Source organism: Medicago sativa, chromosome 7, assembly GCF_051527215.1.
Source record: "Medicago sativa cultivar Bolivia chromosome 7, Bolivia_mono, whole genome shotgun sequence".
In the NCBI taxonomy this organism is placed as follows: Eukaryota; Viridiplantae; Streptophyta; class Magnoliopsida; order Fabales; family Fabaceae; genus Medicago; species Medicago sativa.
Genome location: NC_140755.1, coordinates 61,646,057 through 61,707,004, shown reverse-complemented (window position 1 = coordinate 61,707,004; position 60,948 = coordinate 61,646,057). Strand labels below are relative to the sequence as shown.

The 60,948-nt window shown below is 37.8% G+C and overlaps 3 protein-coding genes and 1 pseudogene across 6 annotated transcripts; 1 reads left to right on the top strand and 3 right to left on the bottom strand.

Moving 5' to 3' along the window:
* Window positions 1–5,345: 5,345 nt before the first annotated feature.
* Window positions 5,346–9,408, bottom strand: LOC146907414 (uncharacterized). The gene is made up of 2 exons (XM_085729098.1): window positions 5,539–9,408; window positions 5,346–5,411 (listed from the first exon to the last, which is right to left on the bottom strand). The coding sequence occupies exons 1-2, from the start codon at window positions 9,406–9,408 to the stop codon at window positions 5,346–5,348; spliced, it is 3,936 nt and encodes a 1,311-aa protein (XP_085585224.1).
* A 1,132-nt stretch (window positions 9,409–10,540) lies between these two features.
* LOC146907413 (uncharacterized) lies at window positions 10,541–12,786 on the bottom strand (annotated as a pseudogene).
* A 6,212-nt stretch (window positions 12,787–18,998) lies between these two features.
* On the bottom strand, window positions 18,999–24,927 carry ALG10 (DIE2/ALG10 family). Of its 4 annotated transcripts, none has more exons than XM_085724296.1 (9): window positions 24,745–24,927; window positions 23,830–24,026; window positions 23,634–23,722; window positions 21,576–21,909; window positions 20,629–20,902; window positions 20,337–20,474; window positions 20,044–20,248; window positions 19,394–19,536; window positions 18,999–19,308 (listed from the first exon to the last, which is right to left on the bottom strand). In XM_085724296.1, the coding sequence occupies exons 2-9, from the start codon at window positions 23,917–23,919 to the stop codon at window positions 19,049–19,051; spliced, it is 1,533 nt and encodes a 510-aa protein (XP_085580422.1). In that variant the 5' UTR covers window positions 23,920–24,026; window positions 24,745–24,927; the 3' UTR covers window positions 18,999–19,048. The 4 variants fall into 4 exon arrangements, with proteins under 4 accessions (XP_085580422.1, XP_085580424.1, XP_085580421.1 ...); XM_085724298.1 differs by having other exon boundaries at window positions 21,576–21,868; XM_085724295.1 differs by having other exon boundaries at window positions 24,844–24,927.
* A 5,648-nt stretch (window positions 24,928–30,575) lies between these two features.
* Window positions 30,576–32,129, top strand: PRS (Homeodomain-like superfamily protein). The gene is made up of 2 exons (XM_085727462.1): window positions 30,576–31,096; window positions 31,601–32,129. The coding sequence occupies exons 1-2, from the start codon at window positions 30,704–30,706 to the stop codon at window positions 31,817–31,819; spliced, it is 612 nt and encodes a 203-aa protein (XP_085583588.1). The 5' UTR covers window positions 30,576–30,703; the 3' UTR covers window positions 31,820–32,129.
* The last annotated feature ends 28,819 nt before the right edge of the window (window positions 32,130–60,948 follow it).

Sequence of the window (60,948 nt, the reverse complement as noted above, 5' to 3'; positions counted from 1 at the left end):
TACGGTAAGGATTCTAGGGTTAGGAATCGTATACTAGGGTTTTTGGACTGATGATTAGATGCCTTGAGACTGCTCTCAAGAGTGTTATTTATAGCCTGTTTACGGGCTTGGGCCTTGGTTGCTTGGTTTCCAAGCAACAGGGGCATTGGCGTACTTTTGGTGTTTTTAGAGGGTTCTAGAGACTTAAGTGAGGCGGCGGCTTCATGGAAGACGCGCCTGGGCCTGGTGGCCCTTCTAACGGGCGACTTGGTCATTATGGAGGGCGCCTAGGCCCTAATGGAGGGATAATGAGCCTTTAGGAATATTATGACAGTCCACAGCCCCCCAAGCACGAGTCTTGGGACAAGGCGAAGTGATGACGACATAAGACTGGACTCCCCTGAGGTTCGGCAAAGTCCTTTGAGAAAGTTACGATGGTCCACAGCCCCCCAAGCACGAGTCTTGGGACAAGGCGAAGTGTTTGGGATACGTCACGAGGTGTCGTTGCCTCACGGATCTAATACTCCCCGGTCTCACTTCTCGAGGGCGTTCATATGAAGGGTGCACGCAGCACGCCTTTACGACTGTGACGAGATGTTCCGATACTTCCTGAGGATGGACATATCATGCTTAACTTATTCGCGTAACACCTGCGCCCCTCAAGCACGAGCCATTGGAAGCGGGCGAAAGTGTTTTAACTGCGTCGTGAACGCGTGAACGCCGAGTGTTGTGACGCCCGGGGCGTGACAGGCATTCGAGGTGCGCTTAACTTAATGGCGACCGTTTCGTATTCTTCTTCACCGATGAACGACACGCGTCACGATCCTACGACCTAAATCTACTCAATCGTCTGCGACACGCTTCCCTAAAACGAAATTCTCGCCTCCCTATAAAAAGGTCGTGTTTGGTTCTTCCAATATTTTTTCCACTTTCCTTCTCCCTCATTTCGCTATACCAGCTTGCCTGAAGCTTCGACGATTTGTGCCAAACTCTTACACAGGTATTTTTCGTCCTTTCGTCACTTCTTCTCTTATTATTTTCTTTTTTTTGCTTTAAGTGCGATCGTAGCTTCTAGGGGGATGGTTTTAATTAGGGATTGTGATGCGGACGGTAAACTAATTAGTCCTACTGACCCAAACGAAAGGGATCAGTTGAGGAAGGAATGTTTGCGACATGCTACCGGGCCAGATGGGATTATTGACTGGGATAAGTACTATTTTGGGTTACACGGAGAGGAGTTGTTTAGTGACTTGTCTAGCGATTCCAGCGTTGATTCGGGTAGGGATAGTGACTGTGTGATTCTGTCTGCTACTCCAGGAACTCAGGGCAGACAGGAGGACTCCCAGGGCAACTCGCCACCTCAGGAACTCTTGCCAGGATCTGACGACGAGGGTTCCTTTGTCAACTCAGTAGAAATGGTTACTTTTGCGGATGAAGTGCGTATGGAGGAGTCGCTATACATTGATGTCTCGGCCGTAGACCAGTTTAGGAGCAATTTTGACATTTCCGCAACTGGCAACGAGGAGGATGTGGTGTTGCTATCTTGCGATCCTGATGAGCGAGTCTGTGATCAGGAGGTGGCTGGTGAGGGCGATGAGTCGTATTTTGTTTATACCACCTTTCTCGAGGAGTTTGGCGTGAAGATACCGTTCACGCCCTTTGAAATGGATGTCCTGAAGTTCTTAAACGTGGCTCCGACCCAAATTCGGCCGAATAGTTGGGCGTTCATTAGGGCTTTTGAGATACTGTGCAAGGCTTTAGGTTTGGAGCCTTCTGTTGGCGCGTTCCTTTGTTTCTATGGAACGAAAGACGTCAACAAAGGTACGTGGATCGCCATCTGCGCTCACCCCGGGAAGCGACTTTTTCCCCAATACGCCTGCAACTTTAAGAAGGAGTGGCGCGATACCTTTGTTAGAGTCCAGGGATTACCTGGATGTTCAACTTCGTCAGTGCTGTTGGATGGCAAGCCGAAGTTTCCTCTGAGGTGGACAAATAATCCTCTGGCGGTGAGGGGATACGACTTGGACGCCATGTCCTCCTATGAACGAACCTTGGTACAATTCCTTGAAGAGGTTCCTCTGACCAAGATTAATGAACTGTTGAATAGGGAAGGTGATGAGACACGCTTGACGGCTTACTTGCGTGAGTGTCCTACTTGGCCTTGCTTGTCGTATTTCTGTTGGTTCCCATTTTGCTTTTACTGATCTTTCTTTTTTCACTTTTCTTTGCAGAAGAGATGCTGCCTTTGACTGGAGCGGAGATGAGGAAATACCTTGCGGAGCTGGAGGCGAGCAAGAACCCTGAAGGGTATGTGACAAGTGATCCGGCGGGAATGTCCTTGAGGAAGCTGAAAAGGAAGGAGGCTTCTTCGAAGGATGACGCTGGGGGTGCCGAAGCGGATGAGCCGGAGTCAGCGGCTGATGGGAACGCTGTTATCCATCTTGACTCGCCATCTTCCAAGAGGGCGAGAACCGGCAAGGGGGCCAGATCAGGAGGTAGCCGTTCCTCGGCGCGTGCTAACGTTGGGGGTACTTCTCTGAACGACCTAGCCATGGAGTCGTTCTGGCATTCAGAGTTCGACTTCCGCCGGTAAACTCCCTTTCCTTGTTGTTTTTTTGGAATCTTGATTTTTAGTCATCGCAATTTAAATGAGCTTGGCTGCTTTATTTCGCAGGTACATGGCAGAGAAGGTTCCATTTGCCCAGGTTGATGTTGAAGCGGCGGTGAAGGCGAAGTCTAGTGACTTGGTCGCCGACGTTGGCACAGCTGCCCTTCGCACTCTGCTGTTGAGTCATGCCTGGGAGTTGAAGTATGGATCCTTGGAAAAGAAACATTTGGATGCTGCAGAGGATGTGGAGAAATGGAAGCACAAAGCTGTTGGTTTGGAGGGGCGACTATCGGACGCGTTGCAAGAAAAGAAAGCTGCGGAGAAGGCCATGGAGGAGATGAAGCGGGAAAAGGAAGCTGCTGAGAAAGAGAGAGACGAGAAGGACGCGGCTCTGAAGAAGTCTAACTTGGCGGTGGACGAGGGAAGGCGCTCTCTAGCTGTGTATTTCCAGAATGGATTCAAGCTGGCTACCGAACAAGTTGCTCTTTTTAATCCAGAGGCCAAGTTGGAGGAGCTTGATCCGTTCAAAGTCATTGTGGATGGTCAGCTGGTAGATGACGAGTAATTTTAATGTTGTACCTAACTATGGCGGCTTTGTGTAGCGCCTTTATTTTGAACAATGTGTAATGGCGTTTTTAACTTAAACTTTGCGAATTTTATCCTATTCTTGTTTAAACAATGCTTGCGTAGGCGGCCCCGCTTATATTTATCTTGATTGAAAAGCGTTTACGTTCGCAATTTTCCTTCGACTTTTTATGACTCCCATGTGGAAGGTCATGGCGTCTTTAGAGTTTGTGGCGCCTTAAAATCTTTGTTTGGTGGAAATTCATTTTGGTGGCGCGCATAGTATATTTAGCTTCTCGTTTTGGGATGATTTCGTTTCTTCTTTCTTTCGGCGACTTATTTAATCGAAACCTCTTTTTTCAGGGTGGCCACCTATATTGTTGCTAGCGACTTGTTTAGTCGAACCCTCTTCAGGGTGGTCGCAATATCTTTTACTTTTTCTTTCGGCGTCTTATTTAGTCGAACCCTCTTTTTTCAGGATGGCCGCCTATATTGTTGCTAGCGACTTGTTTAGTCGAACCCTCTTCAGGGTGGTCGCAATATCTTTTACTTTTTCTTTCGGCGACTTATTTAGTCGAACCCTCTTTTTTCAGGGTGGCCGCCTATATTGTTGCTAGCGACTTATTTAGTCGAACCCTCTTCAGGGTGGTCGCAATATCTTTTACTTTTTCTTTCGGCGACTTATTTAGTCGAACCCTCTTTTTTCAGGGTGGCCGCCTATATTGTTGCTAGCGACTTATTTAGTCGAACCCTCTTCAGGGTGGTCGCAATATCTTTTACTTCTCTTTGTGTCGCGTCGTCCTTTCTAAAAAATGGAAAATAACAAGTGACATGTGGAGAGACAATCATATATGGAAAGGAGAGGGCGCCTCGTTAAAAACCCCTGCCCTTGCAGGGGAAAAGAGTGCTACCCTAACCTCATGCTTCTTTAATATCTTGAAGAAATAACAAAGAAATAACAATATTCATCGTGGTGGCAGTACGCCATCCTTATTCATAAATCAAAAAGACATTAACTATAATAATGGCGTAGATTGGCTATATTCCAGGTGCGGGGAATAGCCACTCCGTTCAATTCTTCCAGCTTGTATGCACCATGCGAGCACTTCTCTCGGATTCTGTAGGGGCCTTCCCAGTTGGGAAATAGCTTGCCAATTCTTGTTGGGGCGACGACTTGTTTTAATACCAGATCGCCCTCCTTCAACTCCCTGGGTGTCACTCTAGAATTGTAGCGGCGAGCTGCTCTTTGTTTGGCGGCGAACTCGCGGATGTGGGCTTGTTCCCTCACCTCATCAATGACATCCATGTTTACTGCCATACCTGCGTCGTTTGCTTTTGTACAGAAATAAAATAACGTAAATTGGAGAAACAGTTAAGTCAATTCGTTCTGAAGTAAAGTTTGTTTCCCTGCACAAAAAATGTGTTAGATGGTCTAATAACAATACGGTACCTTCTTCCGAAAACGCTTCTCGTCGCCACGTGGGAGTATCTATTTCCACGGGTAGCATGGCGTCCGCGCCGTAAACCATTGTGAATGGCGTTTCCTTGGTGGTGGAGTGCGGAGTAGTGTGATATGACCATAGTACCTGTACTTACGTGGACGTGGCTCTTATCGTAATCTATTCATGGAATATCTCAAAATCAAAGAATTTTATTTTAACAGCTTAGATTAATTTACTACACTTACCTCATGTAGCTGCTCTGCCCAAAGGCTCTTGGCCGCCTCTAGCTTTTTCTTGATTCCGTTCAGAATAACTTTATTCGCTGATTCGGCTTGTCCATTGGCCTGTGGATGGATCACTGAAGCGAAGTTCGTTTGGATTCCTAAGTGCTTGCAGAAGTCTACTACTGTTGAGCTTGCGAACTGCGTTCCGTTGTCCGATACTATGCACCTGGGGAGCCCAAAGCGGCAAATAATCCTTTTCCAGTAGAACTTCTTGACCCTTTCGGCTGTTATTTTGGCGACCGCTTCCGCCTCGATCCATTTAGTAAAATAGTCAACGCCCACAATAAGAAACTTCAGCTGTCCTGGGGCGAGAGGAAAAGGGCCGACTATGTCAACCGCCCATTTGTGAAAGGGCCATGGAGAATACACAGAAGTTAGCTCCTGGGCTGGAGCGTGCTTTTTGTCGGAGAATCTTTGGCACTTGTCGCATTTTTTTACGAAGTCTGAACTGTCCTGAAGCATAGTGGGCTAGTAGTATCCCGCGCGGAGTAGCTTTGCCGCCAGCGCGTCCTCCGATGTGGCTGCCACAAACGCCTTCATGCACCTCGAGCAATACTAATTGGGTCTCATCTTCACTCAAGCAGCGCAGCAACGGATTCGTTCGTCCTCGTTTGTAGAGTTTTCCTGATATGATGACAAATTTGGAAGCTCTTTTTCGTACTGTCTGTTCCTCTTCGCTGTTTTTAGGCGTGAATGATCCGGTTAAGTATCTTAGCAATGGTTCCATCCATCCTTCCTCTCCCTTATCGATGTGATGCACACTTTCGTTATTGGTGCTGGGCGTTGTAATAACTTCTTGGATGACTGTCCTATTGTTCCCTGGCCGTTTAGTGCTGGCGAGTTTGGCCAGTAGGTCGGCCCTGGCGTTTTGTTCTCGTGGCACGTAGACTGCTTCGAAGAACACGAACCTTTTGGCGAGGTCTTGTACTTTTGTCAAATATTTGATGAGTTGAGAGTCCTTGGTCTGATACTCGCCCGTGATCTGACTCATCACCAATTGAGAGTCACTCTTTGCTCTCAGGTTTTCTGCTCCCATTTCTTGCGCCAAAATCATGCCGGCAATTAGCGCTTCGTACTCCGCTTGATTGTTGCTTGCTTTGAATTCGAATCTGAGGGATTGTTCTATGAGGATATCTTCTGGTCCCTCCAAGACGATGCCTGCCCCGCTCCCTTTTAAATTGGAGGAGCCATCGACGGATAAAAGCCACACAAATGGGGGGCGTGCTTGTGCAGGCGATGTGAGCTCTACGACAAAATCTGCTAATACCTGAGACTTAATACTCCCTCTTGGTACGAACTGGACATCGTACTCTGATAGCTCTATGGACCACGCGACCATTCGTCCGGCTAGATCTGGCTTTCCGAGGACTTGCTTGATGGGATAATCTGACTTCACCACAATCTTATGACTTTGGAAGTACGGTCGGAGCTTCCTCGCCGTAGTTACCACTGCAAGGGCCAGGCGTTCTAGCTTCTGATATCGTAATTCAGCACCCTTGAACACTCTGCTGACAAAGTAGATTGGCCTTTCACCTGCGTCCGAGTCTTCTACCAGGACTGTGCTCATGGCGTTCTCAGAAATAGCCAAGTATAGGAACAGGACGGCGCTCGGGCTTGGTCGTTGAAGGATAGGCGGGCTAGATAAAAACCTCTTGATCTGCTGGAAGGCCTCTTCACATTCTGGCGTCCACTCGAATTTCTCTTTTTTCCTGATGGATGCGAAAAAAGAGAAAGCTTTATCGCCCGCACAAGATAGGAAACGAGATAGTGCGGCTAATCGTCCTGTTAGCTGCTGGACCTCTTTGACGCTGGAGGGGCTTCTCATGTCGATCACCGCCTGACACTTGTCTGGATTTGCTTCTATACCCCGTCTTGTCAAGAGGAAACCCAAAAACTTTCCCGCCTGTACTCCGAAAGAACACTTAGCTGGGTTCAACCGAATTCTGTATTTTCTCACTTGGCCCAAGATTTCTTCCAGGTCTTCAGTATGGCTGCGCCCTTCCTTTGTTTTTGCCACCAGATCGTCGATGTATACTTCCAGGTTCCTTCCTATTTGTTGGGCGAAAGCCATGTCCATGGATCTTTGAAAAGTGGCTCCGGCGTTTTTGAGGCCGAAGGACATGACTTCGTAGTGGTAGTTCTTCGTGTTGGTCATAAATGCTGTCTTGGGGGCATCCAAGGGGTCCATTCTAATTTGATTGTAACCTGAGTAGGCGTCCATGAAACTCAGAGTCCCGAAGCCTGAGGCGTTGTCAATTAGGTGGTCGATGTTCGGGAGTGGGTAAGGATCTTTGGGGCACGCCATGTTTAAGTCGGTATAGTCCACGCACATTCTCCACTTTCCGTTTGCCTTTTTTACCAGAACAGTATTAGCCAACCATGTGGGGTACTTGATCTCGCTAATGAAACGGGCGTCTGCTAGTTTCTTTACCTCTTCGTCTACGGCTTTCCTTCTTTCCTCGCCCATCTTACGCTTTCGTTGTACAACTGGTTTAATGCCTGGCTTGATGGATAGGTGGTGGCAAGCAATGTCAGGGTCCATCCCTGGCATTTCGGACGGATGCCAAGCAAAAAGATCTAGGTTCTTTCGGAGTAGATCTATGAGGGCGGCTTCTTCTTCTTTGCTAAGCGACGTACCAATCTTAGTTGTTTGATGGGCTTGAGGACCGATGGAGACTTCTTTCAGGTCTTCGGTGGGCTCTATTCGTTCTTGTTGGAACTCTTCCCTGGGGTCGAGATCTATCACGTTGACTTCGTGTGCGACTTCGTTGGCGGATTTCTTCCGAGTCTTCTGTAGGCGCAGGCTATTGTGGTAGCATTCTCTGGCCAGCTTTTGGTCGCCCTTGATGGTGCCTATTTTTCCGTTGTCAAGGGGGTATTTCATGACCAAGAATTTTGTTGATAGGAAACCGGCCAGCAAGTTGAAAGCGGGACGCCCAATGATGATGTTGTAGGAACTTGGTGAGTTGACTACGAGATACCGTACGCGAACAGTTTTGGCATGGGATCCGTGACCGAACGTTGTCTTAAGGGTAATGTAGCCCCTGACGTGGACTTGCTCGCCGGTGAACCCCGCCAACGTGCCTCTGAAGGGCTGCAATTGCTCCGGATCTAACCCCATTCGGTCGAAAGTGTCGTAGTAGAGGATGTCAGCTGAGCTTCCTGGGTCTATTAGTACTCTCTTTACGTCCCATTTGAAGATTTGCAGCGTGACCACCATGGGATCGTCGTCATGTGGCACGACGTCTTTGTAATCCTTCGAAGTAAAGGATACGTCAGGCTCGTGTTCTGGAATTTGCTTCTCATATTCTTGGCAAAGCATGACCTGTCTTACATATTTCTTGCGGGACGAACTCGACTCTCCTCCTCCGGAGAAACCACTAGAAATTGTGTTCAGTGTGTGCCTCTTTCCTTCTGGTGATCCCTCTTTTTTGTTTTCCCCCTCGTGCTTGTCTTCGCCCTGGCGGTCCTGGGCGTACCCCCTTAGCTTGCCATTTTGTATTAACCTCTCAATTTCGCGGCGCAAGTGTACGCACGAATCAGTATCGTGACCCTTTATCCTATGATACTTGCACCATTTGTCCTTGTCAGCTCCCATGGTGTTGAATCGTGGTGGGGGTGGTTCCCGTATTAGCTTAGTTTCGTAGATTTCCTTCATGATGCGTTCTGGTCTAGTGTTCAGAGGGGTGAAGTTTTCCGCGCGCGGCCTGTAGGTGTAGGGCGCATAGTTTCGCTTTTCTGCTTTTTGATAGGGAGCGCGATCCCTGTTGGAAGGCGGTTGGTAAGGTCGCCGTTCCGTATTGGTCGACGCCCGCTCCTTGGCGTCCCTGGCTTTCTTTTCTGCGTTGCTTTCCTCTCCTTTGATATAGCAATCCGCTCTGGCGATTACTTCCTCCATGGAATCGGCAGGTTTCTGAGCTAGCGACTCATTGAACTGACCCGCCCGAAGGCCATTCTGGAAAGCGCCCACAAATACTTCTTGATTAGGGTTAACTACCTTTATAGTTGTTTCGTTGAACCTTGCCAGGTAGTCTCTGAGGGATTCGTTGTGCCCCTGTCGCACGTTGAAAAGGCTGGTGGCGGGGACCTTACGGTGGCGACTTGCCGAGAACTGTTGGATAAGTTTCCTTGTCATATCTGGATAACTGATGATGGAGAATCGGGGAAGGTTCATATACCAGCGTAGGGCAGCATCTGAGAAAGTACCAGCCAATAATTTGCACTTAAGGGAATCAGGAGCTCCGACGACGGCCATGCGAGTATTGAAGGTCGTGACGTGTTCCATGGGATCGCTTTTTCCATCGAAAACGGAGAGGTGAGGAGGCTTAAAGTTCTCTGGGACTGGCGCGCCCCATATCTCGGCGGACAGGGGTTGAGGCTCCGGGTCGTCCATCTCGCCGTGGTTTGATTCATCTTTTTTTTCTTGCTGTTTCTGTTGCATGGTCTCCATCGAGGCTTGTAGGGCCTCGTTGTGTTCTTTCAACTGAGCGAGTTGAGTTCGCATGGTCTCTAATTCTTCAGCGGTTGCCATGGTGAGGCCTTTCTCTAAATCGTACGTGAGGTGCGATTTAGGTTGGTCGAAAGGGGTTAGGGTTTCTAAATCGCCAAGGAGTTTCACGATTTAGAGGTCTAGTTTAAGGGTTTCTGAATCACGATCTGCGATCCAGGAACGTGGTCAAGGCTAGTTTTACCTTTTCCCACAGACGGCGCCAACTGTACTTGCCAAGAAGTACGGTAAGGATTCTAGGGTTAGGAATCGTATACTAGGGTTTTTGGACTGATGATTAGATGCCTTGAGACTGCTCTCAAGAGTGTTATTTATAGCCTGTTTACGGGCTTGGGCCTTGGTTGCTTGGTTTCCAAGCAACAACGGCATTGGCGTACTTTTGGTGTTTTTAGAGGGTTCTAGAGACTTAAGTGAGGCGGCGGCTTCATGGAAGACGCGCCTGGGCCTGGTGGCCCTTCTAACGGGCGACTTGGTCATTATGGAGGGCGCCTAGGCCCTAATGGAGGGATAATGAGCCTTTAGGAATATTATGACGGTCCAGTCCAATATATAAACAATATTTCTAACATTTACCTAAGTAATTCAGGTGAGTAGGAGGAAACATTATAAGCAACATTATATGAATAAGAATCTTGTACTATAATTAACACATAACATAATATACTGAAAAACAACATATTGTCACATTCTTCACATATCTGAGCAAGTGATATTGTAGGTAGAAATAAGTCAGCATTAAATTGAAATAGATAGAAGTTACATAGTAGTTGCTTACATAACTTGGATAATTAGTGCAATAATATATCAGCGTAAGTCATTGGTAGTAAAGTAGGAAGTTCTGTATCACTTGGTTCACAAAAGTTAACCAAGTTAATACATTGTCATAATTATATTACAAAATTAATAATAAAAAAGCATACTAATATTAGTGCAGGAAATGATATCACTTCTTTTCCTGTTTGATTAGCTTCACCCTCTTGGATGAAGAGTGCTTGGCAGGAGGGATATCATCATGGTTGCGTGGCTGGGGAACATCAAATGTCACCTTAGGAGTCACAGGAGTTGTTTCAGCAGGGGGTGGAGCATTGAACGGTTCAGCAAGTAATACATTGTTAAGAGGGGTGAGTTGGGATAAACCATCCCAATCAACATTAGTTTAAGAACTTTTGGGGTTGCTAATTGGTGTCATCTGAGAAATATTATCAGGATCATATTCAGATGTTCCAGACATTCCTTCCTGCAGTAGTCGTAAAATATTTATATAAAGGTCAGTTGATTTGTTATATGCAGATACATTTCAGAAGTCATTGAGATTGATAATTATTGTTCATATAATCGCAGTACTTACAGCTGGAATGGTATGATCTTCACTTTCAAGAGTGTTGGAAATGTCAGGCATTTCAGCTGCCTCCAAATGAGGTGCAACATCCTGCAAAGTAAGGTGATGCACATAACGCATAAGTAAGTGTGTACGAATTAGTGCAGCCAATTTGTTTCAATATAGAATGATATAGTGATAATTTAGTTACCTCAACAATAGGAAATTTAGAAATCACTTGATTCACAAATTCGTGAGTGTAATAGGATTAAACCTGGATCATGTCGCTATGAAGTTGTGCTGCAGAAATACCCAACAATTGAGTGACCTTGCGGTCCCACAGAACAAATGCAGACTTTGTTGCCCCATAAGAGACATCAATCTCCAACTTGTACCTAACATTCGTGTAATAAAAACAGTTGAGGGACAATAGTTGATGTAATATTAAAAGATATAGTCTATGTAATTAAAATGGTGAACTTCACATGATATAACACATACTTGACGATTTCAGTTTCAGTATTGTGGCCAGAATCACATGTGTATGGAGGGTTGTCACCTTTAGCAATCTTGGGACATTTGACGCAAGCCAAATAATACCAACCAAATTTTGTAGAGTTGACCTTATCAACTATTGGAACAGTTACATAATAGGATATTTGAAATTAGAAAAAAAAAATCTTTTAGCAATTGTTTAAAGGGGCACAACTAATAGAAATTTTGCCTAGAGGTTCAAATATTAAACCTGATCAAGCTCCATTATGTGAGACAATGGCATAATCATTAGCTCAGACAACAAATCAGCCTCAGAAGCAACCTGAGAACCACTTGATTGTGTGCACACAATCTGACTTTGTGACTGACTCGGGTCTTCCTTAGGCAACCTACGTATGGATTTGTATCGATTCAAACAGTGATAGTATTATAATAACATAACTCTAAAGTATGCTGTAAGGTTAATTCTTCTTGAAAAATAACAAACCTTTTCCTAAATTGATTGATCTCAGGAATGTCTTCATTTATAAACAACTTGGTGAAGGAGTATGTGTTTGAGATGCTGAGTGGAAACCGACCTACAATTTTGAAAAGTGACTTGAGCAACAAATTACTACATGAACACCTGAATACATTAAAAAATATAACAAACCTTCTTCTTTGACTTTGTCATACTTCAGTAGCACTATTACTGGACCTTGTTCTTTCCTCTCATTGTTATAGCGAATAAAGGTCCCAGCATAGGACTCCCATAAAGTGCAGTTAAGAGTGATATCAGTCAAGTCTCTTAAAGTAAAGTTAACCTGAAGCTTTTTCCCTGTGCCTTCATGAACTTGGCAATATCCCATATCTTGAACCACACCAATAACATCTGCACATGAATCAAACACAAACCCAGTAAACCACATTCAATAGGTCATCCAAATCAACAGAAGTTAGAATATAAACATATAGACTCACGATATAACATATCAAAATGCCATTTCTCAGATATAATTTCAGCTAAGGGTTTCATTTTCAATATTGGATGTGGTATGTTGTGAGCATTGACATCAACTGCTGTTGTGCCACCAGTCCATTTCAAACGGTACTTATGATCACATGCTTTGAAGAGCAAATCATTTTTACCAACTTGAAAGTTACTCAATGTGTAGGTGTTGTTCTCTTGCAGTATGGTGTCATACATGGCTTTGTATTCAGTAGGAATCACAACTTGAATATCATCCCCCTATAGAAACATATAGTTTGTTTGTTAGCATAATGGTTATTACTGTTTAACCTGGTGTTAGAATGTTGGAGTTATATTGAACTACAAATCTAGCTTGTTGTTTACAGATAGAGATAGAGTTTTTCAAAAACACAATAGGTTACGTTGTATAATACAGATCTAGTATATTATTATAATTATTATAATGTAACTTTAAACCATACAACAACAGACATATAACCTTAGAATCAACGATGACCATCTCCAAGTGCTCCTTCCCATCCTTAACAACAACCCATTTGTCTTTCACCAGCACAACCATTTTCCAGAAATCCTTTTTCTGGTGAACATCAGCAATAAATTGAAAAGGTCTCACCAACATGATTGATCTGACGATAAAGAGAAACAAATATGTTAGAATACAAAACTCATCTGGCTTAACAATGCTTCTTATTTGAATGAAGCCAGATCTGAAATATAACTTATATTAGGATAACCAATCAGAGTTTTAGATCTAAAACCATAATAACAAAATAAGTTCATGAAATGAAAAAGTCATAGATGGTTACCACGAAACTCTGAAGTGGGAAAAATATTTTGGGTGCTTAGAGCATAGGAAGTGTTTCTCTATGAGAGATATGTATGATGATAGATATTGATAATAGTGAATTGTTTTTGATTGATTGGGTATCGGACTCTGTGAAGTGTTGTAGAAAAGGTAACTGAAACCCTTTTAGCTGTTGTACGATAGTTGGTGTATGTAGTTAGCATTGAATCGGGAAAAGCATTTTGAAGTGCAATGAAACCAATATAACATAACTTGGGACTTACATGACATCATAATATTAGAGGTTGGTCATATAGTTATGGAAAGCATTATTTAGACATGTTTTACCCTTCATTTTAGGACGTGGCAGCATTATAGGATAGTCAGTTTGGGATTTTCCACAACATACTATCTTCTTATATTAAGGGGGATTAATAAAATAAAATAATTAGAATATAAAAAACAACAAAACTTTGATTTATTTTTTTAGGAAAATAAAACTTTAAATAGCAATAAAAAATCAATTAAACATGGCAATTGCTTAATTTAAGTTAAATTAAGGGTGTCTTCGTAAAATTAAGTTATAAGTTAATTAATTGCTAATAAGCTAAATAGTTGAAAAGTTAACTTATAGTTAATACTCCTTCCGGTCACTATTATAAACAAATTTTTATTTTTTAGATACATTGATTATTCAATGTATTTAAAAAGTTAAGTTTTGCTTATATTAGTGATCGGAGGGAGTAGCTTATAACTGAAAAGATTAGTGTTTTGCTCATCGATTTTGTACAATCGGATGCATAAAGATCCTAAACCAAAGACTCTTAGGATGACGACAAAATAACAAGGAACACAAATACAAACAATATTTTGGGGAAATAACTTGGTTACCTTATACATTCATGTCTAACAATCATCTTAGGCTATTTTAATTACCTTGGGGAAATTACTTGGTTACCTTTGATTCATCAACCCATCAGTGTATAACCCCTTTTTTAATCGTCTTATTCTCTTTCAACTTAATTTATGTTTTTAGACTCACAAGGTGACCATACTATTCACACCGTTATAGTCTCGTCTTATTAGTCTTAAGTAACTCGCTATTTATCCTTACCATGATTATTTCTCACCACATCTATTTATTCAACCCACCTCTCCTTATCATCGCTTACATATGCTTCATCGCTTTTTTAACATTACCATTTATCTTGACTCTTTAACTTTCAACCCAACAATCTTCCTAAGTTCATTTTGACTTAAAAAGATTATATTTAACCTCATCAGTTACCCGAAAACACATACTCAATATCCCCTCGTATCATCGTCTTTTTCACTTATTTAACTCATTCATATTTTATGCTCTATCTTCGTATTTTCAATCACTTTTTATACCATCGATCATTGTAACTACTACCACCGTATTCTTGGTTTATTCTAATCCATACCCTCTTAATTAACTTACAACATTAGACTCTTTAACTACTCCAAGGATTACTCTCATCGTTGTCAATCCACCATGAACTACACATCTGTATCTCTCTTGCCTTTACCTTCTACTGCTTAAACTACTTCACATTTTTGGCTCATCGCTAATTTGAGAAACTTATGTTTATCATAGTCATCTACTTAAACAACTCCTCTATGTCTTCTCCTATCATTGTCTTTCACTTCCTATTGCCAAGTCATCTTTAACATCATTTATTCTCATAGGCCACTATCACCAGTTCATGTTTTAGACTTGTTATTATTTTAAGGTAATCACTTCTAATTATGCTTAAACACACCCGCTAATTTAGGTATATTAGTTTAGGACCCTTACTTTTACTTTTCACTTCTAACGACTTTCTTAACCTCATTATTGTTTTCAAAAATGTTTTTTTAGTCAACGCAAAATATTGTGTTGAAATTTCACGAAAACGCAATGTGATCCATGTGCAGTATTTTGATCATATCTCAAGCTGTAAATGTCCAAATGAAGTCAAACAAAAGGCAATTGAAAGCTAACATCCATATCTACAACTTTCATGAAGACACCTAAACCAGATTCGAATCACATATGTCCTCAGATGAAGATTGATATGAATCACATATATTTGATTCAAATCAGTGACCAGGAAAATAGAGTTTTCAACTTCGAGATCATTCTTAAATCGCTCCAAACCCCCCATTTTCGGACCTTTAACTTACCCAAATCGTCCCCATGAAGGTGAGAAAAACACAAGAAGGATGAGTAAATTGTGTTAGCTTTTTCTTCTATTTAACTAAGTCCAATGATCAACCTCTGATAAAGTTCAGAGTCTGAAGTAGAGTTCAAAGTTAAGTGCAGCGGATAATAGAGAGAGAGAGAGAGAGAGAGAGAGAGAGAGAGAGAGAGAGAGAGAGAGAGAGAGAAGAAACATACACAGACAATTATCCTGGTTCCTTCCACAATCCGGAAGTAGTCCAGTCCCCCTTCACTTACAGGAAATTTTTCGCTATAATCACACAAGATTACAATTGCTCAAGCACACAAGCAAGAGACTTCCTATGCTCAAGCACACAAGCAAAAGACTTCAAACAACAAAAATTACAAAGAAATAGTTGTTTGGTTGAACACTTGATATACAATCAGTGGTATTCACAATACAAAACAGTTAAGACTCTAAGACTTAAGAATTTCTAAGATATGAAAGTTTATAAGAAATTCTAAGTTTTTGATGCTTAGTAAATTTGATAGAGTTTTGGCACTTGTAAAATATTGCAGTCTCTGCATATCTTCAAGTCTTCATTCTTTTATATAGAGGTAGGAAAGAGATATTGTAGAGGTGTCATCGCATCAAATGGTTGTTAGAGAACCTTGATCAATCAACATTGAATTGTTGCTTGATTTGTTTGATGTCCTAGGAAGGAATAATTTGAAAACCATTCCTTGATTGGGAATTATCCGTTCCAATCCAGTAGAGACACAATTGTAGCTTGTACTATGCGCAGGAAATGTTGGAGTAGTGGAGGTAGTGGTTGTACAATTGTACTATTTGTCCTTCCCTATCCTTTTCTCTGAGAATAAGCATCCAAAACATTCTAATTCTTCAAAACCATCGTTGCTTCAGTCTTCTAATCTCTTCTGCATCTTCGTGTCTTATAATAACGATAATAACAGACTTCAGGGTCTGCACTTCAGCTTCTGATAAACTTTAGACTCTGGGTGATCTTCAGACAATGATCAATCAACTTCTGGATGACCCTCAGACTCTGACTTGCAACTTGGCTTCTCTTGAAAATTCATTTGCTCTAATTTGTTTCTCCAGAACCAATACTTTGTTTTAAGACATAAAATTTCAGTCTATGGTCCTGCATACTTGAACAAATATTAACATATCCAATTAAACTTTTAATGCCTTGTTATCATCAAAACTTAAGAGACATTGTTTAAACTCATTTTGTTCCAACACCCCAATCATCACCCCATGATTGTCTTATCATTCAAACACTAATTCTCGCTTAACCTACCGGATTGCATTCTTTTTTTAAGGTCAAATTCTCAACTCAAAGCCCTAAACTAAGTTCCCTCAATTTTAATCTTTCGACCAACATTACATCCATTCATCATCATTCTTTCATCAAAATTTGCATCATAACATCAATGACTTCTTAAGTTTAAACAACCCCCTATCATAGTTTAAGATATCATAAACTGAAAGGATTCACCCCCTTACCTCGAATCTCTGGAATCACAACTTTTGACTCTCTTCTCCGCAGCTAGGGTTTTCTCCTTCTCTTCTTTTCTCCGGTTTTTACGTTCAGCAAAAGTGTCAATTATGATTCTTAACTTTATATTTATACTTGAGTCATTCACTTATTATTATTTTCTTCTCCTCCACCTTCTATTATTTTTACTTTCCCCTCCCCCACTTATTTATTACTTCTATTATACACCTCTCACCTCTATATTTTAATCAATTCTTCTCTTCATCATATTAATCCTCATAGCACATCATTCATCATCAAAACTCTATTTCCTCGTACATAACATAATACTCAAGCAACATGCATCATTATAATCATAATAATTACAACTCTACCTATTTAACCTCATAAAATTAATTAAATAGAAATTTAGGGTATTGTACAATGCGCTTCTTTATATTAAAAAATTATCCATGCAAATTTAGGGAATAATAATTTTTTTCTTATTTTTTTTGAACGGAGGAATAATCATTTCTTCGTCAAATATTTAATCTCATACTAATATTTTGTGGTACAGTTTAAGTAATAATAGATTTACACACACACAGGTCAACAAAATTTTGCAAGGGTCAACAAAAAAATTTACACACACAGATATATATATATATATATATATATATATATATATATATATATATATATATATAAATATTTTAGGGAAGATTTACATAGATAATATATGTAATTATTTTTTCTTTCCTAAAAAAAAAAGTAATTATTTTTTCATGTAAAATATTAACTTTCTTTGAGAGGTTCCCTAAAAAAAAAATTAAAAAAAAAACTTTCTTTGAGAGGATGTAGCATTAATTTATCGCGTGTGATAGGATTGGATTATTCTTACATTATTATCTCTATATCAGAGCATCTCCATTAAACATCACATTAAAAGTCAATAAAAAAATTAATATGCAAATAAACATCACATTAAAAGTCAATAAAAAAATTAATATGCAAATAAACATCACATTAAAAGTCAGTAAAAAAAAATTACTATAATAAGGATCTGAAACATAAACCTTCTTCATTTATATGATGTTTTTCCACACCTAAATCTCAAATTGGAGAGATGGAATTTTCAAAGATTTATTGGGTTTGCACTTTGTTTTGCTTGTTTTTTCCTCTTGTTTTGGGTGATCATAGCTTTAAAATGTTATCAAAAGGTGTCTCTACTCCCCCATCAGTGCCTAACAAAAAACCAAATGTTCCTCTACATTCACTTCCACTTGCTCGAGCATATCACACAAATTTGAATTTTGAAATGTTGCGAAAAGGTGTGCATGTTCCGACATCAGGATTCAACCCAAAATCGATTACTCCTCCATCTCCACTAGATTATCAACATTTGAATTTTAAAATGTTAGCAAAAGGTGAACGTGTTCCGCCATCAGGAGATAACCCGAGACACAACGGTGCTCCACCTGGACATAATTGAATTTTGTTATAATACAAAATTAGTGGTGTGTCTATTTATTCTTCTTCTAGTTATGGTATTGGAACTTTGAATTCTGCATCTTTGTGTCCTCACAATTCTAAATAAAATTATGAGAATTAAAAGTTGTAGAATGCTTGGGTTTATACATATATATATTTTTTTATTTTTTTATTTTTTTTGACATATATATATATATATATATATATATTTATAAATAATGGTTATAACCAAAAATTTCTTTACTTAAATAATATGTAAGCTCAAACAATATTGCGATATTATTCAGTTATCATTTGGTTCTCTTGTTCAATATTGAGTCAGGTTATCTTAATGAAATTTCTTTGAATAAAGGGTTAAATATGATTGAGATCCTCACAAATATACAACCTTCTAATATTGATCTCTAATCAAATTTTATAGTTTTTTTTTTTTTTTTTGAAATAAAATTTTATATAGTTTTAGTTACCTATGTTTTTTCCCGCTTGCAAATTTGGTCTCTGTCAAATTGATGATGACTGGAAACACAGAGATACCATATAGACGAGCCACTTGGATGCCATGGACTAATCTAATGACATAGCATGCCAAATGTTAAAAACTTTATTTAATTTAAAGATCAAATATCTATATCATTTTAATTATTAATTAATGATATGTCTTTAAACTACTTTATTGCATTTCAGTTAGAGATCTGTAATTAACCAAAGGCGTTAATGATTATTTGCCGTTTTGAGATTTAGAATATGGAATCAACCAAAGACATTAATTATTATTATTATTATTATTATTATTATTATTATTATTATACTGGAACACATTAACACCTTGATTTAGAATTGTGCATTTGTTTTGTGTAGGTCAAATACTTGTATGAAAGTGAAATCAATTCTTTTGATAAAGTAAGGCCTTCTTGTTTTCCTTTTTCCTGATAAATTAAAGTCACCATATAAACCTTTGAATCCCAGGTTCATGATCCCAATGAAATGGCCGAAACAAAAACATAATCATTGTAAAGATATTAACACCGACATATAGCATTCCTGTAAGAAGCCATTGTTGATCATCCCTAATGTTACAGTGAAGCACCAAGAAATAGAACGGTATGGTGTAATATCTGAACTCTATGAGTGGAGCTGGTACAAGAACAGCAGATGTAGCCAAGAAGTATGCCAATATCCATAATTTACTTTTAACTTTACCTGTTCGAGAAAAGATGATAGTTACAACGACAGACACAATCGAACGAAAGAAAATACAAAATACTTAGTTTGGCAATGTACTAACCCAACATATGGATGATTGAAAGCCATGAATACGTGTAAAGTGGCACCAGAAGATATCTAATTGACCAGTGAGCCGTGATGACTTTCCTCCAGAGATAGAAAGGATAATGCCGATTATCGGCAAGAAGGTACGGATGAGCTACACTGCAAAAATCAAATGAAAGACACTCAGCAAAACAATTGAGATTAATTATGTCTTAGAATGCATCATACGTATTAATTTTCTTGTATTATTGATTTAGAACGAGTTGAGCTTCATGACTAAGGGCATGTTTGGATTGGCGGTGGCATTGTCGGAATCACAGTGAGCCACCACAATTTTGGCAAAGTTGCATTTTGAAGCTTTAACAAAATCACGGTGGCACCACAATTTTGTCAATTTCACCACCAATCCAAACATATAATTCATGCAACATGCATGGAATTTTTTTCGCATGATATGAAATCAATGGATAGAATTGTCGGGCAAACAAACTGATCAAATTAAAATTATAGAATATACGGCAGAATGCTTTTGGAAATACGAGCTTCAAATTTTCCCGTATAAGAGAGAAATCAGACTGAATTCACCAGAATATGCACTTCATTATTGAAAAATCAAAATGCAGATTCTGCTTGCTAGTTAAACAAGTGATAAGAGTTTGATGTAACCTGAAAAAGTGTACAGAGAAAATGCCAGCAATAAGGGCCAGGAACATCTGAATGTAACTAAGGGGCCTACTTCTCCAAAATGACTGAAACAGGTCCACAGCATGGGTGAAAGTAAAATGCATGGGAGCCTGAGCCAAAACAGAAACTAAACTAAAGTATAGTATCTGAGCAAAATGTGGGGTAACAGCATGTGCTTCTTTTGCACCTGCAGTGTCAGTAATATATGTTAGAAAGAGGGTCTTATTGGCCAGATAGATCACAAGGGATAACAAGGAAATGAATGTTTTATTTACCAAGAACAATACTTCCATTCCAATAGACAAATAAAAGAAAGGCCATCAACACGACGAGAAAGGGGCTAAATGAAATTAAAAGCTCCCACTTCATACGCCATAATGTTAAAAGTAATGCCCGAATTTCATTAACCAAACCTGCAAAATAATATTAATGTGTTTATGTCTACTGTTGCACAATTAGGAGGAATAGGTTAATTTTCTGCCATGAACTTGGTTATAAAGATTTTATTTTCTTAAGTATAAAAGAGACCTAGCGATTTTCCTAAACATGTATAATCAATTAGCAAACCTGAACAGAAGGAAGGAGAAGATGCATTTGTTTTAGGCAAAGTGTGCTCAGCAGTATTTACAGCTTTAACAGAGGACTTTCGCCTTTTCAGATTTGAACCCTTTGCCCCTGTACCAGTAGCACATGTGAAATCATGCTCAATTGATACATCTGACTTGGCTGTTTTTGCATTGCCCTTTCCGTGCATCAGAGACATATCAATTATACCAATGCATGCAACAAAAAGGACCCATATAATATTTGTTTGTCGAACAACAACTGCAAAGGCTCCAACCTACATACACAATATTGGATGTGTTACTGCCACTCTAAAAAATACAATTACACATAGATTTATCTATATATTGCACGGTGCTAAAGGTGAAATAGTCCACACATAGGAAGAGTCCAATACCAACTCATCAAAATACATTAAAAGGCACTTATAAAAAAAAAACAAAAAAAAGGGAAGGAAGAAAAAAAAATTGACTCAGAAGTTTAAAATCTAGACTAGAAGCAAATATCTGAAAAAAGATAGAAAAGATCCATTAAACTAAGAATAGCAATGAAACTAAATTAATTCACATAGTATAAAAATGGCCTTTATAGAGGGTTTTTTTTTTTTCTTTCTGAAATCAAGTGACCACAAGGAATTTACTAAGTACATCTCATCTTGAATTCACTGTGTCTTCCAATACAGATAAGAATATTATTTTTCCCTAGTTATATGCATAATGTATCATAATAAGAAACAAGCAAGGTCTGTGGCTCTGTGCAGTAAGTATGTTCAGTAACACATATTGAGTTATAGACATTCAGTAACAAATATCACGTTATAAACATTAGATAACTGTATTTGTAATCACACGATATTAAAACAAAGCTCTTGAATAAAAACGATACACCAAAATAAATATAGATATCAACGTATATACATGTTTGCAATATAAAGTCTACATATACCTTACCAATGCACTTAACCAATAATTCTTTTTCAAACTTGCAAGATACATAGCCAGCACTGCAGTAACGGATGCCACATCCGTATAATAAAGAAAAGTGAAGAACCAGTGAAGGGGGTACAAGGATAGGACAACAGCATGAAGCATCGCCTTTCTGTCACCAAGTGTTGGCTTCAAGTGAATAATGATTTCATACAGAATTACGCTGCATATGACTGCCAAGACACCATTGATTGATCGAAGAATGGCAGCAGAACACATATCAGTAAATGATGATGCAGCTTCTACACAGAAAAAGCCTGGAAACAAAGAAGCAATATGGGCAAGTGAAAGATAGTACCTGCAAAAGTTTTTATATCGGAAAGATCAACAATGGTATTAGATTTGATACTACATTATATTTTAGATAACTTATATTCGATTGTATATAATATTCATCCAAGTAAAATAGTTCAAGTTCACTCAAAGTCCTACTCGTCAGATTTGAGCAGTACTTCAAATATTATCTTCTAACAGAGCCAGATAGTTACAAAGAATTTAGCAAACACACAGTTTTTAATTATTCATAAGGAGCAGGTTCTTTCCCAGATCTGTATTGTGTATTTACTTCTTCAATTAAACGTTATATTCATTACATAACCTTATGGTTCTTTCCATTAGCGTGATTCTTTATTAATCATACTACAGTTCAAACAAAACAACCATCCGATTTCAAATTGCTTGATTAGGAGTTTTCTTTCCACAAGAGTGCTTAATGAAATTTGTTTACCAATGACACCCAGAACAACCCTTCTCTACACATTAAGCAAATGTGCTACAATTCTAACTGAAAAACTGAAGCAAACCAAAATATTTAGACTTATATATGATGCCCATAAATCATGAAAATCCCATCATTTCCAGAAAATATCCAAATTTCAGACCATATATTCCTACACCCAAGGCTGTCAAGATCAAGTTTTTGACCAGGATCGGGAGGGAGGTAGCATGAGCGCAGCACACAAGATCGCAACTAGGATTGGAAGGTTATCTAAGTAAATGTGTAGGAGAGGATGATAGCAAGATCGAGAAACATAAGATCATAAATACTAGTGTTTGTGTGTTTATATATATACTGCACAAGTTCACAATTTTAAAAATAGAGCAAACCAAATCCACACCAAAAAAACTACTCAAAGCTTAAACATAAAACAATCAAGTAAACTAAAAAAAAAAAAAAAAAAAAACAGTCAATGTTCCATGATAAAACGATCAAGTCCAATAAAAGATGGTTGTGGCTCATGGTTGAGGACGAAGGTTGCAGTGACACGACTCTGAGAACGAGAGAGTGAGAGGCAGAGATGGTTGTGAGAGGGAGGGAGACAATCTTTGAGTGTAAAACTGCACTCAGAATCGCACACAATTGTGCGGTTTTATAATCCAGAAACGATTTTTGCTACGACTCACATCAAACTGTCACAAAAATGGGATCTTGAGCACGCTTTAGATTGGAGGGGATGCGTAGGATCGCAAAATTGTATAATTTACTATCTAAATCAAGATCACGATAACCTTTCCTACAACTGCTACCTTTCCAAGTGTTCACGTGAAATATATTCAGTACACCAATACAAAAACTAATATACAATACAATCAAGTGAATGTTCTTCACAAGCCACAAGTTGGTGTCTACTATCTAGTTAGTTGCTTATGAATGATTTCATATTTTCTGTTCTTCCTCTTAACATGTGTTCTTTCCATTCCATTTTCATTTCATCATGTATAAGCAGTTTTTTCCTTTTTGGCTTAAGTGTATGGGGTCCAAGGACAAGGCATGTCACATGCTTCAGCGAGGAGTTATAGTATTATTTACCAATCGCCTAACAAGGGGGACCACCGCCAGTGAGAATTGAACCTAAGCCTTTCAAGCAAAGTGTTTGGTTCATTACAAGCTGAACTAACCTCCACAGGAAGTTTGATATAAAAGTTCCTTGTTTATTACCGAAAAGCAGTATAATATAAGCTAAGAGATCAAATATGTCCTAAAGATGGAGACAGGGAGAGTAAAGAGTTAACAGAACATACAGGCCAGGAGGGGTGGTAATCATAGGGTCCCAACTTCCAAAATTTCCCTTGCAGTACTGCTGAGCCTGTGGTATATGAAATATCTCATCCTGCAGATCATAAATATCAGTTATATTGAATGAATGGTAAAGTTCTTCAGTGTCATTTTAAATATCAGAAAGTGTCTGTTCAACTAGTTAATAAAATGTGTTCTTACCATATATGGTTCAGGAACTATGCGATTGACCATTATGGTGATAGGAACAACCCATGAGCTCACTATTGCGGCAAGAGCTAACTTTCCCATTTCCCCCTCTATCTTCAGTAATAACACTACCAAGATAACTTCAACTCTATGCGACAGAAAGTGTAGATCAATGTCGCGTGCAACAGCCAAGACTTCGCATGCTCAACCTGAATTGTCAAACAGAAGTCTTTCCATCAACAACCAACAAGTAAAACACTTCATCTAAAACTTGTTACAGTAAAGAAAGTAGAGAAGTAAACTTAATGCAAATACATGAAGTAAAACAGGTAGAAAAAGAAGGAAAATATACTCATGAAAACCTAATACTATTTACACATGGGAAATCAGGTGTGTTTATAGTTAGATAGACTTTTGAGTTCTCCAAAAAATAGCCAACTGGGTATATCACAAAACATGTATTTTTAAGAAGCTAAACTAGCCCACCAAATTGGCACTGGGGAGAATGGAACCTGAGACCTTGAGAGGAGCACACTCCAAGGTCCCGATCCAACACCACCAAGACAACCCAAATGGGTTATATGCTAATAACTAACCAAGCATCGGTATCGAGGGGAACTAAAATGGCAAACAACCAATGACATCTACTCACATCAATAACAATAGGCTCAAGCTATCGAGCACGGACACTTTAAATTGGAGATGTACTATACTAACATATGTGGTCATACTAAATTATTACTGATGTCTACGTGTCAATGTCGTGTATGGTGTTTGTGTCATTGTTTCATATGAATCAAGTCTTATTAATCAAGCATTAAGCAAATAGCATAGTATACAAAATCAAAGCAATCAAAATGAGAGATCAAGTAAATTTGCACAAAAGTTGTAACATTTGCAATAAGAAATTGAAGATAGTATACCAACTTTGATTCAAGCGATGGATCGCGTAGTTGCACAGCACGAGAGGGTATGGAAAATACGAAAAAATGGGAGAAAGGGGAAAAGCTAGACGGAGTTACTCACTGTTTGTGGCGGCCGAAAACCAACTCCGGCGGTGTTTCCCGGCGGCTAATTAATTTCAGTGCGACGCCAGCTTGTTTCTGAGATGGAAGGAAGATGCGCACAGAGGAAAAAGAAAGAAGATGCTGTATGGCAGGTTTACAAAAGTGTCCTTGATTTTAGGTTGAAATGTCAAAATTGCCCATGGTGTTGATTTTGTGTCAAACATTTTGTGTCAAGTTATTATCATTTCTAAAAAAAAAAAAAAAAAAAAAAAAAAACGCATACGTATTGTATACTTATCCGATACCAATATTTTGCGGATACTTACGGATACGTATCCACGAATTATTAAAATTATTATTTTAATTTTTAAAAATTATTTTATCAATATTTATGGGATACTCGAAATATACACATAAAATGCTTCACAACTATGTATCCTACAAAATATGAAGGGTATAAAAATGAGACATTATTGTGAAAATTCAGCTTAGATGTATATGATCTAATTTAAGATATGAATCGATGGAATTTTTTTCGATGATCCCGTTATAAATTATGTTGTTTTTTATGGATGAAGGTGGGTAGAGATCCTTTTAATTAACATTTGACAAAATTTATTTTGGATCTTTTTAATGATGTTTCTGCAGATCACGAATGGTGTGTCTCCTTATCTCTCTCTTGTGTTTCACTCTCCAAATCAATTTTTTCAATTATCGTTGTCATGTCTATGAATGAAGTGGAAGGTTTGGATCATCTCTTCCAACCTAGTCCCCAAAACATTAACAATTTGTGATCGACGATTTCGTTACGCTATCGAGTCGGTAGTTCAGACTTATTGGGTTCTACTTTTCTAGAAATTTTAAAGAAGAAAAGTCTAAAAAAAAGAGTATTCGTGAAGTTCATGAGGGCATTTCTTCACCGGATATTACATAGCCGTAAACAATAACTAATGATGTGTTTGTTCAAGGATTTTAATATTTTTTCAAGGATTTTAATGTTATTACTGACGTGTTTGGAATTCAATATTCTAATGTTTGTTTCAAGTTTTAAAAAATTATTTGCAAGTAAATTTTATTCCGATGAATATTGTCTTAGACATGATTTCTTAACTTTCTATTCTCATGCTAATGGATGAGAATTTAAACATTACAATGAGAATAAAACTCAACTAGCCATAACTTCCCACTATCATTCACATTTATTTTTATTTTTCTTTTTAAAAAATTTTAAATCAAAGAACTCTTATAAATATTCCAAAGATTTTTTTTTTTACCAAACACATAAATAAGAAAATTATAATTCCTGGAAATCTTATTCATAAGAATGTCATTCCAAGAAATGTAATTTCATACCTTAATATAAGCAAACTCTAAGGAAATATGTGTTCTGATAATTGGTTTATTAACTACTTCAAAGTTGTATAACTTTATTCAATTATAAAACCAGTTAGTATGACTTTCACCATTTTCATAATCAATTTTTTGTCACGTGTGGTTACACGACCTGGGACTGACGATTTCACTTTTAAATCAATAAGCGGGAAGGAAGGTTTGGATTTAATTAAACATTTTTCTTTGGATGAGATAAAACAAGCGGCTTGGTATTGCGACAGTTTTAAGAGCCCATAACCGGACGATATTAATCTTGGATTTATTAAAGATTTTTGGGACATTTAACATATGAGCTGCTGCATTGTTTTACCAAATTTCATCGCAACGATAAATTAACAAAAGGTATTAACAACACTTTTATTGCTTTAATTTCTAAAGTAGATAGCTCTCAACAGCTGTCTAATTTTCGACCTATTGTCTTGGTTGGTTGTCTGTATAAAATTCTATCGAAGGAGCTTGCAAATAGGTTGTGGAAAGTTGTCGGTAAAGTTCTTTATGAATCTCAACCAGCTTTTGTAAAAGGTCAACAAATTCTTGATGGTATCCTTGTATTGCTAATGAGATTGTGGACGACGCACGTAGTTGAAAGAAAGTTGATTCTTTTTAAGGTTGCAGGGTCGTATCTCAGGCAGGGCAAAGAGGGCGGCCGCCCTAGGCCCCAAAAAATAAGTACGAAATTTGGGCCCCCAATTTTTTTTAGGGGTTTATTAGGCAATTCTCTTGAGTTAACTCATTCCCGTGCTACGTGAGTTAACTCACGCTGAGAAATTCTCTTGATGTTTATATATATTTATTAGTTAGGTTAGAACCCAAATTGTAGGTTCGCCCTAGGCCACCAAAATCTCAGAAACGGCCCTGTAATTTATTAGTTAGGTTAGAACCCAAATTGTAGGTTCGCCCTAGGCCACCAAAATCTCAGAAACGGCCCTGTAAGGTTGATTTTGAGAAAGCCTATGATTCGATGGATCGGAGGTATTTAGGAGATGTAATGGTCAAAATGAATTTTCCGACTTTGTTGCATAAGTGGACTTTAGAATATGTTACTACTGCTTCAACATTAGTGCTAGTGAATGGCAGCCCAACTAAGAAGTTTAAGATGGAAAGAGGGATTTGCCAAGGAGATCCCCTTTCTCCTTTTCTTTTTCTTTTAGCGACATAAGGTTTAAATGTTTTGATGAAAGCTTTGGTAGAGGCGGGTTTATATACTGGTTTTGGAGTAGGGGCACATGAAAATGCGTCTATTTCTCACTTACAGTTCGTGAATGATACTTTGTTGGTGGGGTAAAAAGTTGGGCTAATGTAAGAGCTTTGAAATCAATTTTAATCCTCTCTGAACCAATTTATGGATTAAAAGTGAACTCCCATAAAAGTATGTTGTTTGGTGTGAATGTATTTGATTCGTGGTTGCATGAGGCGACTTTGGTTATGAACTGTAAACACGGGCGACTTCCTTTCTTGTATTTGGGGCTACATATGTGGTGATTCTCATAAACTTAATTTTTGGTATCCTTTGTTTGAGCGCATCAGAAGACCGATACATAAGGAAATAAATTTAAATGTAATATTTTTTCAAAAAAATAAATAAATACAATCATATGTGTCAATGTCATCTCTATATAAAGACTGATACATCTCAAGTCCGATCCCTAAACACTCCGTGGATCTTAAATATGTTGCTCTAGAGCCAATAATTGAATTGGCTACAAATCCAATTTATAAGGTTATCAGCCGACAGATTTATTGTTATCTTCATGCCAATGCTATAAAGCAATAATGCTATGATCAATGTATGTTTGGATTAAGAGTAATATTTTGTTGAATCTTACAGCTTTTGTTAAACTTGTAACAAGCCACCATGAATCTAAATATATGCATTTTGTTTTTTGTTTGTTTTTTCCATTCATAGACTATTTATATTTATAAAACTGTATAACTCCAGTCGATCTCAAGTAATGCCCCCACAAAGATTTATTATGACTTTTTCACAAAAACATTGACATCTCATAGCATCATAGAACAGAAAACACTGTAGCAAGTAACGAAGTACGTAAACCATCATAAGCTAAGCTAAGAGATGACATCAAATAGATATGTGGTTGACTTAACTAGTTAACTTCACACTCAACAACGTACATGGTTGGTGACGTGAGTGAATTCTAAAATGAACGGTTGAGATGATAAGAGGAATGTTGACAGAGTATGACAAGTCCCCTAAAAAAGACAAGGCATTGGACAATGCATTTATGGACACTAACTGTTCAATGCTTGCGTTTTCAAAAATGTCAGCGTTATAAAAAGGACTAAGCATGCATGCAAATAACCAGAGAGACCCCACTTGTGACTGTCAATGACTTGCCATTTTGCCAAGTCTCACCCTTTGGTACCATTGTTTCTAACACTGTACTCTTACAAAAATATATATGTATTTCAGTACTATGCTAGCTTCCAATAATGGGGACTCACTATATCCCAATATTTAATGTTTTTTGTCCAAAAAATAAACAAACATAAGTACAATACCAAAAAAAAAAAAAACCAATTTAATTAGTATTGTGAGAGATGATAACATGATTATCTTATTAGGGAAAATATTTATGAATACTAATTTTGGAGTTGCCCATTTAAGAATCAGCCCAAGGCGGCTACTCATTCCTAGATTAGTTATACATAATGGACCTAAATTTTCTGATTAGGTAGGGAGGATGAAAAATACTTGGTTGATCACCTTCAAATAAAAAATATTTAACCACAAATATAAGAATTACACATCATTTAGTTTGAAACACATCATTTAATTATTTTTCATCTGATTTTTTACTTTTAAATGTGTGTTTAAATGTTGTATCCAAATCTTATGACCATACAAAACTTTCTCAAAGAAATACCTTGAAATGCTTATTAGGGGTCAGCGTCACAAAGTCCCTAAGCTATGTAAGGTTACATTAATTAGGGTGCTTATAGGGAGTTAAAAGATTTTAATTTTAATGATTTAACATAATAAAACAAGAGTAAACACTCATTTTTATCTTTGAATTTTCTTTAAAAAAAAATAATCTTTGAATTTGTGAGGCGTTATAAGTATTTAAATACATCAAAATTACAAAAGCATGTATGATTTTTATGAATGTGCCTTTCATTAGAAAGTTTAATATTTGAACATGTCTTTCATTATTTCATTATTTAGTTTAATTCCTGAATGTGTCTTCTGTTGTCAATTTAGTCCATGATATATATTACTAACGTAAGACACGACCAAAGATGATTTTGTAAGACATTATTGGTATAGTGTCTAAATCTATCAAAATCACAAAATCCAAAAATGTTTTTTTTGTTACTCAGAATGATCCTTGAACATTTCTTTTGATAGTTAGTTTGATCATTGAATGTAACTTATAAAGTTAGTTTAGTCTTTAAACGTGTCTTCTCTAAGTCAATTTGATCCACGATATTACTGAAAAGACTCACTAACCGAATACGTTTTTACTTATATAAATTAAGATATTAAAGATTTCTCAAAAAAAAAATAATTAAGATATTTAAGAGACAACACATCACACATTTACCAGATTTAAGAACCGAAATGAATAATTTATAAAAAAGAATATATATTGAACTTCTATATGAATATTTTGTTTGAGAGTGAAGAGGTGGACAATTAGGAGACATGTGAATTCAATGTGACAAGGAATGTGCCTGCATACTATCATTCTTTAATTGAAAAACAATTTAGTACTATACTATACACATCAATGAACATAAAACGTTGGCACACACAACCATATAAAATTTATGAAGACAAACTATATAATAATTTAATTTCTTTGAAGTGTGTTTTCATATCTCTTAATCAGAAGCTATTACCACACTGTAGTGAAATGAAAACAGGTACAATCTGTCACAACAATTAGTGGTGCTTAACTAAGTGAACAGAAAAAAAGTGTAGTATCTGATTCATTCTGTTTAGAAAAAGAAGAAAAAAAAAAAGTTAATATAATAAGGTGATGAAGAACCTTTGGCGCAACTGGAAAAGTTGTTGTCATGTGACTGAAAGGTCACGGGTTCAAGTAGTCCTGTAAAAAATAGGGTAAGACTGCGTACAATACACCAATAATGGTGGGACCCCTTCCCGGACCATGCGTATGCGGGAGCTTTAGTGCATCGGGTTGCCCCAATAATAAGGTCATGATGATAACTCATACAACCACAATCAGTTATCTTGATTCATCTCTCTCTTTCTCTCTGTGCATGAAGTACTGTTAAACCCTACTTGAATGCTCCTCTAAAAGGAACATCAACATAAGAGACATAGTACTTTTTTTACCTATCTAATTCACCACAATACCCTAACCCTTGTAATCTCTCTTTCCTTTTTGTCTCATCCTTTACATTACTTTACTGTTTCTTTCTCTCTGTCCCTCTATTTATACATCACTTTCATCCCTCTCATCACAAAAACCTAATTTCCAAAGAGAGAAAATCAATCAATAATGTCTCCACCTGGTTCATCAAGATGGAGCCCTACAACTGAACAACTTATGATCTTAGAGGAACTGTATAGAAGTGGAATTAGAACTCCTAGTGCTGTTCAAATTCAGCAAATAACTACTCACCTTTCTTTCTATGGTAGGATAGAAGGAAAAAATGTTTTCTATTGGTTTCAGAATCATAAGGCTAGGGATAGACAGAAGTTAAGAAGGAAATTTAACAAACAACTGCAGCTACAGCAGCAGCAGCAACAACAACAACTACAAGTTCATCATTGTCAACTCAATCATAATAATATGACTAGTAACCATTTTGTTGGTAGTACTTTTGGTTACCCTTTTGGATCTAATGCACAAGACTTTTCCTTTTTTAACTCACCTAGCTTGCTTTTTGAGGTAATCTTCTTTTTCAATCATGCATGTAGAAATACTTTGTGATGTTTCCTTTTTTGTCCTATTTTTCTTCTTCTTTTTCTTTCTTTTGATAATTCTTCTTTATAACTCTTGGATGCATGAAATTTCTTGACTTAAATCATGGTTTTAAATTGCGGTCTGTAACTTCAATTACGGCTGCGATATAAAAGATTTTGAGGTATCACAACCACAATTTCAATCGCAACTTTCCACTATATAAAAATTCGTAGCTTAACCGCAACTGCGACTGCAATTTAAAACCATGACTTAAATTATCATCTTTGGTTGTGGTTTAAAATTATCTTTTAAAATAAGTGATATGAATTCAAACAATGCCACTTGGCCATTACACAGAAGGATTGGATTCATTCAATTAAATATATATATATATAGGGCATGATTTGAGTTTTTGAGTTATGTAAGTGATCATAAAAAAGTTAAATTATGCTTATTCATTTCTACTTTCTTCATTTGATATGTATTTAGGGATCAGTAGCTGCAAACACATCAGAAGGGGCAATAAATTGCAAATGGAATGGTTATAATAACCAACAAAGTTTGATGGAGAAGAAAGAGATTGCATTCAACAACTATGGTTGGACAACACTCATGGATAATGTTAATCATGAAGCACCTTCATGTTGCACTAAACCTCTCAAGACTCTTGATCTTTTTCCTCTCACAACAACAAGAATCAAAGACTAGTTCTATATATTTCTCCATGTTCATCAACCAAATCTCATAATTCTATGTGACATTATTAACCTAATTCTTTAGGACATTATAACCATGCTGAAATTTACCATCTATATACCAAGAGTACCTAGTGTTGTACGTAGGACTTTTGGTTGCATTGCATCATGTGAAAGAATGATAGAAATGCAATACTTTTTGGTATAAAAATCCTATGGGTACTTGATAAGTGTCCTAGAATTATATACCAAGATTATTCTATCCTAGAAGATCATATAATGAAAATGTAACTTATATAAATTTTTGGTGTTTTTAATTTTTACATTCAATGTTTTTTTTTTGATACGATTTTACATTCAATGTTATTGCACTATTTAAAAAAGTTGAAATAATTAAGATGGAATTTACATACCGGAAATAATGATAGTTTAGTGATGAGGTTAATGCTCAATTTGTATGGAAATTGTAAGATAAGAAACTTGTGTGTATTGATAGAGAATGGTCCCATCCTGTAATATCTTTAAAGTCTATTTATTGTGTACTGAAATTGTCCTTTATTCGTCAATCTCGAGTGTTCTTTTCTCTCATGCAAAATAAAAGGACTTCATGGACATGTGGTAAATCAGCTTTTTGTTGAACTTAAATTTTTCTTTCGAGTGAATAAAAATTGAAGAGGTAAGTGTTGTTTATTTTTAGGTTAGATCATACCCTCACTTAGAGCCAACAGACAGAGTACATGGTTTCAAAAGGCAACGATTGTTAATTAAATCGGTGCTGGTGCTTGGTTTAAATGAAAAATTGATCTAATTTGTGTATAGTGGGAGTTTCGTCATATTTAATTTTGAACGAGAAAATCATGTAGGATTGAAAATAGGGGGCTTCTATGGTGAAGTTACTTTTGTGACTTTTTTGGAAAAGTCGCTTATGTGGCTTAATGGGAAAGTGCCACGTGGATGTCTTTTTAAATCGGTTATTTGGAAAAAGGATTTTAAAAAGCTTTTGTTTTAAGAAAAAAGATATTTTTAATTTCTTTTGTATTTTTGTTTTCATTTTTATCCTTTAGGATTGTGTTCCTGGCTCTGATACCAGATTGGTTTTGGGGTTTTCAGCAGAATTTTTTCGAACTTGGTTTAACATTTGTTCGATTTTAATTAATCCTTGAAAAGGTTTTAAGAGTGTTTTAGCTCTTTGTTTTTGTATATGAGTAAGATTTTCTAAATCTTCTATATCTTTTAATAGATCTTCAATATATTCTATATGATATATAACAAATTCTCTAGAATTGTAAAGAGTTTGTTTAAAAACAATTCTTTCATAATACAATTCTATTTCAGCGACTATGTCTTCTAGTCTTTTCTTAAAGAGTTTTAATTCTGTTATAAGACCTAAACCAGACATTATTGGATAGGTTCAGAATTTCTGGTGGAATTTTCTTCAGCCCTTTTTAAAAGGTTTTCTAAATTATTTAGTTTTTCAGCAGGCCATAGCAAAATCTGAGCCCTTTCTTTTTGCTGGGTAGAAATGTTTTCTATTTCTTCCAGTTCTTCTATTATTTCTTCCACATAAGAATTATGTGTAAATATTAATTCACGAACATACCGAAGAATGTTTTTCATTTCTATTCTTAAAAAATTTCCGTCTATTTTATCAACTAAATTTTTTAGTCTTATTCTGAATAGACTTAATTCGTTTTTTATTGTTATTCCAGGCATAATTAGTTATAACTTCTGGTTTATATTATTAACCTGTATTGATAAGGTTTTTATAGAATCTTGTAGCTTTTTTAGCTCACTTTCTTCTTTAATTTCGAAATCCTTTCTAGGTGGTTCGAATGAGGATGAAACATCATCTTCAAATATAGTTCGAGAACTTAATGATTTGCTAAAGTCTTTTTGATCTCTGTTTGGTGATGTTATTCGAAGACTTTGGCTTCTAAACAACGGTTTTTCTGTTTCTTCAAACATATTCTTTTCTGCTTCTATCAAAGAAAAACTATTTCTTGTGATATTTTTAAATATTGGTGTTTCCAAAGTACTTAATGGTGTAAATAATTCATCAATATGAATTGTATCTTTTCCTATGAATTCTATGCTATGATGTGAATTACTCAAAGCATAATTAATTCTGTAGTAAATTGTAAAAGGATGATTTCCTTCTTTCATAAATGTTGAGTCTTCCAATTTATAATGAAAAACTATAGATTTATTCAGATCTATATCTTTCAGGGATAATCCCATTTGTAAATTTATATCAAATTTTATCTTTCCATATTTTAGATTACATTTTCCTTTTGCAATTACTGCTTGTTTCTTATTTCTAATTCTAGAATCTTCTAGAGCTATATCTAAAGGTGAATCAATACCTTTCATGAAGGTACTTTTGATTAGAATTTGAATGGTTGATATATGAATATAACCAATCTTTCTTCTTTCATTTTCAGAAAAATTTTCGAGTCTTTTATCAATTTGTTGTTTATCTATAGTTAATATAACTATTTTTCCATTAGTTGTTTCAATTGGAATTGCTTCCTCTCCTATCATTATTCCGAATTTTAGAATATTTTTTCTCGATAGAAATTCTTTAAGTTTGCTAAACTTTCTTTTAAAATTTTCTTCAGCAGTTAAAGATAAATCTGCTTCTTCGATTTTATTATCTATTATGTGTTATACCCTAATTTTGGACCTAAAAATACTAGCTTCATTCTTTTCTTGCATTTCAAGTCATTTGAACTGTCTCTGATCAATTGCATCTTTCTCTGCTTTTTATTTCAATATTATTTGCAAAGTTCATGGGAAAAGGGCATTTTAGTCATTTCCTATGTTAAAATTTCTTTCAGTCTTTGAAAAATTGTTTGAGTCTCTTCAATTGGTTTGTATAAGTCTTTGTTTCAATCTCATGTCAAAATCCATTCCAAAAATATCATTTGAGTCATTTTTGAGTCAGTTTAGCCCCTAGGGGCATTTTAGTCTTTTCATGTGTTAAAACCCTGTTTAAATTCTAAAATTTGTCTCTGAGTCTTTTAATCTGTTTGTATGAACTCTTGCTTTAATTCCTTGTTAAAAACCATTTTAAAATTGCGTTTGAGTCATTTTTGAGTCATTTTAGTCCCTAGGGGGCATTTGGGTCATTTCACATAAAATTTCTGGGGCGTTTTAATCCATTTTGTTATTTTTAATCGTTTCGCTTTACGTTATTTTCCATTTACCAATTTTAATTCAATTTTATTTTTAATTTTCGTCTTAGTCTTAAAATTTCTATAATTGCATTTTAGTCCTTAAAGCTTTTGTTATTTGCATTTCAACCCTTTTTGAGTTTGTTATGGTCAAGGTCAAAGTTGGTCAAAGTTTGTTACAAGTCCAGTGCCACATGGCATCACATCATTGGTCCAAGCATTCCTTCATCACCTATAAATAGGTCAAAGTCATGGTCAAGAAGAATTAACTAATCATTTTTTTTCACTAATTATTTTCAATCATTTTTCCACAAAATAAAAAAGTCACAAAAATTCATTTTTCTTTTCCCTCTTTCTTTTTCTCCACCGTAACAACTTTTCTCCACCACTCTAACCACCATAACCAACTATTTTCCACCACTTTCTTCATCCCTAACAACCTCCAACCACCACAACAACCTTCCACCACCTTCTATATCCTCCATAACCACCCAAATTCATCACCATTTCCATCATAACCGATCCATTCATCCACATTCAAACTCCAATTTCGTCCAAGATCATCACAACGTTGCTGCCCTCTTCGAAGCTGCTGCAACCGTAAGCTCATAATCTCATAGCAAACCGAGTCTCGCAAGAACATCATCACCGTAACCATTTTTACAGCGGCCGAGAGTGAAGGAAAGATCAAAGGCGAAGGAACAACAACAAGTTTCTAGCCGAAGCAAGGAACAACAACTGCAAATTCGGTCCTCAACAAGGATCAAACAAACTGAAACAAAGGAGGACAACGAACCGGAATCGGAACAAACAGAGACGGAGGTCAAGTGAAGAAATCGAAGCCGAGAACACGACTCAACGGAACCGTAACTTCGCAAATCTGAACCGGCAGAGAAAGGAAGGTAACCTCTCGCATCCTTTTTGTCTAGATCTGGAATTGTATACTTTGGTTTTGGAATTTCTGAGTTAAGATTCGTTTTGAGCATGAAAATGGATGTGTGAAAATGTGTTTCATTTTTTAAAAACGGTGGAGTTTTGAATTCCGACGCGGTGGTGCCACCACCGGCCACCGCGCCGGAAGTTGCAATCTCCCCGGAGAAGATGAATTCACGGCGGCGCTGTTTGTTTCAGAAGAGAGAAGTGTAAGCAATTTTTTAGAGAGAAGTGTTATTGATGTTATGCGTGGTTTCCTTGTACTGAACCATGTATGCCTCCTCCCTTTGCTGAAACCCCATGCGCGCTAGACCATGTTTCTTACCATGCGCCTTCACTCTTTAACCTTCTGATCTTGTATTTGTGGTCCTGATTGAAGCCCAGTCTTCAAATCGACCCACAAACCCTTGTTTCCTAGCCCAATTTGCTTGTCTTATGTTTTTTTCTGTCGCTGTTTTTACCTCCTAGTTTTGCTGTTCATACCCCCTTGTTGTGTAGATTTTCTTGATAAAAGCTCCTAATAATTTTTTACGTGTTCTTTAACTTTTCCTTAGTTTTTTTGTGGTTTCTCGCATGTTAAAAGATTGTGAAAAGTATGTGAAAAATATTTTACAATGTGATCTAATACTTTTGTTTAATTTTTGTGCGAATTTTGTTAAAAAGATTTTTTAGCTTTTGTGAATCTTTAGTAGTAATTTTAGCATTTTAAAACCCATCTTTAGGGATGTGATTTCATGCTGAAATTCACTTCAAGACTATGTGCAACCTTCTTGTGCCTTTGGTTCACTTTATTTTGCAAAACCTAGTGTACTTTTTGGAGCGATCTTGGATCATGATTTCGGCATACATTTGTAACTTTGAATGCGCATGTTCTTGAGTGAATTTGCCTCTTGATTTGACGTATGTTTGCTGCTTGATGTGTTTTTCTTGTTGTGACTTTTTACCGTGTAAATAAGTGGATTTTCTTGTGTTAAATAAAGTGCAAATAGGCTTGAAAATACTATGATCATATTGCATACTCATTTCCCTTGATTTCTCACATCATGATTGAATTAAAACTTTTGAAATGTTACCATTGATGTGAGGATTCTAGGCCTTAGTTTTGCCTTAGAATTTTAGCAATCTTTCAAGTACTATTTCATCATGTTTTTTTGATTAATTTCTTGGTTATCTCTTTGTGAATTTCTAGTTACTTTAATTCTCTTTACTTGTTTCTATTTCTTTTCTATATTGTTGTGCTACTAACCCTTTTCCTTTCATGTTTCATGAGCATATTTCATCCCTCAATTTTAGTTTCATTTCTTGCACTTTAATTCCTTGCACTTTAAATTCTACCAAAATTAGAATGTAATACCTAGGGATGTTTGTACTTTTATTCCGTGCAATTTCAATTTCTTGCAAGACCATAGAATGTATCTAGGCCAATGATGTAATAAGGACAATGGACTCTAATGATGTACACCGACACAAGCACCGACACATGCACACACATCACTTTAGATGTATGGCTAGGATATGCATGTCTAGATGTATGTTTAGGATTGAATGTTTAGATGAATGCTTAGGATTTACACTTAGAAAAATCAACTTTCCAAAAAAAACTTGAATAACATCACTCAAATAATTTTCCAAAGAAACCTTGGGATCAAAATCCCATTGAATTTTCCCTTTATTTTCTTAAATAAAAACCTTAATGAATTTTAATCATACTTAGACCTTTTTGCAAAATAACTAATTCCACCTCACATTTTCCAAATCTTATGCCCTTGAGGCCTCTCTCTCTTATTCTTAAAAATTCCAATTTTCAAACTTAAAATCAACCAACAAAAAACAAAAACATTTTTTGGAAGAGAACTACGGTGGATTTGATCCCTTAAACGGGTACGTAGGCAAGGAAACAATATTCCTTCAATTCAAATAAAATAAAAATTCAAACACATTCTTCTCCCTCCAATTCTTCACTTAGAAATTCTTAGATTTAAATAAACATTTTCAAAATAGCATTTAAAAATAAAGCGCGCGCGTAGAAATTAAAGACGGTTCCTATAGGTTACTATAGTCGTTATGGGTGCCTAACACCTTCCCGTAGCGAAAACAACTCCCGGACCTCGATTCTCAAGGGTTTTGCTTATTTTTTCCCTTCCCAAGAAAAAATGAGATATCACCGGTTAAAAAGGTTCAAACGTAATCAATGTTTGACACCCGAAAAACCAAGATAAAACAGCTGGCGACTTCGCTGGGGAGATTCGAGAGTTACGCCTAGTCTTTATTTCCACGCTTGCGCTCTTTTTACTTATTTCTTATTTGCTTTCTTATGTGAATAAATGTTTAAATTCTTGCAAACGTGTGGGGTGAGAATATCAAAAGTCCTACACCCGGGCTGAGCGAACTTAGGATTTAGGAGGGATATAATCGACAATTCATTCCGGGGGTTGCCTCGTGTTTTGGATTATGCGATCAATCCCACATAGCTGAGGCATTTTGGAGGTGATGTTGTCGGCGCGTGTTGTCGCGTTTAGGCACTTTACTTCTAATTGTTCTATGACGCTATGAACCGTAGATAACCAAACTCATCCATGGCCATTTTCTAGGATGTAGCGCGGAGGCTAAACCGAGTGTTGTCTCGAGTTTTAGTCGTCACGCGATACTACACTCAAGTTAGACCTTCTTCCGGATAATCATGGAGCGAGTGTTGTCTCGTGACACCATGATATACGTCAGAGAGGTTGCAACTTGGGAACCTTTTTAGAACCCGGTTACTATTTCCTAAAGCCCTAGATTCACCGGACACCGTGTCCACCCATGACTCCTCGACTTTGAACTTCAACCCACCATGTTTTCTCCGAACTTGAACGTAATCATGCATACATGCATACATGCATAAACTTTTTCCCATGCATTTATCGGAGGACTTAGACAAGTCATCTTTTGAACATCACGGATGTGAACACCAAGTGATACAATCTCAACTAAACTTTTAGTTTTGCTCAAGATTTTCAAATAAAACCGTGCTTCTCCGTGATGTTCACAACCACTTTGACAAAGTCCTCTGACAAAAAAGAGTCTTTTCATATCATGCATCATATGCATCATTCATCGGTCACAAATGGCTTCCCGTGCTCATTGTCTCCTGGTTCTTCTGCCGCAGTCTGAAAGGTGGCTCCTGCTCACAAGATTCACCAACCAGATAGAGTTTATCAGACAAGATTGTACAAGAGAAGAAACATGGCTAACCTTGAGGAAGAGAATGCCAGCCCCTCGGGCCAGCCCATTGACGAGTCTAGTCTGGACGAATTTCTGAGGCTTATCAAAAAGAGCGATTATAAGATTGTTGACCAGCTGCTGCAAACTCCATCAAAGATATCCATCTTGTCTCTGCTCTTGAGCTCAGAAGCTCACATGAAAGTGTTGATGAAAGTACTGGAACAGGCCTATGTTGATCATGAAGTCTCTGTGGATCAGTTTAATGGAATAGTGGGTAACATTACTGCTTGCAATAACTTGGGGTTCGATGATGATGAGCTCCCCGAAGCAGGAAAACACCACAATTTGGCTTTGCATATCTCAGTACACTGCAAGTCTGACATGATATCCAATGTACTGGTGGACACTGGATCATCTTTAAATGTAATGCCTGAATCTACACTGAGACAGTTGAGTCATCATGGAATTTCTCTGAGGGGAAGCAGCTATTTGGTTAAAGCTTTCGACGGATCTCGCAAGGATGTTCTTGGGGAAGTAGACTTGCCAATTACCATTGGTCCTGAGACATTTCAGATTACTTTCCAGGTCATGGACATCAATGCTTCTTACAGTTGTCTCCTCGGGAGACCATGGATTCACGACGCTGGAGCAGTAACTTCTACTTTGCATCAAAAGCTCAAGTTTGTGAGGAATGGTAAGCTTGTCACTGTACATGGTGAAGAAGCATATCTGGTTAGCCAAGTGTCATCTTTCTCTTGTGTTGAAGCAGGGTCTGCTGAAGGGACGTCATTTCAAGGCTTGACTGTTGAGGGTGCAGAACACCGGAGGGCTAGTGCTAGCATGGCTTCACTAAAAGACGCCCAGAAGGCTGTTCAAGAAGGGCAGGCTGCCGGCTGGGGCAAAGTGATTCAGATTTTGGAAAACAAGCATAAAGAGGGCCTTGGATTCTCCCCGACCTCAGGCGTTTCAACAGGAACTTTCTACAGTGCTGGATTTATCAATGCTATTGCTGAAGATGCTGCTGAAAGTAGTCATGTGCCTAAATTTGTTGTACCAGGAGGCACTGTGAGAAATTGGGAGGCCATTGATGTTCCTTTAGTCATGCATGCTTCCATGTAATGTGTCTTGTTGCTCATGTTTTTATTTGTTTCCAAAATAACAATCCTTTCGCTCTACCCAAGGCGAAAGTGATATCATTGTAAGGGCATGTTTGTTTCGGCATTGCCGTTATCAATAAAAGTTGTCGTTTTTCTTGCGACTCTTTGTTTTTTTACTTTTTAGTGTCTTTTTCTTGGAAATAATGGTAATGCCAGAAAAAACCAAAACATCTGTATTTTCTTATTAATTTCAAAAATCTGCATGAAAAACATTTTTCTAAAATCATCACAATCATATTATGCAGATTGAACCATAATAAACCCGTTGAACACAGTGACCCTATGTTTCCTCCAAATTTTGAATTCCCTGTATATAAAGCTGAAGATGAGGAGGATGATGAAGAGATACCGTATGAGATTACTCGACTGCTTGAGCAAGAAAGAAGAGCCATTCAGCCTCACCAGGAAGAGATTGAGCTCATCAACCTGGGTACTGAAGAGAACAAGCGAGAGATCAAGATTGGTGCTGCACTTGAGCCAGAGGTGAAAAAGAAGATCACTCAGCTTCTCCATGATTATCCAGATGTCTTTGTGGAACATCGGATACCGACAAGACCTGAATGTCCTCCTGTCAAACAGAAATTGAGAAGGTCTCATCCAGACATGGCTCTTAAGATCAAGGCTGAAGTGCAAAAGCAAATTGATGCGGGTTTCCTCATGACAGTTGAATATCCTGAGTGGATTGCCAACATTGTACCAGTACCGAAGAAAGATGGGAAAGTTCGAATGTGTGTTGATTATAGAGATTTGAACAAAGCCAATCCAAAAGATAACTTCCCATTGCCTCATGTTGATGTGCTTGTTGACAGTACTGCTCAATCTAAAGTGTTCTCCTTCATGGATGGTTTCTCTGGTTACAACCAGATACGGATGTCTCCTGAAGATAGAGAAAAGACGTCCTTCATCACTCCATAGGGAACATTCTGTTATAAAGTGATGCCGTTTGGCTTGATAAATGCTGGTGCTACCTATCAAAGAGGTATGACAACTCTGTTTCATGATATGATTCACAAAGAGATTGAAGTGTATGTTGATGACATGATTGTGAAATCAAGTGATGAAGAGCAACATGTTGTGTATTTGAAAAAGATGTTTGAAAGATTAAGAAAGTACAAGCTGCGGTTGAATCCTAATAAGTGCACATTTGGTGTAAGATCTGGAAAGTTGCTAGGCTTCATTGTCAGCCAAAGAGGCATTGAAGTTGATCCTGACAAAGTCCGAGCCATCAGAGAGATGCCGGCCCCTCAAACTGAAAAGCAAGTCAGAGGTTTCCTCGGACGCTTGAATTATATCTCAAGTTTCATATCTCACATAACTACTACCTGTGGTCCAATTTTCAAATTGCTCAGAAAGAATCAGCCTGTTGTATGGAATGATGAATGCCAGGAAGCTTTTGATAGCATTAAAGAATACTTGTTAGAGCCACCTATCCTTGTCCCGCCAGTGGAAGGAAGGCCTTTGATTATGTATCTATCAGTGTTAGATGATTCTGTGGGTTGTGTCCTCGGTCAACAAGACGAGACCGGAAAGAAAGAACATGCTATTTACTATCTGAGCAAGAAGTTCACCGACTGTGAGACTCGGTATACAATGCTTGAAAAGACTTGTTGTGCTTTAGTTTGGGCTGCCAAACGCCTGCGTCATTATATGGTGAATCATACAACTTGGTTGATATCCCGAATGGATCCAATCAAGTATATCTTTGAAAAGCCTGCTGTTACTGGAAAGATTGCACGTTGGCAAATGTTGTTGTCTGAATATGATATTGTGTACAAAGCTCAGAAAGCAATCAAAGGAAGTGTCCTTGCTAAGCATCTTGCTTGTCAACCTCTTGATGATTACCAGCCAATTAAGTTTGATTTCCCTGATGAAGAGATTATGTATCTGAAAGCAAAGGACTGTGAAGAGCCACTGATCAATGAAGGGCCGGACCCCAATAGCAAGTGGGGATTGGTGTTTGATGGGGCTGTCAATGCATATGGTAAAGGAATTGGAGCCATCATTGTAACTCCGCAGGGGCACCACATTCCTTTCACTGCTCGTATAACTTTTGAATGCACAAACAACATAGCTGAATATGAAGCATGCATCTTGGGCATTGAAGAAGCCATTGATCTGAGAATTAAGCATCTTGATATCTATGGAGATTCTGCACTTGTTATTAATCAGATAAAGGGTGAATGGGAGACTCATCATGAGAAACTGATCCCTTACAGTGACTATGCCAGACGGCTGTTGACATACTTTACAAAGGTTGAACTGCACCATATCCCTCGGGATGAAAATCAGATGGCTGATGCTCTTGCTACTTTGTCTTCCATGTTTCGTGTCAATCACTGGAATGATGTGCCCGTAATCAAAGTACATCGTCTTGATAGACCCGCTCATGTGTTTACTATTGAAAATATGCCAGATCAGGCCGATGAAGATGTGAATGACAAAAAGCCTTGGTATTACAACATCAAACAATTCTTGCAGAATCATGAATATCCATCTGGTGCTTCTAACAGGGATAAGAAGACCTTAAGAAGATGGGCTAGCAAATTCCTTCTAGATGGAGAAATCCTATACAAGAGGAACTATGACATGGTCTTGTTGAGATGTGTTGACAAACAAGAAGCTGAGAAATTGATGCATGATGTACATGATGGTACTTTTGGGACCCATGCTTCGGGTCACACCATGGCAAGGAAATTGTTAAGAGCCGGCTATTACTGGATAACTATGGAGCGTGACTGCCACAAACATGCTAAGAGATGTCACAAGTGTCAAATTTATGCTGACAAGATTCACGTGCCTCCACACGCTCTCAATGTTATATCTTCCCCATGGCCTTTCTCTATGTGGGGCATTGACATGATCGGAAGAATTGAACCAAAAGCTTCCAATGGACATCGTTTCATTCTAGTAGCAATTGACTACTTCACCAAGTGGGTTGAAGCTGCTTCCTATGCCAATGTGACCAAGCAAGTGGTCGTCAAGTTTATCAAGAATAACATCATCTGTCGATATGGTGTTCCCAACAAAATCATCACTGACAATGGCTCCAATCTGAACAACGGCATGATGCAAGCTTTATATGAAGAATTCAAGATTGAACATCACAACTCTTCTCCTTACAGACCTCAGATGAATGGTGCAGTTGAGGCCGCTAACAAGAACATCAAGAAGATTGTTCAGAAGATGGTCACTACTTACAAAGACTGGCATGGGATGCTACCGTTTGCCTTGCATGGTTACCGTACCACAGTGCGCAGTTCAACCGGGGCAACTCCTTTCTCTTTGGTGTATGGTATGGAAGCAGTTCTCCCTATGGAAGTGGAGATTCCATCTCTTCGAGTAATCATGGAAGCAAAATTAACTGAGGCTGAATGGTGTCAAAGTCGGTACGATCAATTGAATCTGATTGAAGAGAAACGTATGGATGCTATGACTCATGGACAGTTGTATCAAGTACGAATGAAGAATGCTTTTGACAAGAAAGTCCGACCTCGAGAATTCAAGGAAGGCGAACTTGTATTGAAAAGAAGGATAAGCCAGCAACCCGACCCAAGGGGCAAGTGGACACCTAACTATGAAGGACCTTATGTTGTCAAGAAGGCTTTCTCTGGTGGTGCTTTGATTCTTACACATATGGATGGTGTTGAACTCCCAAATCCTGTTAATGCCGATATAGTCAAGAAATACTTTGTCTAGAAAGAAAAGAACAGCGTGGTAGGTCGAAAACCCGAAAGGGCGGCCTAGGCAAAAATGCGCTTCCCGGTGGATTGAAAATCCGAAAGGGCGATCCAGGCAAAAGTTAGGGACAAAAAAATGAATATGAAAAGCTCGCTGAGATTGCACGCAACTCAGGCAAGAATGAGCGCCTCGATGAGCCGAAAACCCGAAAGGGCGGTTCATGCAAAAATGAGGTTGACAATAAAAGACAAGTAACTATATCTGGCAAATCACCATCACCCCTGGGGCATCTGCAACTGTCAATGATCATCTTCATCAGAGGCTTTTGTACTTGTGAATTCAAAATTTCTATGAAATGTAGCGGTCATCGTGTTCAATGTATCACCAACCAATAAAATTACCATTTTCCAAGCTTTGTAAATCCGTGGAGTTATGCCTTTGGCTGACTCTCACTCTTCTACATCAATTTGAGCCTGTGCTATTTGTTTGAAACTCTATTTTTCTTTCTACTCTCAATGTTATATACAAAACACTTTCTTTCTATTTGATAATGTCAATATATGAAACAAACATTTTTTGAAAATTGAAATATTTTTTCCTGTCTATTTTGAAAGCAAACCTGAGCAATAGGGTACATTTCAATGAAACATGCATGAATAAATGAATGTCAATGTCTATTTCAATACATGTTACGAGCAGGTTACTCCCCAGGAGGATCTGTGGTCAATGGCAAGAATGAAAAAACAGAATGGAAAAATGAAATGAAAATACAAATGAAAAGCTCGCTAAGTTGAAAACCCGAAAGGGCGGCTTAGGCAAAAATGAGCACCCCGCTGATTGACAACCTATGAAGGTAATTCAGGCAAAAATGGGGCAATGAAAAGAATCTTATTCCCCGGTGAATCGAAAACCCGAAAGGGCGGTTCAGGCAAAAATGGGATTGAAAAATGAAAAATGAAGAATGAAATATTGAAAAGCATTGACCACAGATGCGAACATCCAATGTTTACCCAGCACTGACACGCCTAACAACGGCGACCTGCATCCAAGAACTTTCCAAGGGACCCTCCTTTACAAGTTTATATTGCCCTCAGCCATGGTTGCGATGCGTCTCTCAACGACGGTCTCTCCAGAGAGGATTTCTATGTGAATATGTTGCAGCACGAGCCACTACGTGCCCAATCTTCCAATATTTCATCTGCCTCTGTGAAACTCCTTTGTCAAATTACAAACCAATCATGCATTTCAAGCATCCATCCATACATGCATAATCATGCATTTTATGGGCTCATACATTCAATAATCTTGTTATACCATACATACATGTTGCATTTCCAATTTCAACTTTCAATCCAACTCAGTTTCTGTTGGAACAAAATGTGTTTAACAATGAACCTTAAAGAGTTTTGATGATAACAAGGTATTAAAAATTGTAAATTGGACTAGCTAATATTTGTTCAAGTGTACAGGACCATAATTATAAAGTTACATCATCATTGGTTCTGAATGAGCAAATAAAGAGCAAAAGAAAATGAAGCTTAGATGATTCTGAAGGCAAAGCGCTCCTGAAGTCAAGCTGCTCCTGAAGAAATACCGCTCCTGAAGTAAAGCTGCTCCTGAAGAATAGTGCTTCTGAAGACAAGAGGTCCAGAAGCCACATCATCAGAAGCTGCGTCATCAGAAGCTGCAGAAGTCATATCATCAGAAGCTGCATCATCAGAAGCTGCCTCATCAGAAGCTATTTCACCAGAAGCTGAATCTCAACTGGATTTGCAAAAGATTCAAGAATTGAAGAATTATCAATGCAAAAGCTGTCCATTGGATTCGAAAACACAAACAAAGGATTAGTGGAATTTTGCAACGGTCATTTCAAAGGTGTTTGAAGGCGTGTGCTTGCATTTTGGACGAAAGCGTTGACATTGTACTTTGTACGAATTGTACAACCACGTTCTCCACCACTCTGTTTTGTGTCCACGCTTCAAGACAAGAAAACAGCTCCAGAATACGGTCTCGCCTGCATATATGTTCCTTTGGATAAGGAATGGATTTCAAATTGGTTCTTCATAGGACAACAACCAAATCAGGCAAAAGATCATTGGTGAAAGATCAAGCTTCAACTAACGACTCTTTGGTGTGCTGGCAATTTCACAACGTCTCTTTCACATCTCTATATAAAGGAGTGAAGACCTAGAGAATTGGAAATGCAAGAACGCTGAACGAAAGACTCACAAGATTTTCACAAGTACCAAACCTCTGCTGAAATTGTTCTGCATTCACTTAGAATTTCTGTGTCTCAAAGTCATATCTTAGAAATTCTTAAGTCCATTGAGTCTGTATCTGATTTGTATTGTGAGCACCTCTGATTGTATGTCAAGTGTTCAACCTTAAACAATTTTCTGTGTAATTTTGTTTAGTTAGGAAGTCTCTTGCAGTTGTGCTTGAGCAGGAAGTCTCTTGATTGTGTTCTTGAGCAAAGGAAGTCTCTTGCTTGTGTGCTTGAGCATTGGAAGTCTCTTGCTTGTGTGCTTGAGCATTTGTAATCAGATATTACTCATAGTGAAATCTCCTTGGAAGTGCAAGGGGGACTGGACTACTTCCGGATTGTGGACGGAACTAGTATAATTGCTTTGTGTCGTTCTTCTTCTCTCTCTCTGTTTTATTCCGCTGCATTTAGACTCTGATTATCACTTCAGAAGCTGTCTCACCTAGCTTCTGATCAGTGTGTTCAGTTTTTAGGAGAAACGAAGAATTTTTCAAAACACAATTCAACCCCCCCTTCTTGTGTTTTTCTCACCTTCAATTGGTATCTAGAGCCTTGGTCTGTTGTGTATCACTTAACCGTGCAACAGTCAAAGATCTGAGAAAAACATGTCTACTCCTCCTCCTACTGGTCCTAGTGATACTAGCTATAAACATGTCTCACATGATTATAGTGATAGTAAGAAAACCAGTGTTGGAAAAGTTCCAAAGTTCAATGGAGATGCTGAAGAGTTCTCTTGGTGGAAGACCAACTTTTACAGTTACATCATGAGCCTGGATGAAGAATTATGGGATATTCTGGAAGATGGTGTTGGTGATTTAGTCCTTGATGAAGAAGGAGCTGCTGTGGATAGAAAGAAACATACTCCAGAACTGAGGAAACTTTACAAGAAGCATCATATTATCAGAGGAGCCCTTGTCACTGCCATACCCAAAGCAGAGTATATGAAGATGAGTGACAAATCCACTGCTAAAGCTATGTTTGCCTCTCTCTGTTCAAATTATGAAGGGAGCAAGAAGGTCAAAGAAGCAAAGGCTCTCCTGCTTGTACATCAGTATGAGTTATTCAAGATGAAGGATGATGAAACTATTGAGGAGATGTACTCAAGGTTTCAAACCTTAGTTTCTGGGCTACAGATTCTAAAGAAGAGCTATGTTGCTTCTGATCATGTAAGCAAGATACTCAGAAGCTTACCTGCCAGATGGAGACCAAAAGTGACTGCCATTGAGGAAGCTAAAGATTTAAACACTTTAAGTGTCGAAGATCTTGTTAGTTCTCTCAAAGTTCATGAGTTAAGTCTTAATGAACATGAGTCTACTAAGAAGAGTAAATCAATAGCTCTTCCATCCAAAGGCAAGTCATCAAAAGCTCTCAAAGTGATTGAATCTGAAGAGGAAGAACAGTCAAGTTCAGATTCTGAACCAGATGCTGCTGAAATGGCCATGCTCTCAAACAGACTTCAATATCTGGCCAAGAAGAACAGAAAGTTTCTCTCCAGAAGGGGTAACTCCAGAAGCTCAAAGAAAGAAGATCAGAAGGGATGCTTCAATTGTAAGAAGCCTGGACACTTCATTGCTGAATGCCCTGATCTTCAAAGAGAAAAGTCAAAGGACAAGTCAAAGAGGTCTACATTCAAACCAAGCAAACTCAAGAAGCAGATTAAGCAGAGTTTAATGGCAACCTGGGATGATTTGGGTAGTGAATCTGGATCTGATAAAGAGGAAGCTGATGAAGATGCAAAGGTAGCTGTTGGGTTGGTAGCAACAGCAACTTCAGAAGCTGGATCAGATTCAGACTCAGAAGATGAAAACGAGGTATATTCCAAAATTCCCAGAGATGAACTTGTTGAGTCACTTAAAGAACTTCTTACACATTTTGAAGTAAGAACCAATGAGTTGAAGGATTTAAAAGAAAAATATGCTGATTTGGTACAACAGCAAAAATCAACTCTATTGGATCTGAAAGCTTCTGAACAAGGACTGAGGGGCTTTGACTTCATGTGTAAAACATATGAAGATCAGCTCAGGTTCTTATGTCAGAAGCTACAAGAAAAGTGTAATGAAAAACCTTTAAGTAACCATGAAATTGCTCTTGAAGATTTTATTATATCTGGCATTGACAGAAGCAGAGTGGCTTCTATGATTTATAGCATTTACAAGAACAACGGCAGAGGAATTGGTTTTCCAGAAGTGAAACTTGAGAGAACCAATCTAAAATCTTGTTGTGAATGCATCAAGGAAGGTCTGAAAACATTCTTTGTACCAGAAGGGGCTGAGTTGGAAACTGTTGTTCAATCAGAACCTGAAGCTTCTAGTTCTAAGGCTAAAATTACTTCAAAGCCAAAGAACTCTAAGTCAAAGGCTATGATCAAATATGATTCCAAGACTTCAAAGGTCAGGATCCTGAAAAGATCAGAACCTATTCCTCAGAGTCTGGTGAAACCAAAATCTGGGGTTCTGAAGTCTAAGTTTCAGAAGAAGATAGTTACTGCTTCTGAAGTACCAAAACCTAAGGTGATGGTTAATCAGAAGCAACCCAACTCACAGCACAAGGTACAAGAAGTGAAGAGTAAAGCCTTAAGTACTAACCTTCATAGGTACAGGAACTATTGGTAATTCCTCTACCTCAGTTAATAATGTATGGTTGGTAGATGGTCTTGAACATAACCTTTTGAGCATTAGTCAATTTTATGATAATGGTTATGATGTGCTTTTTGAAAAACCCAACTGTACAGTAATCAACAAGAAAGACAAATCCATTGTGTTCAAGGGATAGAGAGTTGACAATGTCTATAAAATCAATTTTTCTGAACTGGCTGATCAGAAGGTGGTTTGCCTACTATCAGTGAATGATAAGAAATGGATGTGGCACAGAAGGTTGGGACATGCTAACTGGAGGTTAATCTCTAAGCTTAGTAAGTTACAACTTGTGAAAGGGCTACCAGACATTGACTATCATTCAGATGCACTCTGTGGTGCATGTCAGAGAGGGAAAATTGTGAAATCATCTTTTAAAGCCAAAGACATTGTTTCAACCTCAAGACCTTTAGAATTACTCCATATTGATTTATTTGGACCAGTGAGTACTGCATCCCTATATGGAAGTAGATATGGATTAGTCATTGTTGATGATTACAGCAGATGGACTTGGGTGAAATTCATAAAGAGTAAAGATGTTGCGTGTGATGTATTCAGTAGCTTCTGCACTCAAATTCAATCTGAAAAAGAATCAAAAATTTTGAAAGTCAGAAGTGATCATGGTGGAGAATTTGAAAATGAGCCATTTGAAGCTTTTTGTGAAAAACATGGAATTTTCCATGAGTTCTCTTCTCCTAGAACACCACAACAAAATGGGGTTGTAGAGAGAAAGAATAGAACTTTACAAGAAATGGCCAGAACCATGATTCATGAAAACAATTTACCAAAACATTTTTGGGCAGAAGCAGTGAATACATCATGCTATGTTCAAAACAGGATCTATATTAGACCTATTTTGGAGAAAACAACATATGAACTCTTTAAAGGAAGAAAACCCAATATCTCTTACTTTCATCAATTTGGATGTACATGTTACATTCTGAACAACAAGCTCTACCTAAAGAAATTTGATGCCAAGGCCCAAAGAGGAATCTTTTTAGGTTACTCTGAAAGGTCAAAGGCATACAGAGTGTATAATTCAGAAACACTTTGTGTTGAAGAATCTATGCACGTTAAATTTGATGACAAGGAGCTTGAAGATAAAACTTCAAAGCAAGGTGAAAGTTCTGCAGAGATACAGGTTCCTGAAGCTACTCCAGAACCTGATCAGATAGCTGAATCTGAAGATAGTCCAGAAGCTGAACCCACATCAGAAGCACAAGATGAAGCTGCTTCTGATGAAGCACAAGATGGCTCACATCAAGCAGATCCTCCCAGAAACACATTCAAACACAAGTCTTCACATCCTGAGGAGCTAATCATTGGAAACAAAGATAGTCCAAGAAGAACAAGATCACATTTCAGACAAGAGGAGTCAATGATTGGACTAATCTCAATGATTGAACCTACAACAGTTGATGAAGCACTTTCAGATGATGGATGGATCCTAGCTATGCAAGAAGAGTTGAATCAATTTCAAAGAAATGATGTGTGGGATCTGGTACCCAAACCTCAGCACAAGAACATTATTGGAACAAAATGGGTATTCAGAAACAAGCTGAATGAGCAAGGTGAAGTAACAAGAAACAAAGCCAGGCTTGTTGCACAAGGGTATAGTCAACAAGAAGGCATTGATTACACTGAAACGTTTGCTCCAGTTGCAAGATTGGAAGCAATCAGGTTACTTCTTTCCTATGCAGTTAATCATGGCATAATATTATATCAAATGGATGTCAAGAGTGCATTTCTAAATGGTGTCATAGAAGAAGAAGTGTATGTCAAGCAACCTCCTGGATTTGAGGATATTAAATATCCTGACCATGTTTTTAAACTGAAGAAATCACTATATGGCTTGAAACAAGCTCCCAGAGCTTGGTATGATAGACTAAGTAATTTCTTAATCAAAAATGATTTTAAAAGAGGACAGGTTGATACTACACTCTTCAGAAGGACCCTTGAGAAAGATATTCTTGTTGTGCAAATATATGTTGATGATATAATATTTGGTTCTACTAATGCATCTCTTTGCAAGGAATTTTCTGAGTTAATGCAGGATGAATTTGAAATGAGCATGATGGGAGAGCTGAAGTTCTTCCTGGGCATTCAAATCAATCAATGCAAAGATGGAGTCTATGTTCATCAATCAAAGTACACAAAGGAGCTTCTGAAGAAGTTCAAACTTGAAGATTGTAAAGTGATGAACACTCCAATGCACCCTACGTGCACCTTAAGCAAAGAAGATGAAGGAGCTAAAGTAGATCAGAAGCTGTATAGAGGTATGATTGGTTCTTTGTTATACCTCACTGCATCTAGGCCTGATATTTTATTCAGTGTATGCTTGTGTGCAAGATTCCAATCAGATCCTAGAGAATCTCATATGACTGCTGTCAAGAGAATCTTCAGGTATTTGAAAGGAACAACTAATCTTGGACTCCTTTATAGGAAATCCTTAGATTATAAGCTAATTGGATTCTGTGATGCTGATTATGCTGGTGATAGGATTGAAAGAAAGTCAACCAGTGGCAATTGTCAATTTCTGGGTGATAATCTTATATCCTGGGCTAGCAAAAGACAAACAACTATTGCTATGTCTACAGCAGAAGCAGAATACATTTCAGCTGCAAGTTGTTGTACACAACTACTTTGGATGAAACATCAGTTGGAAGATTATCAGATAACTGCTAACAGTATTCCCATTTATTGTGATAATACTGCTGCTATTTGTTTGTCTAAAAATCCAATTTTGCATTCAAGAGCTAAGCACATTGAAATCAAACACCATTTTATCAGAGATTATGTTCAAAAAGGAATTTTAGATATACAATTCATTGATACTGAAAATCAATGGGCTGATATATTTACTAAGCCTTTAACTGTTGAAAGATTTGATTTTATAAAGAAAAATTTGAACATGCATTACGTGTCTGATTAGATGTTTGCTTGCTCCTGAATAGGATTTTAGGTTCTGAAGTTAGTTCAGAAGCAGTAGTCCATCAGAAGCTCCTTATTGAGGTTCTGAGGAAAACTCGCTTCTGATGACATCAGCATCTGAAGTCCAGAAGCTGGATTTATTGCTTCTGAATAGTTGAATTAGTGGAAACGTTGGGAGTTACCTTTTAAAAAGTAACTTCTGGCCCACTAACTTGGTAGTTACTCTGTGAACTTCTTACGTGGCCTGTATGTGTTGGTGTATAACTAAAAGGGCAATGATGATTTAATAGCTTTGAAAGTACTTTTCACGCGCCCCCAATTTTGTCATTAATGTTATGTTTGTTTGTCTCTTTTGAATTGCAATCGTTTTACTTTTAACACTTTGACAATTCACACACTACTCACTCACAACAAACACATTTGCTCTCAAACCTCTTGCGAAGTAAGCGCATTCTCTCAAACCTTAGAACCCTAAAATCTTCATCTTCTTCAAATCTTCGTCAATCATCAAATGGCATCATCAAGCTCAAAAGTTTCAGAATCTACATCAAACATGCAAAGCGTACCAGAATCTGGGTCCATCTACAAAGAGAAGACTATGGATATTCCATGGAATTCCTTAATCGTCCAAATAGAATCGCCAGTGGACTTCACTTCACTTAAGAAGTACGAAGTGGACATGGAAGGCTACGTAGAGACTCAGAAACTGTCTGGCTACTTCAACATGCTAAATGGGCCAACATATGTGAACTTGGTCAAAGATTTCTGGTTAAGGGCTGAAATTGTCAATAGAAAGCCTGTGAAGGCAGCAGATAAACCAGCTGGGTCGAAGAAAGGAAAGAAGGAGATTGAGTTGAATCCCACTTCCTTCAGTAGCCTTGAGATAAGGTCTGAAGTGATGGGTATTCCTGTAATCATCACAGAGGAGATAGTTGCTAAAGCTTGTAGAATGGATGCAGAAGGAAGGTTTCAAGAAATTGTTAAGAAGGATGATGTCCTGCTGCAAAACTACTACAACACTCTTCTGGGTGGTAACAAAGATGCTAAGCCTTCTGAAATGGAGATTCACAATAGAATGTTGGTGAAATTCAGCAACGATTGCTTCTTTCAAAGAGCAGGTGGGTCTGATCAACCCAACAACCAACAGAAGCTAGCAATCTATTTCATGACCAATCTGGAAAAGATAAACTTTCCAAGATATGTATTGGATCATCTCTGCTGGGCTATTAATGAAAGCACAGTCAAAGGAAGGAAACAAGTGCCCTATGGATGATTGCTCTCTGAGATCTTTTATCAAGGGAAAGTGCTGGATTTGTTGAGAAGAACAAGGGATGCTTCTGATAAATGCTTCGAAGTTTCTACTGCAGAGAAGACTATCAGTAGCAAGACTTTGCATTCAATGCACTTTTTCAAGACAGCTCCTAAAGATGAGAAATGGTTGGAGTTGACCACAGAAGAATCTGAGATTATCAGGGACTTTCCTTCCATAGTTAAGGAAAGTAATCCTGAACACTTAGCTAGATTAGTAGTTGAGTACGTCTTGGAGGAAGATACGAGGTCTCAGGAGGAAGCTGCTCTTGCTAAAGGGAAAGGCAAGAAGGCCAAAGCAGTTGCTGTGTCAGAAGCTGCTGTTTCTGATGCACCTAAAGGGAAAAGGGCCAGAACTAGTTCTGAATCTGATGCTGCTCCTACTAAAGGAAAGAAGGCCAGAACCAGTACTGAGTCAGAAGCTGCTATTGCTAAAGTTGCTAAGTCTGAAGCTAAACCTGTTTCTATCAAGGATAAAGGAAAGATGCAGAAGATTGGTGCTGCTTCTATTCCTCAGAAGAGAAGAAAAGGTAAGGCAGACTTGGTAATCACTCAAGAGCAGCTGGAGGAAGCTCTTGAAGAAATGGAGAAAGAAGAGGCTGATCCCAAGCTGAAGAAGAAGAAGGCTCCCCTTCAACTTGTGAGTCCTATGGTTGAGATGACTCCAATAAGGAAAAGGATGGCAGATGAACGTGCTTCTGAACTTATTTCAGACAAAAAGGATCTAAAAGCACAATACACTCATCAAAGAGATGAAAAGCTCAAGGCTTTGGGATTGGAAGATTGTGATAGGTACTTCAAAGAGAAATTGGCTGAAGTAAGAGCCATTGCTGGTAAGCCCACTGAAGACAATGAGGAAGACGATATGATGCTCATTTGTGAAAATGCTCCAGAAGAGGGAACTTCAGAAGTAGTTCCTCAAGCTGCTGATCCACAGAAGATCACTTCTGAAGCTGGCCCTGCAGATCAGGTAATTCAGATTCCAGTCACCTCTCTCCCCATTTCACCTTCTTCACCATCTGTACCTGAACCAATAGAAGACACTTCTGTCTTAGACAACCTTGCTCTCCACTACTCAAGTGAGTTACCCATAGACAAATCTACTTCAGAAAAGGCCTCTGAAGCAACTCCAGAAGCAGCTGCTTCTGAAAATGTTGTTTCAGAAAACCCTCATCAACAAACACCTGAACCACATAAACCCACAACACCCCCACAATCACCAACAGCTACCATTGACCCCCAACTCAACACTCAAACATCAACTTCACCACAACAACCATCAACAGAAACTGACCTTCAACCTTTACCTGAACACTCCCCACAACCAACTTCCATGGATGTTGACATCTCTCTAGTCAATGTTCAAGCCTCAACCTCTACCACACACATTGCCTCTGACCAGCCTTCATCTTCAAACACACAAACACACTTTACCATCCCAGTTCCTAACCCTGTTCAAGATTTGGAAATCAGTGATTCTGATCTTGAAATCCTTGAACAACCACCCTCAAACATCCTGGAATCTGGATATATTAATTCTGAGCTTCTCACAATCCTGAGTCAGTTGCATAATCTTGTGGATCAACGAAGGACAATTGATCTCACAAGTGCATATGAAGACTCCTGGGCATCTCTTCAGAACCGGGCAGCTGAGCTTATTGAAGAGATCAAGGCTAAATGCATCAGAGTCAAGCAAGCATCAGTCAGAAGGCTAATGGAAAATTTGAATCAGAGTCTTAGAGTAAGAAGTTCTACACTGCTCCTGGCAAACCAGCCTTTCTTCTCAGAAACGGACTACTTGACCAGAGAAGCCAGGTTGTGTAAGCTTCTGAAGAAACAGATGGCACAGCAGCAGCAAGAAGCTAAGGAAAGGGAACAGGCTCTTCTCCAGAGGCAACAACAGCTTGAAGAACTGTTGCAGAAGAAGATTGAAGAAATGGAGGAGATAAAGAAACAACATCAAACCAACACTTAGTTGCACACCCTTGTGTTTTTCTTTTTGTTTGTTGTTTGTTTTAAATTCATAGTCCTTGCTTCTGAAACCATTCTGTTTTAATTCTCTTTGCTTCTGAATGCTTACTGATTCTGACTGTTTAGCTGCTTCTGATATTTTAGATATTCATGTTCATATATTTTTGATCTGATTAATTTCTTGTATACTCTCTTTTGTTTGAGTTTTTCTTTTTGTCTTTTATGCTTATTTTTTTTATCTTTTTTTGATAATGACAAAAGGGGGAGTATATGTGACAAGTATTTAAAGGCTCTGAGCCCCATTAATGGCATTTGAAATTTTTTGAAAAACTTCTATCATTTTTTTTACCTTATTGGTATAAGCTATGAACGAACGAAGGAGTATCAAAATTCAAGTAAAATTAATTGAACCATTCTTCTTATCTATAAGTTAATTCTTTCAATGATTCAATTTTGTTTTTAAGCTCTGATATTTTTTATTGTGCGAAAAATGAATTTAATTAACCTGGATAGAACTTAGGGGGAGCTTACAAACCTCACCTTAAAGACTATCAGACTCAGGGGGAGTTTGAGCTTACAAACCTCAGATTCTGAGCTTACAAACCTCAGAACCCCAAAGTCAACTTGTTAATTAGATTAACAACAATTGATCAATTTTAAATACTTTTGTTTGTCATCATCAAAAAGGGGGAGATTGTTGGAACAAAATGTGTTTAACAATGAACCTTAAAGAGTTTTGATGATAACAAGGTATTAAAAATTGTAAATTGGACTAGCTAATATTTGTTCAAGTGTACAGGACCATAATTATAAAGTTACATCATCATTGGTTCTGAATGAGCAAATAAAGAGCAAAAGAAAATGAAGCTTAGATGATTCTGAAGGCAAAGCGCTCCTGAAGTCAAGCTGCTCCTGAAGAAATACCGCTCCTGAAGTAAAGCTGCTCCTGAAGAATAGTGCTTCTGAAGACAAGAGGTCCAGAAGCCACATCATCAGAAGCTGCGTCATCAGAAGCTGCAGAAGTCATATCATCAGAAGCTGCATCATCAGAAGCTGCCTCATCAGAAGCTATTTCACCAGAAGCTGAATCTCAACTGGATTTGCAAAAGATTCAAGAATTGAAGAATTATCAATGCAAAAGCTGTCCATTGGATTCGAAAACACAAACAAAGGATTAGTGGAATTTTACAACGGTCATTTCAAAGGTGTTTGAAGGCGTGTGCTTGCATTTTGGACGAAAGCGTTGACATTGTACTTTGTACGAATTGTACAACCACGTTCTCCACTACTCTGTTTTGTGTCCACGCTTCAAGACAAGAAAACAGCTCCAGAATACGGTCTCGCCTGCATATATGTTCCTTTGGATAAGGAATGGATTTCAAATTGGTTCTTCATAGGACAACAACCAAATCAGGCAAAAGATCATTGGTGAAAGATCAAGCTTCAACTAACGACTCTTTGGTGTGCTGGCAATTTCACAACGTCTCTTTCACATCTCTATATAAAGGAGTGAAGACCTAGAGAATTGGAAATGCAAGAACGCTGAACGAAAGACTCACAAGATTTTCACAAGTACCAAACCTCTGCTGAAATTGTTCTGCATTCACTTAGAATTTCTGTGTCTCAAAGTCATATCTTAGAAATTCTTAAGTCCATTGAGTCTGTATCTGATTTGTATTGTGAGCACCTCTGATTGTATGTCAAGTGTTCAACCTTAAACAATTTTCTGTGTAATTTTGTTTAGTTAGGAAGTCTCTTGCAGTTGTGCTTGAGCAGGAAGTCTCTTGATTGTGTTCTTGAGCAAAGGAAGTCTCTTGCTTGTGTGCTTGAGCATTGGAAGTCTCTTTCTTGTGTGCTTGAGCATTTGTAATCAGATATTACTCATAGTGAAATCTCCTTGGAAGTGCAAGGGGGACTGGACTACTTCCGGATTGTGGAAGGAACCAGTATAATTGCTTTGTGTCGTTCTTCTTCTCTCTCTGTTTTATTCCGCTGCATTTAGACTCTGATTATCACTTCAGAAGCTGTCTCACCTAGCTTCTGATCAGTGTGTTCAGTTTTTAGGAGAAACGAAGAATTTTTCAAAACACAATTCAACCCCCCCTTCTTGTGTTTTTCTCACCTTCAGTTTCCACTTTCAATTCAGTTCAATCTCCACTTTCAATTTAATTCAACATTCAATTTCCAACTCAACCTTCACTTTCAAAATTCAACTCACTTCCAATTTCAATCTTCAATCTCAATCTCAATTCAATCCAAATTTCAACTGTCAAACTCAATTTCAATCTCCAATTTCAATCCAATCACAACTTCAACTTCAACTGTCAAATTCAATTTCAATCTCCAATTTCAATCCAATTCCAAATTTCGATTCAATTTCAAATGTCAAATTCAACTCAATCTTCAATTTTAATCCAATCTCAATTTCAGTTCAATTGACAAATCCAATTCAATCTCAATTTTCAATCCAATTTCAACTTCCAATTCAACTCAATTTCAATCTCCAATTCAATTCAATTTCAAACTCTCAATTCAATGCCTATGTCTGTGTCTCTGATCAATCTCAACTTTCAATCTCTCTTTCAATCTCAAACTTTCAATTCAATGTCTATGTCAATGTTAATCCACTCTCAGTTTGCTTCTGGGCCAACAAAATGGTCATGTCAGTCTCCAAGTCAAGTCAATATCAACTTACTCTCAATTTGTATCTTTCTAAATCCAACTTCCAATTTGTATCTTGTTATTGGTCAAGTGGCTAGTTCGATCCAAAGAACAACTTGTACCTGCTTATATACCTATACTTTCGGACAAACGACAAGTTCGATCCAAAGAACAGTTTGTACCCAGCTTATGCCTTGTTATCAGTCAAACGACAAGTTCGATCCAAAGAACAGTTTGCACCTACCCACATGATGTGGTGATGATCCAACAGCCAGTTCGATCCAAAGAACAGTTTGTACCTGTCTATATGTTTGTACCCTCAGTCAAGTGTCAAGTTCGACCCAAAGAACAGCTTGTATCTGCCTATATGTCTATGTTTCCGGTCAAGTGCCAAGTTCGATCCCAAGAACAGCTTGCATCTATCTTTTGTTTTGTATTCCTTGGTCAAGTGGCTAGTTCGATCTAAAGAACAGCTTGTACCTTATTTTCTATCCCCTGGTTTGTCTACCCTGTCAATGTCCACCTGAATCCCCAGTGACATGACATGCTCCATAGACTCCAGTTTGTTTGTCTTGCATTCATAATCAAAATATTGCATGGCACTCATATTTTTGAAAGTTTGAAAGCGTATTTTTATGTCCAAAAACAGTGCAAATGTTAATATTTAAGTATCTTCGTCCCGTCAAATCAAAGACTTCGTCTCTTGACTCTCCGGACAAAGAAACTTAAATAGGGGCAGCTGTTATACCCTAATTTTGGACCTAAAAATACTAGCTTCATTCTTTTCTTGCATTTCAAGTCATTTGAACTGTCTCTGATCAATTGCATCTTTCTCTGCTTTTTATTTCAATATTATTTGCAAAGTTCATGGGGAAAGGGCATTTTAGTCATTTCCTATGTTAAAATTTCTTTCAGTCTTTGAAAAATTGTTTGAGTCTCTTCAATTGGTTTGTATAAGTCTTTGTTTCAATCTCATGTCAAAATCCATTCCAAAAATATCATTTGAGTCATTTTTGAGTCAGTTTAGCCCCTAGGGGCATTTTAGTCTTTTCATGTGTTAAAACCCTGTTTAAATTCTAAAATTTGTCTCTGAGTCTTTTAATCTGTTTGTATGAACTCTTGCTTTAATTCTTTGTTAAAAACCATTTTAAAATTGCGTTTGAGTCATTTTTGAGTCATTTTAGTCCCTAGGGGGCATTTGGGTCATTTCACATAAAATTTCTGGGGCGTTTTAATCCATTTTGTTATTTTTAATCGTTTCGCTTTACGTTATTTTCCATTTACCACTTTTAATTCAATTTTTTTTTAATTTTCGTCTTAGTCTTAAAATTTCTATAATTGCATTTTAGTCCTTAAAGCTTTTGTTATTTGCATTTCAACCCTTTTTGAGTTTGTTATGGTCAAGGTCAAAGTTGGTCAAAGTTTGTTACAAGTCCAGTGCCACATGGCATCACATCATTGGTCCAAGCATTCCTTCATCACCTATAAATAGGTCAAAGTCATGGTCAAGAAGAATTAACTAATCATTTTTTTTCACTAATTTTTTTCAATCATTTTTCCACAAAATAAAAAAGTCACAAAAATTCATTTTTCTTTTCCCTCTTTCTTTTTCTCCACCGTAACAACTTTTCTCCACCACTCTAACCACCATAACCAACTATTTTCCACCACTTTCTTCATCCCTAACAACCTCCAACCACCACAACAACCTTCCACCACCTTCTATATCCTCCATAACCACCCAAATTCATCACCATTTCCATCATAACCGATCCATTCATCCACATTCAAACTCCAATTTCGTCCAAGATCATCACAACGTTGCTGCCCTCTTCGAAGCTGCTGCAACCGTAAGCTCATAATCTCATAGCAAACCGAGTCTCGCAAGAACATCATCACCGTAACCATTTTTACAGCGGCCGAGAGTGAAGGAAAGATCAAAGGCGAAGGAACAACAACAAGTTTCTAGCCGAAGCAAGGAACAACAACTGCAAATTCGGTCCGCAACAAGGATCAAACAAACTGAAACAAAGGAGGTCAAGTGAAGAAACCGAAGCCGAGAACACGACTCAACGGAACCGTAACTTCGCAAATCTGAACCGGCAGAGAAAGGAAGGTAACCTCTCGCATCCTTTTTGTCTAGATCTGGAATTGTATACTTTGGTTTTGGAATTTCTGAGTTAAGATTCGTTTTGAGCATGAAAATGGATGTGTGAAAATGTGTTTCATTTTTTAAAAACGGTGGAGTTTTGAATTCCGACGCGGTGGTGCCACCACCGGCCACCGCGCCGGAAGTTGCAATCTCCCCGGAGAAGATGAATTCACGGCGGCGCTGTTTGTTTCAGAAGAGAGAAGTGTAAGCAATTTTTTAGAGAGAAGTGTTATTGATGTTATGCGTGGTTTCCTTGTACTGAACCATGTATGCCTCCTCCCTTTGATGAAATCCCATGCGCGCTAGACCATGTTTCTTACCATGCGCCTTCACTCTTTAACCTTCTGATCTTGTATTTGTGGTCCTGATTGAAGCCCAGTCTTCAAATCGACCCACAAACCCTTGTTTTCTAGCCCAATTTGCTTGTCTTATGTTTTTTTTCTGTCGCTGTTTACACCTCCCAGTTCTGCTGTTCATACCCCCCTGTTGTGTAGATTTTCTTGATAAAAGCTCCTAATAATTTTTTACGTGTTCTTTAACTTTTCCTTAGTTTTTTTTGTGGTTTCTTGCATGTTAAAAGATTGTGAAAAGTATGTGAAAAATATTTTACAATGTGATCTAATACTTTTGTTTAATTTTTGTGCGAATTTTGTTAAAAAGATTTTTTAGCTTTTGTGACTCTTTAGTAGTAATTTTAGCATTTTAAAACCCATCTTTAGGGATGTGATTTCATGCTGAAATTCACTTCAAGACTATGTGCAACCTTCTTGTGCCTTTGGTTCACTTTATTTTGCAAAACCTAGTGTACTTTTTGGAGCGATCTTGGATCATGATTTCGGCATACATTTGTAACTTTGAATGCGCATGTTCTTGAGTGAATTTGCCTCTTGATTTGACGTATGTTTGCTGCTTGATGTGTTTTTCTTGTTGTGACTTTTTACCGTGTAAATAAGTGGATTTTCTTGTGTTAAATAAAGTGCAAATAGGCTTGAAAATACTATGATCGTATTGCATACTCATTTCCCTTGATTTCTCACATCATGATTGAATTAAAACTTTTGAAATGTTACCATTGATG

Bases quoted from the DNA above. Each gene is read 5' to 3' on its own strand.
- PRS (XM_085727462.1), top strand. From the start codon at position 30,704: ATGTCTCCACCTGGTTCATCAAGATGGAGCCCTACAACTGAACAACTT. The intron at 31,097-31,600 runs GTAATCTTCTTT...ATATGTATTTAG, and splicing joins CACCTAGCTTGCTTTTTGAG to GGATCAGTAGCTGCAAACAC.
- LOC146907414 (XM_085729098.1), bottom strand. From the start codon at position 9,408: ATGGCAACCGCTGAAGAATTAGAGACCATGCGAACTCAACTCGCTCAG. The intron at 5,412-5,538 runs GTACGAAAAAGA...AGGTGCATGAAG, and splicing joins ACAGCGAAGAGGAACAGACA to GCGTTTGTGGCAGCCACATC.
- ALG10 (XM_085724296.1), bottom strand. From the start codon at position 23,919: ATGGGAAAGTTAGCTCTTGCCGCAATAGTGAGCTCATGGGTTGTTCCT. The intron at 19,537-20,043 runs GTTACATCAAAC...TGATTTTTGCAG, and splicing joins TTCTCTGTACACTTTTTCAG to TGTAGCTCATCCGTACCTTC. The intron at 19,309-19,393 runs GTTAGTACATTG...TTTCTCGAACAG, and splicing joins TTCAATCATCCATATGTTGG to GTAAAGTTAAAAGTAAATTA.